Below are 70,185 nucleotides of genomic sequence, written 5' to 3' on the forward strand. Positions count from 1 at the left end.
TGGCTCCTCCTCCCGTATCCGGCAGTTCCTCTGTGGGAACCAGGAATGGGAATGGGGACAGGGGGGCTGGGATGGGGACATTGGGGACAGGGATGGGGACACTGGGAGTAGGTTGCAGACATCAGGAATTGAAATGGGAACACCAGGAGACAATGGGGAAAGGGATGGGGACACCAGGAGCAGGATGGGATGACCAGGAGAAGGTTTGGGACCCTGGAGCAGGCTGGGGTCATCAGGAATGGGGTGGAGATTGCAGGAATAGCAATGGAGACATTGGGAGCAGGTTGGGGACAGCAGGAACTGGGAATGGGGACACCAGGAATGGGGACCTGCAGAAATGGGAATGGGGAAAACAGAACTGGGGTGGGAACCCCGGGAATGGGTACAGGGACACTGGGAATGGGAATGGAGACACCAGGAATGGGAATGGGGACCTGGAGGACCACGCTGGGGACACTGGGAGCAGCCTGGGGAGAGCAGGAACAGGGATGGGAACACCAGGAATGGGAGCGGGGACATCGGCAGCAGGTTGGAGACACCAGGGACTGGGAATGGGGACATCAGGAATGGGATGGGAACAGTGGGAATGGGAACACCAGGAATGGAATGGGAACATGAGGGACCAGGATGGGGACACTGGGAACTGATGAAGAGGAGCAGAGACCCCAGACTCACCTAAACCCCTCCCAGAACTGAGGGCCAAGAGAAGTCCTGCCCAAACTCTGCCTGAGCTCCACCCATTATTAATATGCATAGATAGATGTTGTGATCAGATGAATATGATTTATCATATTTAATCATATATGAAAATTGTATAAAACACCGATATTGTGTGAAACTCCCGAGCAAGTTCTTTATGGTGCGAACCACGCTCGCTGCCGACGTCGGCAATAAATCCCTTTGCTGCTCAAAGATCCAAAGTCTCTGAGCAGTTCCTCAGACTGGGTTTTTTGTCATCACAAAGGCACAAACTGATGGATGTCCTCAGAGTGCAACATTCCCTCCAAAGAGAAGAGGGAAATGCTTCATTGCTGAGCCCTGCAATCCCCTGCCCTTGCCCACCAGGCCAGCACAAGAGCACCTGACCTTGTCGCTCGGCTCCTGGGCCTGTGGCTCTGCTCCCCTGGCAATAGGCATGGCCACTGCAAAGAAATGACATTTTTTGAAGAATGGAGGGGGGTGACTTTTTTATTCTTGACCTTTCCAGTTCTCCATTTGGGGGCAGGATGTCCTCTGGACCAGTGTTTTGTTCCCTTTGCAGTGAGTGCAGCCTCAGAGGGCTGAGCCCTCTCTGGCTGGCCTTGGCCTCTCCTGCAGAGACTCAGGCCTGGCTGGGCTGCCCCAGGCAGACGCTGCAGGAAGAAGAGCTCAGGCCGCCTGGGTCTGGTGTCCCTGGGGCTCAGCCTGTGCCCCATTGCTGGGCCGGGGCTGAGCCCCACCTCTGCCTGGGGGCCTTGGCCAAAGGGCTGCCAAGGAAGAGGCCCAGGAGCCTTGGGGCCTGCCCAGCTTTCCTCCTCCCTGGGGGCTCTCAGTCCTCCCCTGACACCGGGTGGGCCCAAGGCCTTGCTGGCTTCGGGCTCACGGCCCGCCGGCACCATCCCAGCGGCCTGACCCCCCTCCTTCCCCTCTCTCCAGCCTCTCCTGCCTTTTCTGGCAAGGGGCCATCCAAGGCAAACCCCGGTTCTCAGCAATGGCACCTGTGGCACGGCTGCAAGGCTCCAGTGGGCCAGGCAAGAGCAGGAGCACCGAGAGCCTGAGGAGCCAGGAGATGCCCTGGCTGGGCATGGTGCTGCTGCGGGACGAGCTGACACCTCTGCACAGTCTCTGCCCGTCCCTGCCAGCCGACTTCTGCCCAGGCTCTGGGCACGGGGACGCAGCACTGACACTTTTCAGCCCCCGCGCTGTTCCACAGAGGCTGTGATGTCACAAGGCCCTTGCCTGGCAGCCAGGAGATGGGCAAGGCAAGGCAAGAACGGAGCCTCTGAGCCACCAGCACGCTGTCCCCAAAGGCTGGGGTGGCACAGAAGCCCAGAGTCCCTGAGCTTGGCAGAGACTTGTGAGATCAACCGGCGTCCAGCCTACGCCCCATGCCCAGCACGTCAAGCAGAGCACAGCACTCAGTGCCATGACCAGTCTTTGCTTAAACACCTCCAGGGACGGTGACTCCACCACCTCCCTGGGCAACCCATTTCAAGACCTAATCCCTCTTTCTCTCCAAAAAGTCCTGCTCCTGTCCCTGACAAACAGCCCCTGACAGGCAGGTCCTCGTGTCCTCTTGTCCTATCGCCTGTTGCCTCGGAGAAGGGGCTGACCCCCACCTGGCTCCAGCCTCCTGTCAGGAAGTTGTGGACAGGGAGAAGGTCAGCCCCGAGCCTCCTCTTCTCCAGGTTGGAGAAGCCCAGCTCCCTCAGCTGCTCCTCACAGGCCATGCACTGCAGACCCTTGCCCAGCTCCATTGCCCTGCTCTCCACCCACTGCAGCCCCTCAAGGTTCTCCCTGAATTGAGGGGCCCAGAGTTGGACACAGCACTCCAGGGGTGGCCTCACCAGTGCCCAGTCCAGCAGAAGAATCCCTGCCCTGCTCCTGCTGCCACACTCTTTCTGATCCAGGCCAGCCTGCCCTTGGCCTTCTTGCCCACCTGGGCACCCTCTGGCTCAGGTTCAGCCTCTGTCCACCAGCACCCCCAGGGCCTCTCCCACAGGGACCCTTTGCAGCTCCTCTGCCCCCGACCTGGAGCTGCAGGGGGTTCTTGTGGCCAGAGGCCCCAAAGGCACCAAAGGCACTCTTGAACCTCATGCCCACGGGCTCGGCCCAGAGGTCCAGCCTGTCCAGGTCCCTCTGCACAGCCTTCCTATCCTCCAGCACATCCACACTGCAAGCCAGCTTGGGGTCCTCTGCCAATTTGCTCCTGGAAGACTCAATGCCCTCCTGCAGATCCCCATGAAAAATAGGCAACAGGACTGGGCCTGTTACCCAACAAGTTCTAGTGCTTGACAAAGGAGCCCACCCAGCAGTGGGGAGAAACTGCTGGCAGGAGATTGAATGGGGGCAAGAGACAATGGATGATGGACAAGTTCTGGGCCATGGCCATTTGTTAGAAAAACAAAGGAAAAGTTTAAGGCCTGCCATATTTCACTGGTCAGAGACCTGGCAGAGAAATCTATTTTTGAGACCTGGACACCAAGAAGGCAGAATTTCTAAACCACCAAGACCCTTAGAGAAACCAGAGATGAAGACAAAACTAACACAGACAGTTACTGAGGCTCTCCCTATCTAGGGAAAAGACAGTTCCTTTGGATACATGTCTGGAATAAAGACAAGTGCCAGAAATATTCAAACAAAAAAATATCGTTTATTACAGTCATAATAATAATAATAATAATTATCTTAGCAAAGATAATCAAGAACTAAAAAAGGATACAAAATATCTTATTGTGTGGCCTTAAAAACAAATACTACAAACAGCATTTAATACAGTATCAACTAGTGAAAAAAGGAGGTTAAAGGGATACCAAAATAGGGATCTTAACACAATATTATGGATAACTATTAACACAATATTGGTTAGTAAAAAGGGAAATTAAAGGGAAATACTGTGAACAACTTATTTATGTAACAATATTCAATAATAAAAGGGGAATTAAAGTTACACTAAAGGGATATTAAAAAGTTTGTTCTCTCAGTTGCTTCCTGTCAATAAACTGTGCTTACCCACACAGACAGGCCAGGGCTGTCAGGATCTGCAGCAGCTGGTCGGTGCCCGTGCTTAGCGGGCGTCCCCACGGAGCAACACAGTCTGGGTGGTAGGATGAGTATCGCTCAACTCAGCAGCTCTGACACCCCATTTTTATCAGTTCCACATTACACTACGTAGGGCCAGTACGCAGTATAAGGTGATGCCTGAATGGCAGCCAAACACCGCCTGATCATTACCTCATGGCAGCAGTCTGCGCATGCCCTACTTGTAGGGCAAGGGGCGAGTGACCCCTGCCCACATAATCTTCCTCCCATCATCATCTTTCTCACCCCTATGGATGACCTCTACCACTGTGTTTCAAGGGTAGATGTCTCTATCTTGCAGTATGTAGCAAAACCAAGGAAGAACTCAGCTCTGATAATAGGGGATATCAGGCTGACTTGCTAAAAGCACAATGGACCTTACAATTAGCTTGTGCCATGAAGTTACATTGTACCCCACTCTGGCTGGTTTCACATCCTAATATGATTCCGTTCTCACGCCTCTGTGCTCCATTGATCATCTAATTCAAAAGTACCCCCCTTACGGGAGGAGCGGCCAATGGGAGTGAGGGGGCGTGGTTTAATCGGCCAATCAGCACGCGCCGATGGTGAGAAGAGCGGGAGTGATGCGGAAGTTCCAGGAGAGTGAGAACGGACACTAAAAGGCTCCTTTCTCACCCCAAAACCGCCCCCAAACCACGGCCACCGCAGAAAAAACTTGAAATAAGGCTGAAAACAGTGTGAAAAAAGGCTGATTTACCCCCCACCGAAATGGAGGGCCAAGAGAAGCACCGGCCTGAGCTATGGCTACATAAATGTCGTCCTCATATAAATATGGTTACATAAATGTCGTACTCATATAAATATGGCTACATAAATGTCGTCCTTATATAAATATGGCTACATAAATGTTGTCCTCATATAAATATGGTTACATAAATGCCGTCCTCATATAAATATGGTTACATAAATGCCGTACTCATATAAATATGCGTTTAAGGCAAATTGTATAAATACCAGTTGCATTTGTGCGAACCTTTTGAGCAAGTTTTCTGTGGTGCAAACCACACTTGTGCTGCTCAAAAGGTCCAAAGGATGGGGGATAGTACCAGTTCCTTGTACCTGATTTTTTGGATTCACCCCGACAATTTCAGTTGCAGTGCTGGGGTGAAGCTCCCCCATCTGGTCAGAGATTTAGGTTGAAAGTCCTGGTTTGGGGTCTCTTAATTTCCCCTCCCACAGGACGAAGTTGTCAGGGCGGCTGCAGATCCAGTTCTCCTTGTGGCACAGGGATGAGCTGATCCACCAATAGTACAGGTACCCACAGGGTCCTCCACCCCTCACCTCAAACCTGCAAATGCCAATGGGACCAGAGTGAGAAAGGGAAAATAAAAAGAAGGAAACTCCCCCCAAAAATTAGGAAGAGCTGGGATTTCCCCTCCGGCAGAGAAGGGCTTTGGCTGGGGAGGGTCTCCAATTCTCTGATCAGGGTGGGGGGCAGCGACCTCGGCCCATCCCAACCCCCCATGGAAAGCCAGGAGCTGCCTGGACACGGGGCAGGAGAAGGTGCCCATCCCAGGATGGGGCATCCCAGACTCCAGGAAATCCCTGGGGCCCACCCCGGGGCTCCAGCACGGACACAGGGACCCACCTGCCGTTCAAGGCTGTGCCATTGATCCACTCCCAGCCCTTATCCCTCATTCCCAGCCCGATCCAGTGGTTTGCTTCGCCTTTATAGCGCAGAAGGAAGGCCTGGAAGGCAAAGAAACGTTGGCTTTGGCCAGTCTTGCCTTCCCCACCTTCTCTTTCCCTCCTGTGTCCACCCCCAGCCAGACCTGGGGCTTTTCCCAAGGGGTTGGCTCCCGGCTCCAGCACTGGCAGCACTTTGGGGCCAGCCTGGGGGGTTTGGGGCTGATTTATCCTCTTGTTTTCCCTGTGTTTCCCACCCCGGTGCTGCTGCAGAGGTTCAAGCCCAGTCCTCACCAGTTCATCCCAGTCCTCACCAGTTCATCCCAGTCCTCACCAGTTCCTCCCTGGTGCTTATGGTGGCCAGTGAAGCTCCCAGGGCCTCACATCTTTCCCGACCCGTGGTCCAGTTGCCCTCAGCCTCAGAAAAATAATAACATTTTCCTTGGAAACCAGGCCAGGTGTCTGGGCACATGTGGGAGAATTCTGGTTCAGGGAAAGGGAGTCTCACACCGAGAACTGAAACACAGAAAGCTGAGTCAGACACGTGGGCAGCCCTGAAAAGCAGCAAAATGGGGTTGATTCCTTGGTTTATTCCAGCAGCTGGAAGTGGAAATTGGGGGATGATGCTCTTGGGAAAGGTGTGACCGAGTGAGGAGCAGGTGCCTGGAGCAAAGTGCAGGGAAAAAGGGGAGTCACTCACTTTGGGAGCCTCCCTTGATGCCAAGAAGGTCCTGGTGTTGCCTGTAACAAATAAAACCACAAACCAACAGAGTGCCGGTTTATGCGGTGCTTTATTCGGGGCCCCGGGAACCTGAGGACTAGCGTCCCAAGTCAGGATTCCAAAGACCTCCATTCTCAGTTCAGCTTTTATACACAAACAAGTTTACATGCTGTTTCCACGGCAAAACAGTTACATTCAGTTACAAACAAGCTCATAGCAGTTTCTACAACAAAACAGTTACAAGCAAGCTCATACTTCATACTGGTAACAATTAATAATCATCTATTCTAATCATAAATCTTACTTAAGCTGTCTTACCCCTAGAAACTGATTAACAGACCCTTACCATATCCCAGGTAACAAATCATTATATACATGCTTGACTTAATCCTTTGATTATTGTTGCCATCTCTTCAGTACATTCCACACTCACAAACAAGGTTGCTAGCTTACTACTTTGAAGCATTGCTTTCTGGGCCTACTCTCTTACTAAGCCTTAGCCATTCTACTACTAAATTCGAATTATTCTGCAACATGTCCCCCCTTTTGAGCATTCTTCAGGGTTTGCCTGCAAGGATGCTCAAACGTAGAAATCTTCAAGCTGTAGTTTCTTGATAGGCAGGAGGTGATCCATCTTGCGGTGAGATTACTTCTTTTCTTGTTATGGCTTTCATGATGCGTCTCGTATGTTGACCTTCTTTTACAATCATTCCTAAAAGACACTTATAAACAGTTATGGCTATGACAATAATTATTACAATCAGAATTCCGTACTGGATAACAGAAGATATCCATCCTGACACATGAAGACCTAGGGAGCTGAATAATTTTCCTATCCAATTGTGTTCTGCTTCCTTTTGTAGTTCATGAACATTCTCGTCAATTTGTTCGAGTTGATCAATGTCTTTTTCAACTTCTTGAGTGACATTTGGGATGTGTACACAACAATACTCGTTCTTTGCATGCAGGTAGCCACAAACGCCATGTTCTTTGAGTAATATCAGGTCTAATGCCATGCGATTTTGTATGGTCATTCTAGAGGTGGCTTGTAATTGTAAATTTAGATCTTTAAATCCTTTCTTAGTGACTGCTGCTAACCTTTCAGTTTGTCCCATTAATTTAAACAACATCTCTCTGTTACGGTATGTTGAGATTGGTGCAAACAGAGACTCTAAGGCCCATCCAAATTTAACTCCTGCTGATGGTTCATGCCAATCTCCCAACCCCAAATCATCAATATCTTTACTAATTTCTCTTTTTCCCTGTGGTCGTATTTCTACTGATGTTAACTTATCTTGCTTCCAGAATGGACAGAGAGTAGGTATCCCCAGTGTGACAGGTACAACCGGACCATCTATTGGCATGTGGGTGGTCCACTGGCCATGCCCCATTACCCACACCAAATTTCCTGGACTCCTAACTGTAATGGTACGGCAATCAATGTTTTTCACAGATCCCTTAATAGTATGATTATATCCCCGACATTCACATCCTAACTGTAGAAGTGTTTTGACTGGTATTAAACCTATTTCATCGTCTGGGGTATCACATGTGTATATTCGAGTACAATTCCAATTTTCCTTTGTGCGTGTTTCTGTCCTCCAATTATGATTTCCTCTATTTCCTGTAGAATAAGTTTGATTCCTTTTCCCTTTCCAGTAAATACACCACTGTACTTTTCCAATATAACTATAAGTCTCTAATAGGCTGGGTCCCCAAATTGTTTGCCACTCTTCCATGGTTGTAGAGCTAGTAATATTTTGACATACTTCTTCTTGTTTTTCTCGTTTTATTTGAACTTGTACTTTAGAACATGGGTAGATTACTGAACCTGTGACTAAACAATTCCCTTCTAGCTTTCCGATTTTCCCACTTTCTATCCAACGGAAATATCCAGGTATTTGCTCACATTGTCTTTTAGTTATTTTGTTCCTTAATAAACATGCATCTGTCATTTCATTCCATGTTTTGGTTACAAGCCTGCAATTCCATGTAGTATTCTTAAACATTTTAGGAATTTCTGGCACTGGAATTATTCCCCATGGGATTGGGTCTCCTGCAGCATGAGGCATAGGGAGACACGCAGTGATTTTTGTGACATTCTGTACTTTCCCAAAATCACGAATTAGGCCTACGACTAGGTTTTCTTGTCCCACTTCTCTATCTGGAATCTGCAGGTTACTTACTTGTCGGATTATTCTTTCAGTCCTTTTGTAGACGGCAGTAATTCCAGTATCCCACCAGTCATCTCTATTTATCCAGCAGGTATATTGGCCCTCATCTTCTCCTCTTCGTATTTCTTTGATTTTCAAAACTATTGCATCTACTGTCTTTTCAATCTGATGTCTCTTCCCGACTTTCAAGTTCTGTCCTTTAAACCACCACCCATATTCAGAATACTGTCCTTCTGGAATTTTACAACTTAGAGTCAGATTTCTTCCTTCCTGGGCCGGATAAACACTGTATTCTGGTCTGACTCTTACTCCTTGATGTGGTACAGCCACTGCTGTCCTTATCCCATAATCTTTTTCTTCTCCACATGTGACCACACAAAGAAATGTACCTTCTGTCTTTCCTATTCTGGGATTAGAAATATTCAGCCACCCTTTACCTCCCTTACTATTTGACCACCAGCTAACTCCTTGACTTTGTGATTCCCAAGATTGATTTGCTATATTCAATTTCCACCATTTTACTTTAACTGATTTTTGACAATTATCAAATTGGAAAGTACAATTGATTTTTAAGGGAGGACCATCCCACATGTCCGATTGTTTCCTAGTGGGTATAACTCGCACTTTGGTCGCCGTTTTCTGAGTCATGTTTATCGTCCGTATTTCTATATTTCCATAATCAAAACTTTCCCAAATCCAAACTACACACATATATGTACCTTCCATAGCCTTAGACACCTTGGGTACCTGCAGAACGGTGTAACCCTTGTGTTGTGTAGCATCCCAAACTGTTGTCACTCCTTCTGTCATGATTTGATCTTGATCTCTCCATCTCCACTTGACTTTGGCATCTCTTAATTCAGCTCCCTGGTCATCAGAAAATAAACAGGTTAAGTTTACATCAGTAACCTCAGGTACCATCAAGTAAGGGTCAGGGGTTTCAATTTTCACAAGGGTCTCTGCCAAACCTATCAGTCCCAGAAATGTTAAGACTTTTAAGTGGTAGCTCGAAACACCATCTTTGTCGGAGAGAGGGGCTCTACTGACCACGAGACGGGAACCTTCTTGACCCGAGTGTAATGGATCCAGCTGTCTATTCCCTCGACTTTCACCGCTGTGTAAGTGGTCATTATCACCTGGCGAGGACCGTCCCATGTTTCTTTCAGCGGCTCCACCGACCAGTTTCTCACGTAGACATGATCTCCCGGAGAAATGTCATGCACTGGATTCTCCAGGGGCAAAGGTCGATTCCACTGCAATGCTCCTCTGAGGGCTGTGAGAGTCTTATTTAAAGATAACACATAATTAAATGCTGCCTGATCACCCACTATATGAGGATCCCCTTGGTAGGTAGTTGGATGATAGGGTTTGCCATACAATATCTCATATGGACTTACTCCTATTCTCTCCCTCGGTTTGATCCTAATTCTCAACAAGGCAAGAGGTAGTGCTTGGGGCCACTGAATTTTTGCTTCTTGACAGATTTTCTTTAATTGGCCTTTCAATGTCTGATTCATCCTCTCTACTTGCCCACTGGATTGCGGTCTCCATGGTGTATGGAGATTCCATGTTATTCCTAATGCGATGGATATATCTTGCACTATCCCTGCGGTAAAGTGTGGCCCTCGATCGGATGATAACCCTAGAGGTATCCCAAATCTCGGAATAATTTCTCTCAGAAGTGTTTTAACTACTTCCTTTGCTTGATTAGTCCTGCATGGAAAAGCTTCTGGCCATCCTGAAAAGGTACAAACATATACTAACAAATACTTATAGGATTGCATCTTAGGCAACTCAGAAAAGTCTATTTGCCAATAATCTCCTGGTAACTGTCCTATCTGTAACGTTCCCATTTGTACCTGTTTTCTGACTACTGGGTTATTCTTTATACATGTGGGACACATTGCATTTACCCTCTTTGCTAGTGTTAACATCTGGTTTGAGAGAACCTCATTTTTCAAAAATTTTACCATTGCTTCTGCACCCCAGTGGCACTTACTGTGTTCCATTTCGAGTACTGCTTTCATTATTCTGACAGGTAAAATCACTTGTCCTGTGGGAGAAATGTACCACCCTTTAACATTTTTCCTTGCTTCTGTTATTTGAGCTAATTTCTCATCTTCCTGTGTATAATATGGTTTTTCTTCCATAAATGCTGTTGCTGGATTACTTCGAACGGGCAAAAGAACCATCTGAGTCCATACTTCTCTCGCGGCTTGTTTAGCCGCTTGGTCAGCCTGTCGATTACCTTGAAATTCTCGTCCGGGGTTAGTCTGATGTCCTTTGACATGCATTATTGCCACTGCTGAGGGCTTGTGTATCGCCTCTAGCAATTGCAAAACTTCTTCTCGATGTTTAATCGTTGTCCCCTGAGAAGTAAGAAGTCCTCTCTCTTTCCAGAGTGCTCCGTGAACATGAACTACTCCAAAAGCATATTTGGAATCAGTCCATATATTAACTCTCCTTCCTTGGCTTAATATTAAAGCTCTCACTAATGCCCATATCTCAGCCTTTTGTGCAGACGTACCTGGGGGTAGTGCATTTGCTTCTATCACCTGTTGTAGAGTGACCACTGCATACCCAGCATACCTGGTGCCATTTTCCACAAAGCTAGATCCGTCAGTGAACAACTCCCAGTCAGGATCTGTCAATGGCTCGTCCTTCAAGTCTCTTTTGCTCGCGTAGACTTGTTCAATGGTCTCTACACAGTCATGCTCCAGGATACCTTCTTCCTGTGTAGACCTAAGGAATTCTGCTGGGTTGAGATGGTTAGTGATTTTCAGTTCAACATCATCTTGTTCTCTTAACAAAGTTTGATACTGTAACATTCGGCTAGATGAGAGCCAATACCCCCCTTTTTGTTCTAAAACTGCTATGACCATGTGGGGCACGTACACTACCATGTGTTTTCCCAGAGTCAATTTTCGTGCTTCTTGTATTAAAATGACCGTCGCTGCCACAGCTCTGAGACACCCTGGCCATCCCCCACTTACTGCGTCTAGTCGTTTGGAGAAATACCCAACCAGTCTCTTCCAGGATCCTAGACGCTGAGTGAGGACTCCTAGAGCCATTCGTTGTCTCTCGCAGACATAGAGCTGAAACTCCTTGGTTGGGTCCGGCAGTCCCAGGGCAGGTGCTTCCTGGAGGGCTCTTCAATTCCTGGAACGCTTTTTCTTGCTTCGTCCCCCAGGTCAGCTTGGGCTCCTTTACTGCTTCATATAAGGGTCTGGCAGTTAGTCCAAAGTTGGGAATCCACAGTCTGCACCATCCGACCATTCCTAAAAAAGATCTCAGTTCCTGATTATTTCGGGGCACAGGGATAGCACATATTGCTTGAACCCTATTTGTTCCTAAGCGCCGGGTTCCTTGGGAGATTTCACATCCCAGATAAATAACTTTCTGTTTTACTAGTTGTGCTTTTTCTTTTGAGACTCGATAGCCTGCTTGTCCCAGCATGTTTAACAGTTCAATGGTTAACTGACGACAGAGTCCCTGTTCTGTAGCTCCTAAGAAAATGTCATCTACATATTGCAGTATTATATATGAAAAAGGAGATTCTTTTACCTGAGTAGTCTTCCATTCCTCCAGTTCCTTTGCTAACTGATTACCAAATATCGTGGGTGAGCATTTGAATCCTTGTGGTAATCGAGTCCAAGTAAGCTGTCGCTTTTGTCCAGTCTCTGGGTTCTCCCATTCAAAGGCAAAGATTTTCCAACTTTCCCGTGCCAGTGGTATGCAGAAGAAGGCATCCTTTAGATCAATAACTGTAAACCACTGAAATTTCTCAGAAACAGATGTTAACAAGGTATAAGGGTTAGCTACAACTGGGTGGATATCTTTTGTGATACGGTTTACTGCTCTCAAGTCTTGCACTAACCTATACTTACCATTTGGTTTTTTTATCGGAAATATGGGGGTATTAAATTCTGACTCACATTCTTTTAATATCCCTAAAATTAAAAACTGTGTGATCATTGGAGCTATCCCTTTCCTAGCTTCTAAACTAATTGGGTATTGCTTCACTCTAACGGGTTGTGCTCCTTCTTTTAATTCTATTCTAACTGGGGTAGCAGCTTTAGATTTTCCAGGGACCCCTGTTTCCCAAACCCAAGGCACCACAGCCTGTTCTATTTCCTGAGGTATCTCTTCCTTTTCTACTTCATTCACAACAAAAATTTTTGCTAAGTTCTCCTCCGGAATTTCCAGTTTGACTCTCCCTTTTTCAAATATAATTTTAGCTTGCAAGACTGAAAGCAAATCTCTTCCTAGTAAACATTCAGGACTGTTAGGCATATACAAAAACTGATGGTCTAGTTCTTTTCCTCTAAATTTAATATCTAAGGGTCGCAAAAACGCCTTTTCCTCTACCTGTCCTGAAACTCCTACCACCCATGCAGTTGAATCGCTTAGTGGCCCCATCAATTTATTCATTGCCGAAAAACTAGCTCCAGTATCTATCCTAAATTCCGTCGGCTCCCCCTCTACTTCCAAAACAACCTTTAAGTCTGAATCTAGCCGGCTCTGTCTTCCGTAACTCCCTAACATAAATGCTTGGGCGACACCTTGTGGCGTGCCCATACCAACAGGGTTTTGTGGATTCACAAAGCTTTGAGGATTCCACGGATTCATTCCATTTCCAGCATTCAATGGGCATTCGTTTTTCCAATGTCCTTGTCCTTTACAAAGAGCACACTGATTTGGTCCTATCCTACCACGTCCTCCCCCAAATTGATTTCCAAATCCCGACTGATTGTTAAATCCTCTACCCATTCCTCCCCTTCCCCTATTACCACGACCTCTTCCTCTATGGCCACCGGCCCCATTGTTCCCTCCTGGAGCTTGCAGGAGTGCTAACAAGCTCGCCTGTTGTTTCTTAGTAGCTTCCTTTTCCCTATTATTGTACACCTTCCATACCACCTCTAATAATTTTTCCAAGTCTCTTGTCTCTGCTCCTTCTAGCTTCTGAAGTTTCTTCCTAATGTCTTCCTGTGCTTGTCCCATAAAAATCAATGCTAATTGCAATTTCCCTGATTCAGCTTCAACATCTAAATCTGTATATTTCTGAGCTGTCTCTTTTAACCTCTCCAAAAAGGCTGAAGGGGATTCCCCCTTATCTTGCTTTACTGAGTATAATTTTGACCAGTTCAGCGTTTTTGGTATCCCACTTCGTACTCCCTCTACCAATAATTCTTGATAAACTCTTAGCCTTTTATAATCTTTGTCTACCTCCGGATCCCACTCGGGATCCTCTCGCGGTACAAAATCATTCACGTTTCCCCGTACCCCCCGGGGCAAAGTTTTTATTCTTTCTTTCACTTTTTCCACCATCACCCTTAATACCATTTCCTTTTCTGTTGAATCCAGAAGTGTATCTAACAATACCTGTAAATCATTCCAGTCTGGATTTTGAGTTTTTATAACCATTTTTATAATACGAGCCACCCGCTCCGGGTTTTCTCTATAAGTTCCAGCAGACTGTTTCCAAATTAATAAATCACTAGGTAAAAAAGGAACTTTTACCATGACTTTCTTTCCGTCCGCTCCAATTGCCTCCCGCAAAGGGGCCATCAATCTAGGGGGTGAGAGCGACCCGTCTGCCTCCCTTCCCCCTCCCCGTCTCCTTTCTCTAGTCCTTCCCCTTTCTTTTCGCCCCTTCCGAGTCCGTTCTGCTAGCGGAGTTCTATCAAAATAACATCCTCGTCCTTTCATTTCTTCCTCATCCGAGGACGATTCTAACGGGGGCATGGTGGGTGACCGTGCCCTCACACTTGAAGGGAGACTATCTCTCAGGGGCGCACTTGGAGTTCTACCGGGGGAGACTAACAAAGACACATCCTCCTCTGGTTCTGAAAACCGTATTTTCCGCTCATGTTTATCATCCAATCCTTTCAATATCTTTATACTCCGCTCTTGACATTTCTTACATTTATCATCCTCCAGTTCCAGCTCTTTCAATACTAAGATACCACATTCTTTTTGCCATTCAGTATTATGTTCTAAATAATAAAACAAATCCAGATATGGTATTTCATGCCATTTCTCATTCTCCCATAAATATCGCATCAAGGGGGTTATAATTTCCAAAGTCAGTGAACCATTTCTAGGCCATTGCATTCCTTCTGTCTCATATTGAGGCCATACATTATTACAATAATCAATCAATTGTTTCCTGCTTAACTCTTGGCCAAAATTTCCTTCCTTCCAATGTTTTAACAAGCAACCAAGCGGAGAATCGCTAGGGATATCTTTTTCTGCACAAGACAGTGTTCTAAAGGTTTTAAACGGCATCATACTGACTCACACACACACACCACAAGCTAAATTCATCAAATTCACAATAACACAACAATACAAAACAATACTTTGAACGACCAGCACGATAACACAACAATATAAACCAGTAACATATTCCAAAACCAAAACCAAAACCAACTCACCAATTCTCCCTCTGAGTGGCGAGTGCTGGTACAGCGCGGCTTTCGCTACGTCTTACGACCAGCGCCTAGGCTTCCCAACCGAGGTACCTTTAGCCCAACCCAGCGGGTAACTCACTATCCCGTCTTATAGGCAGGCTCCCAACCAACAGACCTAAAAGAATAAAGCACCTCCGGGCTTACCTGAGTGGTCGTCCGGCGGGCGCAGGGTCGGGCACGGGTCGATGTCTCCCCAGAAATCACCTGGTTGACGGCATGGAGTGGATCAGCTCGTGAGCCGCCCCAGCGACCCCCGGAGTCCCATACCTGGGTCGCCAGAAAACTGTTGCCCGTAATCCAAAAGAAACACAAACCCACAGAGTGCCGGTTTATGCGGTGCTTTATTCGGGGCCCTGGGAACCTGCGGGCTAACGCCCCAAGTCAGGATTCCAAAGACCCTCATTTTCAGTTCAGCTTTTATACACAAACAAGTTTACATGCAGTTTCCACAGCAAACCAGTTACAGTTTCCACAGCAAACCAGGTGCAGTTACAAACAAGCTCATACTTCATACTGATAACAATTAATAATCATCTACTCTAATCATAAATCTGCTTAAGTTGTCTTATCCCTAGAAACTGTTTAACAGACCTTAACCACATCCTAGGTAACAAATCGTTATATACATGCCTGACTAGATTCTTTGATTATGGTTTCCACTTCACACACAAACAAGGTTGCTACTTTGGAGTGTTGCTTTCTAGGCCTAGTCTTCTACTAAGCCTTAGCCATTCTACTACTAATTTAAATTGCTTTGCAACACTGGCAACCAAAGAACCAACACCCCACACCATAGTGCAGACCAACCCATGTGCTTTGGGCCCTTTTGTTGTCCTGTCCATTCTGGCCTATCCTCTCCATTCTGGAATGGCCTCTGGAAACCAAAGAACCAAGTCCCCCCCATGTGACAGTTCAACCCCACCCGTGTGCCAAGGGCTCCTTTGTGGTGTCACAGCCTGTCCTCTCCATTCTGGAATAGCCCCTGGAAACCAAAGAACCAACACCTCACACCCCCACAGTGCAGCCCCACCTGTCTGCCACGGGACTCTTTGGGATGTCACGGCCTTTCCCCCAGGAAAGAAAGCCTGGAACTTTCGGGTTTCACATGCAGTTGGGGGGACACCCTGGGCACTCCATGGGCAGCAAGAGCTTTCTGTCCTGGCACTTTTTGTCTGGCAGGAATCTTCAGCTGTGTTCAGTTTGGGCAGTCAGACTGGTAATTTCAGCGCAGGGCTCCTGCAAGTGAACGACAGCCCTTCCCTCCAGGAAAGAAACCCCTTACTCTCAGTCTCTTCTCCTGTTCCTTAAAACACAACCTGCAGGGGAGCTTTCTGGCATCTCTTCTCTTGGGAATTGGGAAGACAGACCTGCTCCCATGTTTAACACCTCAGGCAAAACCACCCTTTGAACACCTTTCCCAACCCTCCCCAACCTTTCGCAAAGCCCAGATTTTACAGGTGTCCTGTAATTATGGCCCAATCTCACCCAAGCCCACAAACCATGACAGAAACCTCTCAGCCTCACGCTGCGTCCTTCCCATTGCTGTGCCTTATGTGCAGGCAAAAGGCCTTAAAATCAAGTACCCAAAATTCATGGCCTGTTCTTTCTCCCAGAAAAGAAGGTGTGGTGAACTCTCCAGACCAGGGAATTGGAAGATCTCCCCAAAACTCCTTTGGTACACGCTGCAGGGCCAACGATTCCTCTGCTCTGCCCTGTCGGCGCTGCTTTGTCTCATCTGGGTCCCCAGAAACCGTCAGCGAAAGTCGGGGAATAAAATCTCTGAGCAGTTGGTTGGGTTCCAGAGGTGACCCTACTTCATTCAGCGCTGAAGGGACACAGGAATTGCTCTCTAACACATGTACATCAGTTCTCAAAACTTTTAACTCTTTCTACATTTTAGCAGACAAAGGAATTCCTGTCCATTGGTTTACCAGTTCTCTGCAGGAATTCTTATTCTCGCTTTTTTTGGTTCTTGATTTCTCACTTTGCATGATGCTTAGTCCACAGTTTTTGTCTATTTCTTGTCTTTTCCCTGGACAGGGAAAGCCTCAGTAACTGTCTGTGTTAGTTTTGCCTTCATCTCTGGTTTCTCTAAGGGTCTTGGTGGTTTAGAAATTCTGCCTTCTTGGTGTCCAGGTCTCAAAAATAGATTTCTCTGCCAGGTCTCTGACCACTGAAATATGGCAGGCCTTAAACTTTTCCTTTGTTTTTCTAACAAATGGCCATGGCCCAGAACTTGTCCATCATCCATTGTCTCTTGCCCCCATTCAATCTCCTGCCAGCAGTTTCTCCCCACTGCTGGGTGGGCTCCTTTGTCAAGCACTAGAACTTGTTGGGTAACAGGCCCAGTCCTGTTGCCTATTTTTCGTGGGGATCTGCAGGAGGGCATTGAGTCTTCCAGGAGCAAATTGGCAGAGGACCCCAGGCTGGCTTGCAGTGTGGATGTGCTGGAGAGTAGGAAGGCTGTGCAGAGGGACCTGGACAGGCTGGACCTCTGGGCCGAGCCCGTGGGCATGAGGTTCAAGAGTGCCTTTGGTGCCTTTGGGGCCTGTGGCCACAAGAACCCCCTGCAGCTCCAGGCCGGGGGCAGAGGAGCTTCAAAGGGTCCCCGTGGGAGAGGCCCTGGGGGTGCTGGTGGACAGAGGCTGAACCTGAGCCAGCGGGTGCCCGGGTGGGCAAGAAGGCCAAGGACAGGCTGGCCTGGATCAGAAAGAGTGTGGCAGCAGGAGCAGGGCAGGGATTCTTCTGCTGGACTGGGCACTGGTGAGGCCACCCCTGGAGTGCTGTGTCCAGCTCTGGGCCCCTCAATTCAGGGAGAACCTTGAGGGGCTGCAGTGGGTGGAGAGCAGGGCAATGGAGCTGGGCAAGGGTCTGCAGTGCATGGCCTGTGAGGAGCAGCTGAGGGAGCTGGGCTTCTCCAGCCTGGAGAAGAGGAGGCTCGGGGCTGACCTTCTCCCTGTCCACAACTTCCTGACAGGAGGCTGGAGCCAGGTGGGGGTCAGCCCCTTCTCCGAGGCAACAGGCGACAGGACAAGAGGACAGGAGGACCTGCCTGTCAGGGGCTGTTTGTCAGGGACAGGAGCAGGACTTTTTGGAGAGAAACAGGGATTAGGTATTGAAATGGGCTGCCCAGGGAGGTGGTGGAGTCACCGTCCCTGGAGGTGTTTAAGCAAAGACTGGCCATGGCACTGAGTGCCGTGCTCTGCTTGACGTGCTGGGGATGGGGCGTAGGCTGGACGCCGGTTGATCTCACAAGTCTCTGCCAAGCTCAGGGACTCTGGGCTTCTGTGCCACCCCAGCCTTTGGGGACAGTGTGCTGGTGGCTCAGAGGCTCCTTCCTTGCCTTGCCTTGCCCATCTCCTGGCTGCCAGGCAAGGGCCTTGTGACATCACAGCCTCTGTGGAACAGCGCGGGGGCTGAAAAGTGTCAGTGCTGCGTCCCCGTGCCCAGAGCCTGGGCAGAAGTCGGCTGGCAGGGACGGGCAGAGACTGTGCAGAGGTGTCAGCTCGTCCCGCAGCAGCACCATGCCCAGCCAGGGCATCTCCTGGCTCCTCAGGCTCTCGGTGCTCCTGCTCTTGCCTGGCCCACTGGAGCCTTGCAGCCGTGCCACAGGTGCCATTGCTGAGAACCGGGGTTTTCCTTGGATGGCCCCTTGCCAGAAAAGGCAGGAGAGGCTGGAGAGAGGGGAAGGAGGGGGGTCAGGCCGCTGGGATGGTGCCGGCGGGCCGTGAGCCCGAAGCCAGCAAGGCCTTGGGCCCACACGGTGTCAGGGGAGGACTGAGAGCCCCCAGGGAGGAGGAAAGCTGGGCAGGCCCCAAGGCTCCTGGGCCTCTTCCTTGGCAGCCCTTTGGCCAAGGCCCCCAGGCAGAGGTGGGGCTCAGCCCCGGCCCAGCAATGGGGCACAGGCTGAGCCCCAGGGACACCAGACCCAGGCGGCCTGAGCTCTTCTTCCTGCAGCGTCTGCCTGGGGCAGCCCAGCCAGGCCTGAGTCTCTGCAGGAGAGGCCAAGCCCAGCCAGAGAGGGCTCAGCCCTCTGAGGCTGCACTCACTGCAAAGGGAACAAAACATTGGCCCAGAGGACATCCTGCCCCCAAATGGAGAACTGGAAAGGTCAAGAATATAAAAGTCACCCCCCTCCATTGTTCAAGAAATGTTCAGACCTCTTTCCTAAAAGCATCCAGGACTCGGGTCACCGAGTTTTCTCTCTGACAAGGGTTTTCCATGGTTCCCTTCAATTCCCAGCCCGCCCAGGATCAGTTTTAGGGTCCCAACACCTACTTTTTCCTCCCTCTCCCACCCCTTACACGTCATTCCCCCAGTCCCCAGCCCCCTCATGCTCAGTTTAGGGGTACCTTTTCCCCACTCTTCCAACCTCTCCCTCCCCTTTTCGATCATCCCCCAATCCTCAGTCTCCCTCCCCCTCCACCTTTGGGGGGTCCCACTCTCCTCCCACTCAGTTTGGGGTCCCACCACCTTTTTTATCCCCTCTGACTCACCGATCCCCCTCTTCCCAACACCCCCTCTCACCCGACAGCTCCTCACCTTCAGCGGGGGGGGCTCCCCATAAAACCAGAGCCCATAAATGTCCCCCCCCAAAAAAGGGGTTAGGTGGGGTCCTGGATGGACTCTGAGTGAGTTTGAGGGTTCCTTGGGGGGCTGTGGGGTGGTTTAAGGGGGTCCCAGCACACTTTGGGATGTGTTGGATGCCATGTTGGGGTGCAGATGTGCCCCCAAAGCTCCCCCAGAACAGGGGGACACAAGGGGGGGGCACAGAGGGGTCCCCATTCCTGATCCATCCTGGAGCAATCACATGGGGGGCAACTGGGATCAGAGGGGGAGCAGCTGGGCCCCTGCTGGGCTCATACTGGGATCATCCTGGGAGTGACTGCAAGAATACTTGGAGTATGTGAGAGGGACTGCTACCATACTGGGGATGACTGGGATCAAACTGGATTTGTACTGGAACTGTCTGCAATTACCTGGGGTCATACCGGGGGTGACTGGACACATACTGAGATCATACTGGGAGCAACTGGGACCATGCAGGGGCAAATGGCATCGTTCAGGCAGTGACTGAAAGTGCCTGGGGCCAGACTGGACTCAGACTGGGAGTCCCTGAGAGGGAAAGGAACCATCTTAGGGGGGACTGGGAGCAACTGGGACCACCTTGGGGGCAACTGGGATCCTATTGGGAGTGACTGGGATCCTAGTGGGAGTGACTGGGATCCTAGTGGGAGTGACCAGGACCATATTGGGACCATCCTGAGAGTGACTGTCAGTGCCCAGGATCATACTGGGAGCAACTGGGATCATGCTGGCAGCACAAAGGACTGAGGGAGGGGATGGGAACAGAGAGGGGAGGGAGAGAGAGGGGAGGGGGAATTTTAGAAAGGATAAAGAGGAAAGAAAGACAAAAGAAAAGAAGAAAAATAAGAGAAAAAGCCGAGTTTAAACATTCAGTAAATGTGTGAGTCCCTGAGAGCTCCCAGGTCAAAGGCAGGGGAAGTGTTTGCAGGGGACAGGAGCCTGTTCAGGGCTCAGGAGCTGCTGCTGCCCAAAGGGAGGAAACGCACCGAGGGCTCGGAGCAGAGTTTGTGCTTTGGGGCCTTTGCCAAGAACCCGCAGGAGGGAAAGCAGTTCCAGCCAGGGGGGCCCAGGGGCTCCCAGTCACCCCCAGGATGGGCCCAGTCACCCCCAGGATGATCTCAGTCACTTTTAGTCACACCCAGTCTGATCCCAGCATGATCCCAGTCACTCCCTGTCTGATTCCATTCTCTCCTAGTAGGATCCAAGTTACCCCCTGTAAGTTCCCAGTTGCTCCCAGTTAGTCCCAGTATAATTCTGGTGTTTCCCATTATATCTCAGTTGCCCCCAGTGTAGTCCCACTCACTCCCAGTCATTTCCAGTAGCTTCCAGCATGATTCCAGTTGCTCACAGCCACTCCCAGTCACCCCCAGTGTGGTCCCAGTCACTCCCAGGATGGCTGCAGACACTCCCAGTATATCCCAGTTGCCCTCAGGATGCTCGTAGTCATAACCAGTTACTTCCACTTGCCCCAGGATGCTTCCAGTTCCCATCAGTACAATCCCAGTCACTCCCAGTCTATGCCAGTTGCCTCCAGTATACACCTTGTCACTCCCAGTTACTCCCAGTTCCACCATACTTCCAGCATGGCCCCACTGGCTCCCAGTTCCACCCTGTGTAGTTTTACTCACTCCCAGTATGATCCTGGGTACTGACAGTCACTCCCAGGATGGTTCCAGTATGGCCCTGGATCCCAATCACTCCCAGTCACTCCAAATAGGATCCAAGTCACTCCCAATTGGATCCCAGTTACCCCCAAGGTGGTCTCAGTTGCTTCCAGTATGATCCCAGTTGCCCCCAGTGTGGTTCCAGTTGCTCCCATCCACCCCTTCTGTGCTTCCAGTCACTCCCAGTATCATCCCTGTCACTCCCAGTCACTCCCAGTAGATCCCACTTGCCTCCAACATGCTCCCAGTCACCCCCAGTATCACCTCACTCACTTTTAGTCATGCCCAGTATCATCCCACTATGATCCCAGTCACTCCCAGTACGATACCAGTCTCTCCGAGTAGGATCCAAGTTACCCCCTGCATGGTCCCAGTTGCTTCCAGTCACCCCACTCGAGTTCCACTCCCTCCCAGTCCCTCCCAGGACCATCCCAGTAGGATCTCAGTGACACCCCAGATGGTGGCACTCACACCCAGGATGAACCCAGACATGCCCTGGCACTCCCAGGATAAAGCCATTTGCCCCCAGCAGGCTCCCAGTTCCTCCCAGTCACTGACTATGGTTCCAGTTGCTCCCAGGATGATCCCTGGCACTCCCAGTCACTCCCACTATGATCCCAGTCAGTCTCAGTATGATCCCAGTCCCTCCTGGTCTCTCCCAGTATACCTCAGTTGAAGTCAATGTGGTCCCACTCACTCCCAGTTGCTCCCAGTATCTTCCAGCATAATCCCAGTTGCTCACAGCCACTCCCAGTCACTCCCAGTGTGGTCCTAGTTGCTCCCAGTTTTTCTACTGTGATCCCAGTTGCTCCCAGTTGCCCTGAGCAGAGAACCAGTTGCTTCCAGTATGATCCCTGTCTGATCCCAGTCTGATCCCAGTATTATCCCAGTACAATCACAGTTGTCCCCAGCATGGGCCAAGTTGCTCCCAGTTGCCTCCAGCACAGATCCAGTCAATCCAAGTGTGATGCCAGTCTTCCCCCAGCATGGTCCCAGTCAATCCCAGTTGCCCCATTGTAGATCCAGTCACTCCCAGTCACTCCTAGTGTGGTCCCAGTCGCTCCCAGTATGATCCCAGGAACCTCCAGCGTGATCCCACTTGCTCCCAGTATATCCCAGTTGCACCAACATGGTCCCAACTGCCCTCAGAATGCTCCCAGTCATTCCCAGTATGACCCCAGTCACCCTCACTGTGGGCCCAGTTGTCCCCAGCATGGCCAAGCTGCTCCCAGTTGCCTCCAGCACAGATCCAGTCAATCCAAGTATGATCCCAGTCTTCCCCCAGCATGGTCCCAGCCAATCCCAGTTGCACCACTGTAGATCCAGTCACTCCCAGTTGCTCCCAGTTGCCCCCCACATGGTCCAGCTCACTCCCAGTGTGCTCCCAGTCCCCCCCACGATGGTTGCAGACTCTCCCAGTAAATCCCAGTAACCCTCAGCATGCTCACAGTCATACCCAGTTACTTCCACTTGCCCCAGGATGCTTCCAGTTCCCATCAGGACAATCCCAGTCACTCCCAGTCACTCCCAGTCTATGCCAGTTTCCTCCAGCATGCACCCTGTCATTCCCAGTCACTCTCAGTTCCACCATACTTCCAGCATGGCCCCACTGGTTCCCAGTTCCCCCCTGAATACTTGCAGTCACTCCCAGTATGATCCCAGTCACTTACAGTCACCCCCAGGATGGTTCCAGTATGGTCCTGGTCACTCCCACTAGGATCCCAGTCACTCCCAGTAGGATCCCAGTTGCCCCCAAGGTGGTCCCAGTTGCTCCCAGTATGATCCCACTGTGAGTCCAGTCACCCTCAGTACAATCCCAGTAACTTGCAGACACTTCCAGTACGAATCCAGTTTGTTCCCAGTCACTCCCAGTATGACCCCAGTCACACTCACTGTGTCCCCAATTTCTCCTAGCATGGGCCAAGCTCTCCAACTGTGATCCCAGTATGATCCCAGTACTCCCCAGCATGGTCCCAGTTGCTCCCAGTTTCTCCCAGTGTGATCCCAGTTGCTCTAAGTTGTCTCTAGGATTGACCCAGTCTCTCCCTTTAAGATCCCAGTCTGATCCCAGTATGAGCCCAGCAGGGGCCCAGCTGCTCCCAGGATGATCCCAGTTGCCCCCAGCGTGGTTCCAGTTGCTCCCATTCACCCCTCCTATGGTTCCACTCACTCCCAAACATTCCCAGTATATCCCAGTTGCCCCCAACCTGCTCCCAGTTGCTCCCAGTATGATCCCAGTTGCCCCAGTTCTGGTCCCGCTGGCTCCAGTCCAGGTCTCGGTGTATCCCGGTGTCCCCCCTGTCCCCCCACCCCGCTCTCACCCCCTTTTCTCTCCCCACAGAGCTCCTGAGCCGCCGGCGGCCGCAGCCCCTCCCCGTGGCCTCGGGCCCAGCCGGGACCCCCCAGTCCATCCCCACCTGCACTTTGGGGGGGTCGTGTGTTCCCCCCGGCCCTGCTTTTGTTCACACCCCAGTTGGCTGCTCCCAGTGCTCCCAGTAAAGCTTCCCAGTTCTCTGCAGTCCCGGTTTTTGGGGGGGCAGTGAGGGGGCTCTGAAAATCCCAGGAATGGGGGGGTTTGGGCACTTCCAGACCCACAAAATCCTTTGAACAGGGCTTTTGGGGACATTCAGACCCCAAAAATCTTGGGAACATGGGGGCTCTCCTAGATCCCAGAAGTTACAGGAACATCGTGGTTGGGGCACTCCCTGACCCCAAAATATTGGAAGAGAGGGGCTTGGACACTCCTAGACCATGAAACGCATGGGAATAGGGGGTTGGGGCACTCCCAGACCCTAAAAATCCCCGAGAAAGTTGGTTTGGGCACATCCAGAGCCCAAAATATTGGAAAAGAGGGGACTGGACACTCCCAGACCCTAAAAATCCCAGGCAGAGTGGGATTTGGGAAGCGTCACACCCCCAGAATCCCAGGAACTGGAGGTTTTTGGGCACTCGGGGCCACCCAGAACCTCATCCCCACGTATCCAGGCCAACCCAAACGCCAACCCCAGGAATCCGGGAACTCCCAGAACCCACCTTGGACCCCCCAAAACCCGGGCAGGGTCAGCAGCAGCAGCCAATGGGAGCGAGCGCTGTTGGTGCGTCATCAGCTGCCGGGCAGACCCGTCCGGAACGGAGCCCTCCCCGAGCTCAGCCAGTCAGAGAACGCCCTCAACTCATTTTGGGGACCCGTGGGAGCTCCGGGAGCCCTGGCTGGGCATTTTTGGTGGGCCCTGAGCTCCCCCCTCCCCCGCAGCCCACGGACCCCCCGAACCCCCCAGCCCCGGGGCTGCCGCGGGGGCCCCCAACGGCCCTCAGCCAATCCCAAAGCGCCCACGCCGCCCGCGCCCAATCCCAGCGCGCCGCGCTGATGACTCATCAGTCGCCGGGAAGACGCCTCGAAAAAAGGGCCCCAACTGCGCCCTCAGCCAAGCCCAGCGCGCCCCAAACCCCCCAAAACGGCGCCGCCCGGCTGGTTTTGGGCTGTCAGCAGCTGTCCGGCGCTGGGCATGGAGCGTGTGCGGGGAGCTGGGGCCGTGCTGGCGGTGCTGGTGGTGCTGGGACCCCCCTGGCTGCGGGCGAGGAGCTGTCGGGTGAGCGGGGGGGTGAGAAAGGGGGGCAAGAGGGGAGAAAAGCGGGGGTGGGAGCCCCAAAAGTGAGTGTGAGGGGGGTCAGAAGGCCCGGAGTGAGTGGGAGGGGTGTGGGAGCCCCAAAGTGAAGGCGGGGGGATCTGGGGATTGTGGGGCCGGTGGGAAAGGGGTGGAAGAGGGGGGCAAAGGGGTGTGGGAGAGCAGGCAGAGGGGTGCCCTGGGGGTCCCTGGGTGTCCATCGAGCCCTGGAGCGGTTCTCTGGGGTTCTGGGGGGGTCGGATCCACAGTGGGGGGGTCCCCAATCCCCCTGTCCGTCCCCAGGGGGCTGATGGGGGGGTTCTCCCCCAGCCAAGAGCCGGTGCTGGGGCGTCCATGGGGTAGAGGGGGTGAGAAAGGGGGGTCCGGGGTGGCCCCCTGAGCTCCCACCCTGCTGTGGGGGGCTGGAGGAAGATGGTGGGAGGACGGGGCACGCCCTGACCCGTGTCCTGCACACACAGGGGTGTTCCTGCACATGGGAAAGGAGGAGTGCCACTTCATCAACGGCACCGAGCGGGTGAGGTTTTTCGAGAAGCTCATCTACAACCGGGAGCAGCAAGCGCACTTCGACAGCGATGTGGGGGTCTTTGTGGGGGACACCCCGTTTGGGGAGATCCAGGCCAGGTACTGGAACAGCCAACTGGAATGGCTGGAGTACAAACGGTCTATGGTGGACAGGTACTGCCGGCACAACTACGAGGGGATCACCCCGTTCAGCGAGGAGAGGAGAGGTGACTGTGCGGCAGAGTGGGTCCCCTCGGCCCCTGCCCCGGGAATGACCCTGGAGCCCCTCAGACCCTCTCTGGGAATCACCCTAGACCCCTCAGCCCTCCCTCGTGGCCTTTTGCCCCCTCCCAGTTCCTTCCAGTCCATCCCAGTCTCTCCCAGTGCCCCCCCGCGTCTCCACCCCGCTGGGGCCACCGAGCTCACGCCCCTCAGCCAATCCCAGCGCGACTCTGATGACGCTCCAGTTGCCAGGCAGACACAAAGCAAAGAGTTCCCTCACCAGGACTCAGCCTCCCAGTCCCGCTCGCTTCCTTCCCAGTCCAGACCAGTCACTCCCAGTCCATCCCAGTCAATCCGAGTCCCTCTCACTCCACTCCCAGACCCTCTCGATCCATTCCCAGACCCTCTCACTCCATTCCCAGTCGTTCTCACTTCACTCCCACATCTCCCAACACTCTCCCCAGTGCCCCCACAAGCCCAGCCCCTTCTCCCCCAGTCTATTCCCAGTCCCTCCCACTGCCATCCCAGTCCCTCCCACTGCCATCCCAGTCCCTCCCAGTGCCCTCCAAGGCCTCTGCCTTCCCTCCCAGTGCCCCCCAGCTGAGCCCAGTGTCTCCCCCATCCCTCCCAGTGCCCCCCAGCGTGTCCATCTCGCTGGTGCCGTCGAGCTCCCAGCCCGGCCCCGGCCGCCTGCTCTGCTCCGTGATGGATTTCTACCCTGCGCCGGTGCAGGTGAGGTGGTTCCAGGATGGGCAGGAGCTGCCGGAGCACGTGGTGGCCACCGACGTGGTCCCCAACGGGGACTGGAGCTACCAGGTGCTGGTGCTGCTGGAAATCCCCCCCCGGCGCGGGGTCACCTACAGCTGCCAGGTGGAGCACGTCAGCCTGGAGCACCCCCTCAGCCGGCACTGGGGTACGGCCCGGCCCCCCCAGCACCGGGGGGGCAACTGGGGGCGACTGGGAGGGAGTTTGGGGGGTGCTGGGGGTGATGGGAGGGGGGTTGGAGGGTCCTAAAGGGTCTGAGAGGGGCTGGGTGGGATCCCTGCAGGGGCTGGGAAGGGACTGGCAGGAGGTTGGAGGGACCCCCAGGTGGGCTGGGGGAGAGCGGGCCGGGCTCTGTGGGGTGCCGGGGGGTGCGTGGGAGGAGGTTTTGGGGGTGCTGACCCCCCTGGCTCCCCCCAGAGATGCCACCGGACACCGTCCGCAGCAAGATCCTGGTGGGGGTCGGGGGCTTCGTCTTGGGCTTGGTCTTCCTGGCGCTGGGGCTCGGCTTCTACCTGCGGGAGAAGGTAAAGGGGGGTCCCTAAATAGGGGTCGTGTCCCCCCCCTTGCTCTCCCACAGCCTCTGGGCCCCCCCTGTCCCCCCAGCCCGCTCTCACCCCCTTTTCTCTCCCCACAGAGCTCCTGAGCCGCCGGCGGCCGCAGCCCCTCCCCGTGGCCTCGGGCCCAGCCGGGACCTCCCAATTTTGCCCCGCCCGCACTTTTGGGGGTCGTGTGTCCCCCCCAGCCCTCTCAGAGAGAATTAAATAAAGGAGCGTTTGCACTGCCTCTTTCTGCAGACCCCGATTCTCCTTTCTTCAGCCGACTCACCTGATCAGGGTAAGATTTCTTTTTCCCCACGCCCATGACTTTGTTCCGTAGCGCCGGGGTCACGCTACCTGTAAACGGCTGCTTCTCCCACGTCCTTCTGTTCGCCTTACGTCCCTCAGAACTCGACAAAGAGGAAGTCCCGTCCTGTTTCGGGCACCAGTTATTGATGGGGAGGCACGAACATAAGCTCACAGACCCCTAGGATCGGCAATATGTCAATTTATTATTTAAATCAGTTAACTTTTATACAGTTTAGTTTGTTTAGGGCACATGCTCACAATAAGATGATTGGATAGCTCAGTCTGTGCACGTGTCTCATGTCCCCAGTTCACTGGACCTGATGTTCTGTCCACGCGATCTGAAATCATCCTTGGCATAGAAACCTCTTTCTAATTAATCTGCTTTTAGGGTTTTACTAAATTTGCAGGTGTTTCATTATCTTCAGTTTCTCAAGGTTTTCTTTCTATAAACATATCATATTCTCAAACCTTATAATTAGACACACAGCTAACAAGTATAAGCATCACATATTTTCACACAGTCTATAAGTAGAAACAATACACACTTGACACTTCCATGGCAAGCAAGGCCTACAGAGTGCAGGAAAAACTGTTCACAGAAATCTCTGTGTCCGGCAACACTAAACTCCTGCTCCCAGAGGAGCCTGGGGGCAGCTGGATCCAATCTGAGCCTTGCATTGTGCCAATGGTTTGAATTTAAGGAATTATAGAGATGGGATTGAACCAGTTTTGTCCCATAGGTTTTAATGATGGAAAAGCAGTTATATTTATATCAATTAACTACTTATTCTTAAAAATGATCAGACAAAAGGACTAAACCAGAATTATTTACTACACAACATACACACTAAAACTACCAGTAGTGCAGGATAAGGTAGGACAGGGCACTACACTAAAGCAATTGTTGAAGCAATTCTACTAAAGGTGGCAAACAAGCAAGAATTTTTAATTAGAGATGGATGGAACTGCCCCAGACCAGCGCTCGTGGGGAGATCTCTGCTCTCAACCTCCAGCAGTGACCTTGGGGGGTCCCCAGCCAAGGCAGGAATCTCCACACACCCCTCCAAAAAGGGTTCTGTTGGAAGAACCTGCCCCTGGGAAAGGGGACTGGCCCTTTCTGGTAGAAACCCATGGACTGACAGTCCTTGGACTCCCGGGGTTCCCTCACCATCAGGGGCTTCATTTGGGGTGAAACCAGTCTGGGGTCCAACATCTCCTGCCTTGGCCTGGCCCCCTCTCAGCTCAGCACTGACCCCTTTGCAAATGGGGCATTGTCTTGGTGCCATTGCAGGGGGATGTCCTGCCCCAGTGTCCCAGTGTTCCTTTAATTCCCAGAGGCCCTGCAGTGTCCCAGTGGCCCCTTGATTCCATGACCTTCAGAAACACCTCAGGGTTCCTTTGGTTCCATGAGGCCCCCATGTCCCAAAGGCCCCTGGATTCCAGGAATTCCGCAGTGTCACAAGGTTCCTTTTTTTCCATAGGGCCCTGCAGTGTCCCAGTTGTGCCTTGATTCCAGGAGTATCCAAATTCTCCCGGGGTTCCTTTGGTCTCAGGAGGTCCCGCAGTGTCCCAGCGGCCCCTTCATTCCAGGCAGGCCCAGGGAGACGAAGCCAAAGACGGAGCCCCGACCCCGTCAGCATCTTGGGGGGCGGGGGGGCAGGACCTGGGAAACGGCTGGGAAGGGACTGGGATGGACTGGGATGGACTGGGATGGATTGGGATGGATTGGGACTGACTGGGATGGACTGGGACGGACTGGGATGGATTGGGACTGACTTTGATGGCCTGGGATGGACTGGGATGGACTGGGATGGATTGGGACTGACTGGGATGGACTGGGATGGACTGGGACAGACTGGGATGGACCGGGACACCAGGATACACTGGGACCAGGACTGGGACCCAGCAGGACCCCCCGGGAGCAGGATCTGAGCACACGGGGACCCTCCAGGACCAGAACTGGGGCAACAGGGATCAGACTGGGAGCAACTGGGACCACACTGAGGGCTACTGGGAGCAACTGGAGGCCACATAGGATATAGTGGGAGTGCCTTGGAGTCACTGGGATCATACTGCTGGAAACTGAAATGATACTGGGGCAACTGGGAGTGACTGGGAAGGACTAGGAGCATGCTGAGGGCTCTACTGGGATATACGGGGAGTGTCTGCAACCATGGTGGGGGTGACTGGGACCATACTGGGAGTGACTGGGACTACGTGAAGGGGAATTAGGACCAGGTTGGGGGCAACTGGAAGGAACTGTGAGTGACTGGATCTACAATAGAAGCAACTGGCATTGACTGGGACTGTCAGGAGGGAGGACTGGGATCATACTTGGAGTGACTGGAACTGTGCTAGGGGCAACTGGGAGCAACTGGGACCATGATGGGGACAACTGGGATCATCCTGGGATCACGGTGGGAGAAGCTTGGCCCATGCTGGGAGCAACTGAGACCACACTGAGGGTGACTGGGGTCATCCTGGGATCATACCAGGAGTGAGTGGGATCATGCAGGAGGTGATTGGGATCATACTGGGAGCAAGTGGGAGTGCACTGGGGATGACTGGAAGTGGCTGTGAGCAGCTGGGATCATGCTGGAAGCTTCTGGGGGCAACTGGGAATGAGTGGGACCACATGGAGGAAACTGGGAGCAACTGGGAGAGACCAGGAGTGACTGGGATCATCCTGGGACTGACTGGGCGCTGAATGCGAAAAATCGGTCCGAGAAACTGCTCAGAGACTTTTTTATCTTTAAGCAGCAAGGTATTTGTTTATTCAACGTTGGGAGCAAGCCAGCTGGCGCTGGACAAACTTGCTCCAAGGCTTCACACAAAATCAGCATTTTTATCCAATCTTCAGCTGGGATTAAATGCATATTCAAGTGATTACAACATCTATCGATGCATATTAATAACAGGCGGAGTAGAGGTGGAGCTCAGGCGGGGCTTGGGGCGGTGTTTCTCTTGGCCCTCAGTCCTGAGGGTACTTCCACTCTTCCTCCATGGCTCTGGGGGCTTCAACTCATCTTCCTCAGCTTGACCTTCCTTCTCTTCCATTCTTCTTGACCCGCTCACTGAAGCTTGGAAAAAGCCCTGGCTCCCGGCCTATTCCTCCTATTCCAATGTCTCCCTGATCCTGCTGTCTCTCTAATTTATCCCCTCGAGGCCTAGGACATGTTCCTGCACTATTCTCTGAAGCTTTGCTCCAGTCAGTAGAACAGAACGAGCACAGATGGTCTTGGATGTTGGTAGCTTGTTAGCAGGCCCCAATTTCTGAGTTAACTCTTTTGGGCCTGGCCTCCTGTTTCCCCAGGGACACAGCCCGGGCCTGGCTGTTCCCATTCCCATTCCACGGGTTTGCATTCCTGTTCCAGGTGTTCCCATCCCGTTCTAGTTGTTCCCATCCCATTCCTATTGTCCCCATTCCCGGTGTCCCCATTCCCATTCCAGGAGTTCCCATTCCCATTCCATGTGTTCCAATTCCCTTTCCAGGTGTTCCATCCCATTCTAGGTGTCTCCATTCCCATTCCTATTGTCCCTCCTCCCATTCCTGATGTTCCCATCCCACTTCTGTTTTCCCCATTCCCAGTTCTTGGTGTTCCCATTCATATTCCAGGTGTCTCCATTCCCATTCCTATTGTCCCCATTCCCATTCCAGGTGTTCCCATCCCACCTCTGTTTTCCCTATTCCCATTCCAGGTGTCTCCATTCCCATTCCAGGTGTCCCCATTCCAATTCCTGGTGTCCCCAGTCTGCTCCCAATGTTCCCATTCCCATTCCAGGCGTTCCCATTCCAATCCCAGGTGATCCCATTCCCATTCCTGGTGTCCCCAACCTGCTCCCGATGTTCCCATTCCCATTCCCAATGTTCCCATTTCCATTCCAGGTGTTCCCATTCCCATTCCAGGTGTTTCCATTCCCATTCCAGGTGTTCCTATTCCCATTCCAGGTGTTCCCACTCCAGGTGTTTCCATTCCAGTTCCAGGTGTCCCCATTCCCATTCCTGGTGCCCCCATTCCCATTCCAGGTGTCTCCATTCCAATTCCTGGTGTTCCCATTCCCATTCCTCGTGTCCCCATTTCCATTCCAGTTGTTCCCATTCCCATTACTGGTGTTCCCATTCCAGGTGTCTCCATTCCAATTCCAGGTGTCCCCATTTCCATTCCAGGTGTTCCTATTCCCATTCCAGGTGTTCCCACTCCAGGTGTTTCCATTCCAGTTCCAGGTGTCCCCATTACCATTCCTGGTGTTCCCATTTCCATTCCAGGTGTTCCCATTCCAGGTGTCTCCATTCCAATTCCAGGTGTCCCCATTTCCATTCCTGGTGTTCCCATTTCCAATCCAGGTGTTCCCATTCCCATTCCAGGTGTTTCCATTCCCATTCCTGGTGTCCCCATTCCCATTCCAGATGTTCCTAATCCCATTCCAGGTGTTCCCATTCCAGGTGTCTCCATTCCAATTCCAGGTGTTCCGATTCCTGGTGTCCCCATTTCCATTCCAGGTGTTCCCATTCCCATTCCAGGTGTTCCTTCCCCATTCCACGTGTCCCCATTCCCATTCCTGCTGCCGCCATTCCCATTCCTAGTGTCCCCAGTTTGCTCCCCATGTCCCCATTCCCATTCCAGGTGTTCCCATTTCCATTCCTGGTGGTCCCATCCCATTGCTGTTGTCCCCATCCCATTCCTGATGTCTCCATTCCCATTCCAGGCATTCTCATTCCCATTCCAGCTGTTCCATCCCATTCTATGTGTCACCGCTGTCATTTCCCCTGCTGGTTTACCTTTAAACCAGCACACCAGGGCTGTGCCCAACGGGGGTCCCTGTGGATCATCCAACGCGGGTCCTCCCATGGCTGATGGAGTTGGAGCAGCGGCCGAAGCTCTTCCCGCAGTCGGGGCACTCGGGGCTTCTCTTACCGGTGGGTCCGTTGGTGGGAGGTCAAGGCAGAGCTGTCCCTGAAGCTCTTCCCACACTCCCCACACTTGTGAGGCCTCTCCCTGATGTGGATGTGATGGTGGGTGTAGAGGGTGGAGCTGTCCCACATTCCCTACACGTGTAGGGCTGTTCCCCAGTGTGGATGTGCTGGTGGTTGAGCAGCTCAGTGCTTGTGCAGAAGCTCTTCCCACATTCCAAGCACTTGTAGGGCCATTCCCTGGTGTGGATGCAACGGTGTTTGCAAAAGCTGGAGCTGTCCCTGAAGCTCTTCCCACACTCCGCACACGTGTAGGGCCGTTCCCACTGTGGATCATCTGGTGTTGGAGCAGGTGGGAGCTCCGTTTGAAGCTCTTCCCACATTCCCGACACGTGTAGGGCCGTTCCCCACTGTGGATCCTCTGGTGTCGGAGCAGGGCTGAGCTCTGATTGAAGTTCATCCCACATTCCTCACACATGTAGGGCCTTTCCCCACTGTGGATCCTCTGGTGTCGGAGCAGGTGGAAGAGGAGAGTGAAGCTCTTCCCACATTCCTCACACATGTAGGGCCTTTCCCCACTGTGGATAATCTGGTGTCCGAGCAGGTGGGAGCTCTGTTTGAAGCTCTTCCCACACTCCCCACACGTGTAGGGCCGTTCCCCACTGTGGATCATCTGGTGGCTGAGGAGGTGGGAGCTCAGTTTAAAGCTCTTCCCACACTCCCCACACGTGTAGGGCCGTTCCCCACTGTGGATGCGACGGTGGTTGTGGAGGGTAGAGCTGTGCCTGAACCTCTTCCCACACTCCCCACACGTGTAGGGCCGTTCTCCACTGTGGATGTGCTGGTGGCTGAGGAGGTGGGTGCTCCTCCTGAAGCTCTTCCCACATTCCAAGCACCTGAAGGGTTTCTCCCTGCTGGGAGGCTGCTCAGGGACCACCAGCTCGCAGCTCCGCCTCAAGCTCCGGCCGCCTTCCCGGCACACGCTGGCTCTTTCCTCCTCACAGCCCCCTGGGCTGGCTTTGGAGCCCCTCCTGCGGGGGCATCTCCGGCCTTTTTCCTCCCCGCTGCCTTCCTGCGCCGGGGAGCCCTTCAAAACGGCCTCTCCCACCAGGCTCTGCCGGGGGGATTTGTCCTCCGCGCTCTCCGGCCTCACCTCGGGGCCTGGGGCAGGAACCAACAAGGACACGCAGGGGATTTGCCTCCGGCCCACAGGGAAGCCCAAGGACATCCCCCCAACTCCGGCCCCGGCAGGACGGCCACAAAAGACAAAAGACCCACCCAAAGGGGCACTGACTTCCTCCTCACCTGCCTGGGGGGCCCAAGGCATCTTCCTCTTCCTCGCAGCCTCCTCCTCCATCCGCCCAAGTTTTGGGAAGCAGAAATCCTGATGGGGGGGGAAAACAAGGGGTGAGTGCGTTGCCTTGGAGGTTCCTCCTGCCCAAGTCCAGCTCTAGGACTCACTGGGCATCTTGTGTCCATAGAAATCTCCAAAACAACAAGATTTAGACCAGAAAAACAGTAAACACAGAGATTTGGGAAAAAAAAACAAACAACAAAGTCCCCCCAAATTTGCAAAAGATCAAGGGACAGCAAAAAAATACTCCAAAATATGAACATTCAGCCCAAAAAACCCCTCCCAGAAGTTCCCCCGCTCTGGTCTCTGCACATTTACCTTCTGGGTTCTCCCCTCTCTGGGCTGCTGGGGGTCCCGCTTAGGGGTGCCGGGGCTTTTGGGGGTCTCAGGGGTCCCTTCTCCCCTCACTCTCTGCTTCAGGGGGCCAGGTTCCCAGACATTCCCCCTCTCTGCCTTCTCCACTTTCTTGGCCCGGGGATCCAAGGGGTCCCCACTGCCCAGGCTCCCCCTTCTCCGGGACCCCCCTTGCAGCCTCCCGGGGCTCCTCCCTCTCCCTGCTCCCCCCTCCAGCCTGCCGGGGGTCCCCCAGCTCCGCCATCGCCCCGCTCCGCTCTCCACACTCCGGGGCTCCCGCCCTTCCTGCCCCCACCCCCGGCTCTCCCGAGGGCTCCCCAAACCCGCTGCCTCGGCTCCCTCCGGCTCCCCCGGACCAGCCCCCCCCGCCCACACCGGCCTCACAATGGAGCCGCCGGGGCCTCACCCACCAACACCAACCCCCAACAAGGGGGGGACCCGCAGCCCCCCGACCACCCACGGGGCTCTGCCCACAACCCACCCCGACACCGCCCCAAAACACCCCCCGGGGACCCCCAGCAGCCCCCCGGCACACAGCCCCGCACAAGGGCCGCCTGTGCCCGAGCCAACAAAACGCCCCCACAGCCGGGGGGACACCAGAGGCTGCCCCGGGGCAACGAGAGCAGGGAGCGGATCGGGCCCCGCACACGTGGCCGGGCTCTTGGCTCAGCCGGCCGGGATCGGCAACCAACAGCACGGCCCCGACCGCCGGCTCGGCACAGCGAGCCCGGGGGTGTCCCCTCTCCAGGGCCCCCCTCTCCACAGATCAACGCATGGGGACACCAAGGGACCCCCAAGGGAACCCCTTGCCCGCTCTCCCACCTCCCCTTAGCCCCCCTCGCCCACCCCTTGCCCACCGGCCCCCCAAACCCCGGCTCCCCCCAGCTCCCTTTGGGGCTCACCCACCGCCCCCCGCGCTCCCTTTGGGGGTCCTACCCCCCGTTTCCCTCCTTTCCCCCCTTTCCCATCGGCTCGTCCCCCTCCCCCGCTCACCCCAGAGCTCCGCCCGCGGCCCCAGCGATGCAGCAGGAGAAGGAGGGGCGGCAGGAAGGGCAGGGAGAAAGGCGGAGCGGGAACGGGAACAGGATCGTCCCCCCCGCCCCATCTCGCGGGGAATCGGGAAGGGGGAGCTTGTCCCAAATATCTTGGTGGGGGTTTTGGTGTTTGTTTCTTTTTTGGAAGGGGGGGGTGTAGGGGGAGAATGTTTGGATCTTACAGGACTCCAAAGCTGAGCCGCAAATGCCCCTTAGGGGGATTTTGGGGGTCCCCGGTGGGTGTTTTGCAGTGGTGGAGGGATGGGTTGGCGGCAGAGCAACGGAAGTTCAACAAGGGGCAGTGCTGGATTCTGCCCCTGGGATGGGCAACCCCAGATGTGGGGACAGAGTGGGAATGAGAGGCTGGAGAGCAGTGCTGGGAAAGGGCCTGGGGGTCCTGGGGGTGCCCACTTGGCCAGGAGTCAGCAGTGCCCTGGCAGCCAGGAGGGACAACCCTGTCCTGGGGGCATCAGGCCCAGCATGGCCGGGCCAGGGAGGGGATTGTCCCGCTCTGCTCTGCCCTGGGGCGGCCTCACCTCAATAGTGGGGCACTCTGGGGGGACACAATGGAAGGAAGAGATTGAGCCAGTCGAGAGTGTCCAAAGGAGGCCCCCAGGATGGGGAAGGCTCTGCAGGGGAAGCCTTAGGAGGAGCAGCTCAGGGCACTTGGGGTGTTCAGCTGCACAAGAGGAGACTGAGGGGAGACCTCATGGCAGTTCCAACTTCCTCAGGAGGGGCAGAGGAGGGGCAGGCCCTGAGCTCTGCTCTGGGGGGACCAGGGACAGCCCCCAGGGAATGGCCTGGAGTTGTGTCAGGGCAGGCTCAGGTTGGATGTTAGAAAGAGGTTCTTCCCCCCCAGGCTGGTTGGCACTGAACAGGCTCCCCAGGGCAGTGGGCACAGCACCAAGGCTGACAGAGCTCCAGCAGAGTTTGGATGATCCTCTGGGGCACAGGCTGTGACTCTTGGGGATGGGCCTGGGCAGGGCTCAGGGTTGGACTTGATGATCCCTGTGGGGTCCCTTCCAACTCGCACATTCTTTCATTCTGGGATTCTGTAACACCCCACCTTTGCCTGCTTTGCTGCTTCTGTGAACCACGAGTTCCTCCCTTCATTGTTTCTTTCCTTTCCTTGGCTGGTTTCTCTCCATTGCAGTTGGTTACACAGATATTTTCTAGGGCACATTCTGGACAACCACTGCTGGTTCAGTTCTGTCTCAGAGCCCGAGATCAGCCTTATGGAGCCAAAGGAACCCTGGGACACTGCGGAACCCCATGGGATCAAGGGACCATCGTGACACTGCGGGACCTCATGGAATTAAAGGAACCCAGAGGCCACTGTGGAGCCTCATGGAACAAAGTTGCCAGTGTGACATGTGGGGCCTCATGGAATCAAAGGAGCCCTGAGACCTTTGGTACCCTCATGGAATCCAGTGGCCTTTGTGACCCTGTGGAACCTCATGGAATCAAAGGGCCACTGTGACACTGCAAAACCTCATGGAACCAAGGGGCCATTCCAGAATCACAGAATCAACGAGGTGGGAAAAGACCTCTGAGATCATGGAGTCCAAGCCATGACCCAACCCCACCCTGTCAACTAGACCATGGCCCTGAGAGCCACATCCAGTCTTTTCTGAAACACCTCCAGGGACGGTGACTCCACCCCCTCCCTGGGCAGCCCATTCCAACACCCAGTCACCCCTTCTGGGAAGAACTTGAGCCTCCTGTCTGACCTAAAGCTCCCCTGGTGCAGCTTTAGGCTGTGCCCTCTTGTCCCACTGCTGGTTGCCTGGGAGAAGAGACCGACCCCCCCGGGTCCCCCCTCCTGTCAGGGAGTTGTAGAGAGTGAGAAGGTCCCCCCTGAGCCTCCTTCTGTCCAGTTTCAGCAAGCCCAGCTCCCTCAGCTGCTCCTCACAGCACTTGTGCTCCAGAGCCTTCAGCAGCCCCAGTGCCCTTCTCCAGACACGCTCCAGCACCTCAACACCTTCCCCAAAGTGAGGGGCCCAGAACTGGGCACAGCACTCGAGGTGTGGCCTCAGCAGGGAGAGCCCAGGGGCAGAATCCCTGCCCTGAAGGCAGCTCCCTGCAATCAGCTCTGCTGCAGCCCTGCAGGGCCCTTCTGCTCCTTGTCCTGCAGCTCCACCATTCCCTGCTCCCTGCAGCCCTGGCTCCCTCAGCCTTCCCCTGCCCAGCCAGACCCCCTTGTCTGGCAGCAAGAGAGCAGCCCTGGGCAGCCCAGGGATTGTCTGGGGCCCAGAGCTGTCTGCCACAGCCTCCAGCATCTCCTGGCTTGCCTGTGCCCAGCCCTGCTGCCCTGCCAGAAGATCCCACCGTGTTCCCACTTGCAATGGAATGGGGGACCTGCTCCCAGGCTTTACAGGCCCTTCTGTCCCTTCATCACCCACCTGATGATTCAACCAAGGCTCTGTGGGATGACTGTCAGTGTTCCTGAATCACGGGATCTGCCCACCCAAAGACATTTTCAGCATCTCTGTCCTGCCTTGAGATCAGCTTCTCCTCCAGCACAGCCCCTCAGGGGCTGCAGAGACCCCCCCGACAGCAAAGGCCTCTCCTACCAGGGCTGCAGAGACCAACCCAGCCTTTCCCTGGCCTGGGGGGAAGCGTTTCCCCTTTCTGTGCTGTCCCATTGCCATCTGCCCCTCCAGCACGTCTCTGCTCCAGCCCAGCACTTGCACACATCGGCTCCGGGCACTCGGTGCTGCTGCTGGGAACGAGATCATTTCCTGATTTGTTTAAATGAATGGTGTTCATTAACTTGTTAGTTAATTGCTTTAGTGAATCATAACCAGAATATTCATCCTAAACACTGGGTTAGTCTTAAGTCACTATTGGCCAGCACTTAGCAAAGTTTGTCATCACCTGCTCTTGTGGGAACAGGCTTGGGAAAATTATTGCAACTCTGAGTTTTGCTAAACTAGCCCTGATCTGCTTCAGTGAACAAAGCCTGGGGAGAGAGGTGGATTGCTGAAACTGGACACAAGGAATGCAGAATTTACAGACCACAAGGACATTGTGCAGGAACTAGAAGATAAAGAAGAGGTTAACAAAGACCATACAATAGGTGTTGGAAACTCCCTGCCTGGGAAAAGGATAATAAAAAGCCTGAAAAATGGGGACTAATTAGGGTGAGAAGTGAGAGTCAATAACCAATAGAGGAGAGAATACTAAATACTGAAGAGGATGATGTAATTTAGAACTGATGCCCTTTAAATTCTTTCTTTGTTAAACACATATAAATAAGTGAAAAGGCTGGGGGGGCAGGGAGGGCTGGAGTTATCCCCAATACACCCCCGGGCCAGAAGAAAGTGGTGCCTGACTCACTGATACAAAAGGACAGAGTTGGAGGGTTTCATTTGTCCCACTTGTGGCTGCAGCAGGAAGAGCAAAGTCTTCTCCTCTGGAAATGTTTCTTCCCTCAGGGTGTCTGGTGCACATTCCAGTGGGCACACAAGGGAATGCTGGGCTGGAATGGGTTTGTTTCCAGGTGACCTGCACAGTATCCCCTGGCACAGGGGTGGCCACGAGGCAGGGACCAAAGGGCAGGGAGGCCCTGCCCCGTGGCCAGAGCACAGGAGACACCGACTCTGAGCTCATCAGCAGCAGAGTAAAGACTTCATCCCAAAATTCTCACTGCTCCCTCCAGTAATGCAGGAAAGCCATTGTTGGAAATGGGGGGCTCTTTTGGATTAGTTTCCTAAAAGACTTTAAGCTTCAAATCCTCTTTAAAAGTGGTCAGGAACAAGGGTCTCAGCCTTTTTGGGGCTGTGACAGACCAAGAGAACACAAAGGATTGAGGAAACACCCATTTTGCAGGACAGAGATGATGCCCAAAGCTCAGAGGTGGGCTCCTGAAAGTTGGTGCCATTAACTGTCCTTGGGAAGGAAAGCCCCCAGCCCCAGTGTTTCAGGGGCAGGTGACAGGGTGCCCAGGGCAGGCAAAGGCCAGCAACAGGTTCCTGTGCTGGCCCCTTTTGGGTGGGAGCAATCCCTGACAGAGTCAGGTTGGCAGGTGGCATCCAAGGTTTGGAGGTGGCTCCCGGGGGGGATGACAGTCCCTTCCCTTGGGAAGGACAGCACCCAGCCCCAGTGCTGGGGGGCAGAGGAAAGGTTTCCCAGGGCAGGCAAAGGCCAGCAGCAGCTTTCTGTCCTGGCCCTTTTGGCATGGCAGCAATCCCCAGACATATCCAATTTGGGAAGTGCTATCCAAATTTTGGAGCTGGGCTCCTGGAAATGATGGCAGTCCATGTTTTTTCCAAGGACAGCATTTGGCCCCCATGCTGGCAGTGCAAGTGACTGAGTGCTGAGGGTGTTGCCAAATGCTCTGACATTGTTGGGATCAATCAAACCCTCTAACACCGTGGGTTTAGTGTGACAAAGCAAGGCATTACTTTCTTTGCTGGCTGTGTATGTGGTCAACAACAATGCTGCCTTCACACAGACAGCAGTACATCACTTTTGCACCCATTTACGCTTTTTTGACAAAGAAATAATGTTCATCGGTTCCAAATGCCATCATTTCATTGTTCCATTTCATTAATCAGTATTTTAGCCACTCTTGCTCAGTACTCTCTTGTTGCTTATGCTAATTCGTTCACACTTTCAGTCTTTTTAGCATCTTTTTCCTCCAGTGGGCATTTTCCCCCACAAATGCTGAACCTTTGTTCATCTTCCTCCTTACCTGCTGCTTTCTGCAGAAGGCCCTTGTTTCCAGATATCAGGTTCAAGAACACATCTTTCTCTCCCAGGCTTTGTTCACTGAAGCTTATCAAGGGTAACTCTCACAAAGCTGACAGTTCTAGTGCTTTTCCCAAGCTGTGTTCTCTCCAAAGCAGCTTGTGAGAAATTTTTGCTGTGTGCTGGCTAAAGGTGATTTATGGCCTAACACCCCCTCTGTGATTAATGGAAACAACGAATCCAAAGGCAAAGTGGGCCCACTGAAAGATTAGGAAAGGTCTCTAATGTCCAGGAAGGGCCCCGTGCTGCCACCAGACTCTTGGCTGTGGCTCCTCGGGGCGAGTCTGTGATTCCCCCCGAAACTGGGGCTAAAAGGTTCCCCTTTGCAATGGTGCCCGTCTGTGCCTGGTGCATTGGGAGAGGCCTGTGCCGAGGGCAGAGCTGGAGAGCCCCTGTGCTGCTCCAGGCCTGCAGAGCTGCCTCTCTGCCTGCAGCCCTTGCCAGCTGGGAGCGGGCAGGCCTGCGGGCTCCCTGCCTGCTCTCCAGCCTCTCCCGGGCCTCGGGCGCTCCAGCCCCGGCCCACTGGGGCTCCGCTGGCCTCGCTCCGTGGGGCCCGTGTCTCCTGCCCCTGGGCAGCCCCAGCCCACCCCGCTGGGCCATGGGCTGGCTTTGCCCACAGCCGGGAGCTTGGAGAGCCTGGGGGGAAAGCTTCTGCCAGGGGGGTCCTTCCCAGGCCTCCCGTCAAACCAGGCGGGGTCTCTCCTGAGAGCAGGAATTCTCCCTTGCTCGGCAATTTTCCACGGGCCTTTGCAGTGGAAGTTTCTGGCAGGGGAGTTACAAAATCGGGAAGTTTCTGAATGCTTTTCAGTTGGGGTAGTTGTCACATGAGTGTCCAGGTTTTGGAGAAGAGATGCTGAACAAGGGTCCTCTGTATCCAACTGTAAATACTCTGCTCAACAGACAAGGTCAGTACAGTTCAAACTCCAAACAAGCACCAGAGACCACCAAGAGGCCACCAGAAGACCCCCAGTGACCAAATGAGGACTTTGGAAGGACTTCAGAAGGACCTCTCTGAGCTAATTCCCATGGGTGTGATCTTTCTGAGGGAAGGAGTGAATATGTAAGACATTTGCTGGATGTGTAAAATTGTGAGTAAATCTCAGCTGCCCTGGGGGAGAACGGGGCACACTCGTGGTTGGGGGGAAGATCCTCCCATGGGTGAGGGGCTGATAACAAAGAATGGCTGCCCACTATTGCTCCCAAATTGAGCCTTGGGGGTTTCTTTTCTGCCCATTTACTGTCCCACCATGAGGAGACAAGTGACCCTTGCAGCCCTGGGGCCCCATTGCCTCCTTGTCCCAGCTCAGCAGCCTGGGAGGTTGTCACAGGTTTACTTGTTCAAAAAAACCCAGGCAGGGAATCTTTCTTTGCCCTGCATTGCTGTAAGGGGGGGATGTTGAACGGGGGAGGGGAGTTTTTACCTTGGGTGATTGACCCACACAAAAGAACCAACCAGCACATCCACATTCCAGGCTGAAGGCCCTCCAATAGCTGTGGGGGGGGTGAGGAGCTTTTTATTTTACTCTCTCCTCAGAAATGGGAGGCACTACCTGGAGGATGCCACTTGCCCCTGCATGGCCCCAGTTGCTCCCAGTATGATCCCACTAGGAGTCCAGTCACCCCCAATGATCCCAGTAAATTCCAGACACTTCCAGTGGATTCAATGAATCCAGTTTGTTCCCAGTCATCCCCAGTATGGTTGCAGTCCCTCTCCCATACTCCCAGTATTATTGCAGTCACTCCCAGGATGATCCCAGTATGAGCCCAGCAGGGGCCCAGCTGCTCCCAGGATGATCCCAGTTGCCCCCAGTGTGGTTGCTCCAGGATGGATCAGGAATGGGGACCCCTCTGTGCCCCCCCCTTGTGTCCCCCTGTTCTGGGGGAGCTTTGGGGGGACATCTGCACCCCAACATGGCATCCAACACATCCCAAAGTGTGCTGGGACCCCCTTAAACCACCCCACAGCCCCCAAGGAACCCCCAAACCCACTCAGAGCCCACCAAGGACGCCACCTAACCCCTTTTTGGGGGTGACATTTATGAGCTCTGGTGTTACTGGGAGCCCCCCCTGCTGAAGGTGAGAAGCTCTCAGTTGAGAGGGGGTGTTGGGAAGGGGGGGATCGGTGAGTCAGAGGGGATAAAAGGGGTGGTGGGACCCCAAACTGAGTGGGAGGGGAGTGGGAGCCCCCAAAAGTGTAGGGGGAATGAGGATTGGGGGCTGATGGGAAAGGGGAGGGAGAGGTCAGAAGAGTGGGGAAAAGGGGAGGGTGGGACCCCCAAACTGAGCATGAGGGGGCTGGGGATTGGGGGAATGATGTGTAAGGGGTGGAAGAGGGGGGAAAAAGTGGGGGTTGGGACCCCAAAAGTGATCCTGGGCTGCCACGACCCGCGTGGCAAAGGAATGGGGACGCGGCACTGCCAAAAGGGTTCGGGACACAGCAGAGGTCCCGTGAAGCAATGCCGATTTTATTGGGGGGTAACAGTAACTTATATAGGGCAGGTTCAAGGGTGGAGTTTGGACTAGGGAGGAGCATAAGACTGACAGCTCAGGGATGAACGTGATTGGGTAACCGGGCAAGGGGGGGAGGAGTTTTGATGTAACCGGGGAAACGGGCCAATGGCAGCTCTCCCTGCACTCAGCACTTAGTGGCCAATCAGGCGCAGGGGAGCGGGAAAACAGGGGAAAACTGTGAGGGGATGAGGGAGACAATAGGGTGGATAATTTAAAAACAACAACTGGGGTACAGACAACAGTATAACAGTACAATAATAAACCGGGGACAACTGGGGATAACTGGGGATGAACTGTCCAATCCAGGGTGATGTCATATCCAGTATAATAAGGTAAAGTCCAGTGGAGTAATGTCCATTCAGGTGTAGAATCTGGGTTGTAAATTCTGTGCCATGCTTGAAATTGTTCCCACTCAGCTTTATGTTCTCCAGCACAGGGCAGTCTGGGAATTGAGTGGAACCATGGAAAAACCCTTGTCAGAGAGAAAACTGGGTGACCCGAGTGCTGCATGCTTTTAGGAAAGAGATCTGAACATTTCTTGAAGATTGGAGGGGGGTGACTTTTTTATTCTTGACCTTTCCAGTTCTCCATTTGGGGGCAGGATGTCCTCTGGGCCAATGTTTTGTTCCCTTTGCAGTGAGTGCAGCCTCAGAGGGCTGAGCCCTCTCTGGCTGGGCTTGGCCTCTCCTGCAGAGACTCAGGCCTGGCTGGGCTGCCCCAGGCAGACGCTGCAGGAAGAAGAGCTCAGGCCGCCTGGGTCTGGTGTCCCTGGGGCTCAGCCTGTGCCCCATTGCTGGGCAGGGGCTGAGCCCCACCTCTGCCTCGGGGCCTTGGCCAAAGGGCTGCCAAGGAAGAGGCCCAGGAGCCTTGGGGCCTGCCCAGCTTTCCTCCTCCCTGGGGGCTCTCAGTCCTCCCCTGACACCGGGTGGGCCCAAGGCCTTGCTGGCTTCGGGCTCACGGCCCGCCGGCACCATCCCAGCGGCCTGACCCCCCTCCTTCCCCTCTCTCCAGCCTCTCCTGCCTTTTCTGGCAAGGGGCCATCCAAGGCAAACCCCGGTTCTCAGCAATGGCACCTGTGGCACGGCTGCAAGGCTCCAGTGGGCCAGGCAAGAGCAGGAGCACCGAGAGCCTGAGGAGCCAGGAGATGCCCTGGCTGGGCATGGTGCTGCTGCGGGACGAGCTGACACCTCTGCACAGTCTCTGCCCGTCCCTGCCAGCCGACTTCTGCCCAGGCTCTGGGCACGGGGACGCAGCACTGACACTTTTCAGCCCCCGCGCTGTTCCACAGAGGCTGTGATGTCACAAGGCCCTTGCCTGGCAGCCAGGAGATGGGCAAGGCAAGGCAAGGACGGAGCCTCTGAGCCACCAGCACGCTGTCCCCAAAGGCTGGGGTGGCACAGAAGCCCAGAGTCCCTGAGCTTGGCAGAGACTTGTGAGATCAACCGGCGTCCAGCCTACGCCCCATCCCCAGCACGTCAAGCAGAGCACGGCACTCAGTGCCATGGCCAGTCTTTGCTTAAACACCTCCAGGGACGGTGACTCCACCACCTCTCTGGGCAGCCCAAAAAGCTCTGAGGCATCACACCTCTTCTTTTACAGTTCTATCACAACTTTTTATAAGTCAATCATATTATATTATAGAACTCCATTTCTATGTTGGTTATGTACACGTTTTATATATCTTTATATACCTTTTATATACCTTTATATACTTTTTATATACCTTTATATACCTTTTATAAACCTTTTAATGCCTTAATAAAATCCTAGGGATCCCGGGGAACTCCCCGCATCCAGGGACTGAGAGGATCTCCCTGAATAACACTTTCAATGTGCACTGGAATCCTCAGAGTCCTGGAACCCCTGGGGCATCAACAGCTTTGTCCCTCCAAGTGGGTCCCAATTTGTTTCCAATGGTTCAAGAATACAAAATAAACCAAATACGAGTTTCCAAATCCAAATCAACTTATAAGTCCAGAAATCACAAGTAATATCCAAAATACCAGAAAGGATTTCTTCAAGATTCTTTCTTTGCAACCTGATTTACCCATAATACAAAATAAATCAAATACCTGTTTCCAAAACCAAATAAAACAAATACCAGTTCCAGAACCAAATAAACCAATGAGTCCAGACTCCCAAATTAATATCCAAAATCATGGCTGGGCTTTGCAAAGGTAGATGTGGGAAGGGCTCTCCCCACATTTACTGCAAGCACATCGGTGGCTAAAGAGGCCAATACGAGATAGACACGTCCAGTTGCAAAAGGCAGAGCAGAAAGACTCCTTGGATGGGATGGACAGGACACGGTTCTTTCTGCGTTGTCTTTTCTCCTCGATGGTGATCCTGCTGCGTTCTCAAAGGAAGCAGCAGCGTTAGAGATGGGGTGTCTCCAGACCTCCCGACTGGAGGCCAGAGTAGACCAGTGATGGAGATCAATATGGCCAAGGCTGAGATGTTGTTTCAGGCAGTCCTTGTATCTCCTCTTCGGGGCTCCTCTCTTGCGGCAGCCGGTGGCAAGTTCACCACAGAGCACGATCTTAGGGAGGGGGTGGTTGGTCCTTCATCCTGGAGACGTGCCCTGCCCAGCACAGCTGTGTTCTCAGCAACATGGCCTCAATCCTTGTGACTGCTGCCTGTTCTAGAACAGATGGATTCGTCACATCATCTGACCAGTGGATGTTTAGAATTGTACGGAGGTAGCGTTGATGGAAGCGTTCCAGGAGTCGCAGGTGGTGGCTGTAGATGACCCAGGATTCGGACCCATATAAGAGAGTAGACAGCACAATGGCTCTGTAAACACTGATCTTTGTGCTTTTCTTCAGGTGTTTATTTCGCCAAACCCTTTTATGAAGCTTTCCAAAAGCTCTCTATGCCTTTGCTAACCTGTTGTCCATCTCTCTGTCAATCTCACCATCCGAGGAGATGAGGCTCCCTAGGTAATTAAACTGCTGGACTGATTTGAGCTCTGATTGGCCAATGGTGGTGTGGGGATGATGGGGGACTTCCTGAGGTGCAGGTTGATGGAGAACTTCTGTTTTCTTTAAGCTGACTTCCAGCCCAAAGAGCTCAGCAGCATCTGCAAAGCAGGATGTTAAACGCTGCAGAGCTGCTTCTGTGTGAGCGACGAGGGCGGCGTCATCAGCATAAAGCAGCTCCTGGACAAGATGGTTTAAGGTCTTGGTGTGGGCCTTCAGTCGCCTTAGGTTGAAAGGGTTTCCATCAGTACGGTATCGGATGTAGATCCCATCCTGATCATCGAGGTCTGCCGTGGCCCTTTGGAGCATCCTGCTGGAAAAGATTGTGAATAGGGTTGGTGCGAGAACGCAGCCTTGTTTCACACCATTGGTTATTAGAAAGGGCTCAGAAAGTGCATTGCCATATCTGACTTGGCCGTGCTGATCCTCATGGAGTGAGATGATCTCTTTGAGGAACTTGGGGGGCCAACCTAAACGTTCCAAAATCTGCCACAGACCTTTCCTGCTCACAGTATCGAAAGCCTTGGTGAGGTCAACAAAGGTTCCATAGAGACCTTTGTTCTGTTCCCTGTACTTCTCTTGCAGTTGTCTGAGAACAAATCCCATGTCTGTGGGGCTCCTGTTGGCTCTTAAACCACATTGGCTTTCAGGGAGAATTCTTCTGCTATAGCGGGTTTTAGTCTGTTCAAGAGTATTCTTGCCAGGATTTTGCCAGCAATGGGGAGCAGAGTAATACCCCGGTAGTTTGAGCAGTCTGATTGTGCTGGTTTAAAGGTGAACCAGTAGGGGAAATGAACTCAACCCAAAAGAGAGATTTTAAGTCAGAATAACAATTTAATAAAATAATACTATAAGTCTGATTATACAGACAAACAATTGGTTTTAACCCACAAAACCCAAATGTATAATCCAGCACCCTGGGGCATGAACAGAGTGGTGTTTGTTGGGCCCCCTGAGCCCAAAGTAAAGGGAGAGGGGAAAAAAACCCTGTTGGTGAGAGTGGTGGTGCAGTCTGGTCAAGAGTGGTGGTTGCAGTTGAGTCGAGAGTGGTGATCTGCAGTCTGGTTGACAGTGGTGGTCACAGTCTGATTGAAAAGTGGTGGTTGTAGTCTGGTTGGAGGGACATCGCTGACATCACAGGCAGAGCAGTGACATCACAGGGACAGCGGTGACATCATAGAGACATTGGTGACATCACAGAGAGATCGGTGACATCACAGGCACAGTGGTGACATCACAGACACAGCGGTGACATCACAGAGACAGCAGTGACGTCACAGAGAAAGCAGTGACATCACCGACACAACAGTGACATCACAAGGACATTGGTGACATCACAGAGACAGCAGTGACATCACAGGGACAGCAGTGACATCACAGGGACAGCAGTGACATCACAATCACAAGGACAGCGGTGACATCACAGACACAGTGGGGACATCACAGGGACATTGATGACATCACATAGACACCGGTGACATCACAAAGACAGCAGTGACGTCACAGGGACAGCAATGACATCACAGAGAGAGCTATGACATCACAGACACATCGGTGACATCACAGTCACAGCAGTGACATCACAGGGACATTAGTCACATCACAGAGACAGTCATGACATCACAGAGACAGCAGTGACATCACAGAGACAGTAGTGACATCACAGAGAGAACAGTGACATCACAGGGACATCGGTGACATCACAGAGACAGTGGTGACATCACAGAGACAGCGATGACATCACAGGGACAGTGGTGACGTCACAGGGACAACCATGACATCACGGGGACAGCGGTGACATCACAGGCACAGCAGTGACATCACAGGGACAGCAGTGACTGTTACAACCCCCCCCAGGAAAAAGGCGGGGGGTGTAACTCAGGTTTTATCAATAATTCCCTTGGGCTGGATTAAAGTGAAACAACACTGAATAATCGGTGTCTGAAAACATATTGACAGGGTTTATTTTAACAATTTTGTATCAACAGGTATGCCAACATTTTGGGGGCTGTCATATAACAGGACCAACCTTTCGGGGGAGGAGAAAAATGCATGGGGGAGAGAAAGACAGGGTAAGAGTAAGGGAGAGCAAGAAAAAGGAAAAGATGAGAGTGGTAAAAACGTAAATAGTCACCGCCCACTGGATCCAGCCATGTAAAAACCAATGGTCTGGATCCATTAGCTGTCATGGTTTGAGATAGCCCCAAAATCCAATTCCCTAGCTCCATTCCCCCTCCCACATCTCAACCTAATGTGAGATGGGTTTTTCCAGACAAAACACACCAGACTCAAAGTGGGGGAAAGGGAATATATTACAATGACTGTACAAATAAATATAACATCACATTACACACACGATCACAACTATCTCTACCATGACATATGTATTTACAATGATCAGATCTCTTCTCCCCTCCAAATAAAAGTCCAGGAGGGAAAGAAGGACAGATCCCTTTCAGTCTTTGAACAGCAGCATCTTCTGAGGCAGCAGTCTGTCTGTCTTCTCCACATGCAGCAGCTGATAGCTGGTATTCTGCCAGCACTCACGAGGGAGGTATTCAAGCCTCTCTCGGCCCCATCGCCTCCAACCGAGGGGTCTTCCGTGGGCTTCGTAACCCCAGACAAGGTCGTTTCACCACGTCATATCACGAAGACACAGGGGGGTCTTCGTGACGGTCTGGTATCTCCAGGAGACTCAGCTCCTTGCAGGGCCTCTGTGCCCTGTCTCTCAGGCTGCCACCGTGGCAGCAGTGCGAGGGGGGGAAGAGCCAAGGTCAACTCCCCCCGCATTCCTCTGGCCGTCCCAGTCCAGCTCCGGGACGTCTTTTGAGCTTCTCAGCTCCTCTCACTCTCCGGTGCTGCATGTCTAAAACTCTTCTCCAAAATAGGAGTCCATCTCCCTCTTTCCTCAGAGGGATCTCAAAGGAGTTTTGGGGGGCTGGTACAGTCTTACCCCCAGAACTCTGTCTCTCAGGCTGCTGGCTCTCTTTCTCCTGACTCTCCTTCCAGGAGTCCTTTCTCTGGTGCTGCATGTTGCTTCTGCTGCTCCTCCAGTTCAGGTCCTTATCTCCTGTCTAGCTCTCTGCCACCGTTTCTCTGGTGCTTGCCGGCTGCTGCTCTGTGCCCATGGAGAAAACATCTCCCGGCATAACTACAGGCACCTAGCCCAGCTTTATGCTGTTCCAGGTCCCTGCAGCCCCCCAGTCAGGGGCTGGGAGGGCCCCAGAGGGCCCAAGGGGCTCAGAACCCCTTCCTCGTGGCTCACAACATGGCCACCTCTCCTACAACAACAACCAAACTACAACTCATCTCTTCCGGTGAGATTGTGGGATGTTGACATTTTTGCAGGAGTGCCCATTGGACAGAACTCCAAAACTTCCAGGGGTTTCCACCCCTTGGGGTCTACCACTTTTCTTAGCCTCTGGGGAAAACAAAATCCAAACCACGACACAGGTGGTGGGGGGAGGAGAAGGAAAAATCCCCCCCAAACCCCCAAAGTCACCAGTCAATATCCATATCCTTTGCACCTCCCCAAGGCGGGGAGTTGTTTCCATAGGGGGGTGTCCCCCTTTTTGGCGCGGAGTTCATGTGGAGGGCGTGGTAAACTCGGCTCTTCCCGCCTTTTGGGGGCTTGACATCTTCTGCACTGGAGGAGGGGGGATGGGCCCAGCTGCCCATCAGAAAGTCAAAAGCCTGCAGAGGTCTCTTAGAATGCAGAAATCATTAACTGTTCCAGTCTCAGACACTCCCCCAGCGCTCGTGGGGAGATCTCTGCTCTCAACCTCCAGCAGTGACCTTGGGGGGTCCCCAGCCAAGGCAGGAATCTCCACACACCCCCAAGAAGGGTTCTGTTGGAAGAACCTGCCCCTGGGAAAGGGGACTGGCCCTTTCTGGTAGAAACCCATGGACTGACAGTCCTTGGACTCCAGGGCTTCCCTCACCATCAGGGGCTTCATTTGGGGTGAAACCAGTCTGGGGTCCAACATCTCCTGCCTTGGCCTGGCCCCCTCTCAGCTCAGCACTGACCCCTTTGCAAATGGGGCATTGTCTTGGTGCCATTGCAGGGGGATGTCCTGCCCCAGTGTCCCAGTGTTCCTTTAATTCCCAGAGGCCCTGCAGTGTCCCAGTGGCCCCTTGATTCCATGACCTTCAGAAACACCTCAGGGTTCCTTTGGTTCCATGAGGCCCCCATGTCCCAAAGGCCCCTGGATTCCAGGAATTCCGCAGTGTCACAAGGTTCCTTTTTTTCCATAGGGCCCTGCAGTGTCCCAATTGTGCCTTGATTCCAGGAGTATCCAAATTCTCCCGGGGTTCCTTTGGTCTCAGGAGGTCCCGAAGTGTCCCAGCGGCCCCTTCATTCCAGGCAGGCCCAGGGAGACGAAGCCAAAGACGGAGCCCCGACCCCGTCAGCATCTTGGGGGGCGGGGGGGCAGGACCTGGGAAACGGCTGGGAAGGGACTGGGATGGACTGGGATGGACTGGGATGCATTGGGACTGACTGGGAGGGACTGGGACAAACTGGGATGGAGTGGGATGGAGTGGGATGGACTGGGACAGACTGGGATGGACTGGAACACCAGGATACACCGGGACCAGGACTGGGACCCAGCAGGACCCCCCGGGAGCAGGATCTGAGAACACTGGGACCCTCCAGGACCAGAACTGGGGCAACAGGGATCAGACTGGGAGCGACTGGGACCACACTGAGGGCTACTGGGAGCAACTGGAGGCCACATAGGATATAGTGGGAGTGCCTTGGAGTCACTGGGATCATACTGGTGGAAACTGGAATGTTACTGGGGCATCTGAGAGTGACTGGGAAGGACTAGGAGCATGCTGAGGGCTCTACTGGGATATACTGGGAGTGTCTGCAACCATGGTGGGGGTGACTGGGACCATACTGGGAGTGACTGGGACTACGGGAAGGGGAATTAGGACCAGGCTGGGGGCAACTGGAAGGAACTGTGAGTGACTGGATCTACAAGAGAAGCAACTGGGATTGACTGGGACTGTCAGGAGGGAGGACTGGCATCATACTTGGAGTGACTGGATCTGTGCTAGGGGCAACTGGGAGTAACTGGGACCATGATGGGGACAACTGGGATCATCCTGGGATCACGGTGGGAGAAGCTTGGCCCATGCTGGGAGCAACTGAGACCACACTGAGGGTGACTGGGGTCATCCTGGGATCATAGCAGGAGTGAGTGGGATCATGCAGGAGGTGATTGGGATCATACTGGGAGCAACTGGGAGTGCACTGGGGATGACTGGAAGTGGCTGTGAGCAACTGGGATCATGCTGGAAGCTTCTGGGGGCAACTGGGAATGAGTGGGACCACATGGAGGAAACTGGGAGCAACTGGGAGAGACCAGGAGTGACTGGGATCATCCTGGGACTGACTGGGCGCTGAATGCGAAAAATCGGTCCGAGAAACTGCTCAGAGACTTTTTTATCTTTAAGCAGCAAGGGATTTGTTTATTCAACGTTGGGAGCAAGCCAGCTGGCGCTGGACAAACTTGCTCCAAGGCTTCACACAAAATCAGCATTTTTCTACAATCTTCAGCTGGGATTAAATGCATATTCAAGTGATTACAACATCTATCGATGCATATTAATAACAGGCGGAGTAGAGGTGGAGCTCAGGCGGGGCTTGGGGCGGTGTTTCCCTTGGCCCTCAATCCTGAGGGTACTTCCACTCTTCCTCCATGGCTCTGGGGGCTTCAACTCATCTTCCTCAGCTTGACCTTCCTTCTCTTCCATTCTTCTTCACCCGCTCACTGAAGCTTGGAAAAAGCCCTGGCTCCCGGCCTATTCCTCCTATTCCAATGTCTCCCTGATCCTGCTGTCTCTCTAATTTATCCCCTCGAGGCCTAGGACATGTTCCTGCACTATTCTCTGAAGCTTTGCTCCAGTCAGTAGAACAGAACGAGCACAGATGGTCTTGGATGTTGGTAGCTTGTTAGCAGGCCCCAATTTCTTAGTTAACTCTTTTGGGCCTGGCCTCCTGTTTCCCCAGGGACACAGCCCGGGCCCGGCTGTTCCCATTCCCATTCCACGGGTTTGCATTCCTGTTCCAGGTGTTCCCATCCCATTCTAGTTGTTCCCATCCCATTCCAGGTGTCCCCATTCCCATTCCAGGTGTTCCCATTCCCATTCCATGTGTTCCAATTCCCTTTCCAGGTGTTCCATCCCATTGTAGGTGTCTCCATTCCCATTCCTATTGTCCCTCCTCCCATTCCTGGTGTTCCCATCCCACTTCTGTTTTCCCCATTCCCAGTTCTTGGTGTTCCCATTCATATTCCAGGTGTCTCCATTCCCATTCCTATTGTCCCCATTCCCATTCCAGGTGTTCCCATCCCACCTCTGTTTTCCCTATTCCCATTCCAGGTGTCTCCATTCCCATTCCAGATGTTCCCATTCCTGGTGGCCCCAGTCTGCTCCCAATGTTCCCATTCCCATTCCAGGTGTTCCCATTCCAATCCCAGGTGTTCCCATTCCCATTCCAGGTGTCCCAAACCTGCTCCCGATGTTCCCATTCCCATTCCCTGTGTTCCCATTCCCAGCCCAGGTGTCCCCATTCCCATTCCAGGTGTTCCTATTCCCATTCCAGGTGTTCCCATTCCTGGTGTTCCCATTCCAGGTGTCTCCATTCCAATTCCAGGTGTCTCCATTCCAATTCCAGGTGTCTCCATTCCAATTCCAGGTGTTAGCATTCTGATTCCTGGTGTCCCCATTTCCATTCCTGGTGTTCTCATTCCAGGTGTCCCCATTTCCATTCCAGGTGTTCCCATTCCTGGTGTTCCCATTCCAGGTGTTCCCATTCCCATTCCAGGTGTTCCCATTCCTGGTGTCCCCATTTCCATTCCAGGTGTTCCCATTCCCATTCCAGGTGTTCCCAATCCCATTCCAGGTGTCTCCATTCCAATTCCAGATGTTCCCATTTCCATTCCTGGTGTTCCCATTTCCATTCCAGGTGTTCCCATTCCCATTCCAAGTGTTCCTATTCCAGGTGTCTCCATTCCCATTCCAGGTGTTCCTATTCCCATTCCAGAGTTTCCCATCCCATTCCAGGTGTCTCCATTCCCATTCCAGGTGTTTCCATTCCCATTCCTGGTGTCCTCATTTCCATTCCAGGTGTTCCTATTCCCATTCCAGGTGTTCCTATTCCCATTCCAGGTATTCCCATTCCCACTCCTGGTGTCCCCATTCCCATTCCTGCTGCCCCCATTCCCATTCCTAGTGTCCCCAATCTGCTCCCAATGTCCCCATTCCCATTCCACGTGTTCCCATTTCCATTCCTGGTGTTCCCATCCCATTGCTATTGTCCCCATCCTATTCCTGATGTCCCCATTCCCATCCCAGGCATTCTCATTCCCATTCCAGGTGTTCCATCCCATTCTAGGGGTCACCGCTGTCATTTCCCCTGCTGGTTTACCTTTAAACCAGCACACCAGGGCTGTGCCCAACGGGGGTCCCTGTGGATCATCCAACGCGGGTCCTCCCATGGCTGATGGAGTTGGAGCAGCGGCCGAAGCTCTTTCCGCAGTCGGGGCACTCGGGGCTTCTCTTACCGGTGGGTCCGTTGGTGGGAGGTCAAGGCAGAGCTGTCCCTGAAGCTCTTCCCACACTTCCCACACTTGTGAGGCCTCTCCCTGATGTGGATGCCAAGGTGGGTGTAGAGGGTGGAGCTGTCCCACATTCCCTACACGTGTAGGGCTGTTCCCCAGCGTGGATGTGTTGGTGGCTGAGCAGCTTGGTGCTTGTGCTGAAGCTCTTTCCACATTCCAAGCACTCGTAGGGCCATTCCCTGGTGTGGATGCAACGGTGTTTGCAAAGGCTGGAGCTGTCCCTGAAGCTCTTCCCACATTCCGCACACGTGTAGGGCCTTCCCCACTGTGGATCCTCTGGTGTCGGAGCAGGGCGGAGATCTGATTGAAGTTCATCCCACATTCCTCACACATGTAGGGCCTTTCCCCACTGTGGATGTGCTGGTGCTTCAGGAGGTTGGATCTCTTGCTGAAGCTCTTCCCACATTCCAAGCAGCTGAAGTGCTTTTCCCTGCTGGGAGGCTGCTCAGGGACCACCAGCTTGCAGCTCCGCCTCAAGCTCCGTCCGCCTTCCCGGCACACGCTGGCTCTTTCCTCCTCACAGCCCCCTGGGCTGGCTTTGGAGCCCCTCCTGCGGGGGCATCTCCGGCCCTTTTCCTCCTCGCTGCCTTCCTGCGCCGGGGAGCCCTTCAAAACGGTCTCTCCCACCAGGCTCTGCCGGGGGGATTTGTCCTCCGCGCTCTCCGGCCTCACCTCGGGGCCTGGGGCAGGAACCAAAAGGACATGCAGGGGATTTGCCTCCGGCCCACAGGGAAGCCCAAGGACATCCCCCCAACTCTGGCCCCGGCAGGACGGCCACAAAAGACAAAAGACCCACCCAAAGGGGCACTGACTTCCTCCTCACCTGCCTGGGGGGCCCAAGGCATCTTCCTCTTCCTCGCAGCCTCCTTCTCCATCTGCCCAAGCTTTGGGAAGCAGAAATCCTGATGGGGGGGACAACATGGGGTGAGCACATTGCTCTTGGGGTTCCTCCTGCCCAAGTCCAGCTCAAGGACTCACTGGGCATCTTGTGTCCATAAAAACCCCCAAAACAACAACATTCAGCCCAAAAACCCCTACCAAAATTCCCCCTCTCTGCTCTCTGGGGTTAGGGGGGTCCCCCCTTTCTGCCCTGATGGCACTTCTGCCTGCATTGGGGGTCCCCCTTCTCCGGGCTGCCGGGGGTCCCGCGGCTCCGGGGGGTTTCCACTCTCCGGGGTCCTCTTTAGTGTTGCCAGGGGGGTCCCAGGGCTCACTTCTCCCCACTCTGCCTCCCGGGGCCGGCCGGCCCTCCTCTCTCGGCTCCCACCCTCGCAAACCTCTTGGCGCTCTCGGCTCCCACCCCGCCTCAAGGCCCCCCCTCCTCTCCACACTCCAAGGCCTTCCCCCTCTCCGGGACCCCCGCTTAAGGGGCCCGGCGCTCCCTCTCTGCTCCCCCCCTCCAGCATTCCGGGGGTCCCCCAGCTCCGGGATCGCCCCTCTCCGCTCTCCCCACTCCGCAGCTACCGGGGTTCCCCCCCGGCTCTCACGGGGGCCCCCAAACCGCTCTCGCCCCCCCCGCCATTGCCCAGCCACCGCCAGGACCTTTTGGCTGCTCTTCTTTGTGCTCCCGCTCGGCTCCTCCCTTGGCTGGGCCGCCGCTTTTGGCGGGTTTCCTCCTCCGGGATCCACCCCCTGCAGCCCTTCCCCCCCTGGACCAGCCCCTTTGGGCCCTCCTTGGGCCCCCCTTGGGCCCCACTTGCCCAATAAGTCTGATTATACAGACAAGGAATTGGTTTTTATCCACAAAACCCAGATGTATAACCCAGCACCCTGGGGCATGAACAAAGTGGTTTTCCTTGGGCGCCCCCGGAGTCCAAAGTAAACGGAGAGAGGAAAAAACCTGCTGGTGGGAGAGCTGTTGCAGTCTGGTCAGAAGAGGTGATTGCAGTCCAGTTGAGGGTGGTGGTCTCAGTCTGGTTGAGAGTGCTGAGCTGCAGCCTTCCTCTGGATCCCACGAGTGGTGGAAAGGTTCTGAAACTCCAGGTTTATATATTCTCCAGGTCAGGCAGGAATGGTCAGTGATTCCCTCAGAGCGGGGAATTCCATAAAAGGATGCTCAGTTTGCTCCCTCACTGCGGGGAATTCCATAAAAGGATATGAGGATTCTCAAAGCGGGGAATTCCATAAAAGGATATGAGGACAGGAACACCTCCCCCACCTCGCAGGCCCCCCCGCCCCACCCCCCCCGCCAACAGTTCCTGGGAAAATGGCATGGAAGGCCATAGAATACACACTTTTGGGCTACACCCATCCAGTGAGGAATCGGTCCCAGCTGTTCTAACTAGGACAGGATTCCAGAGTGGGATCAGGTGGAATTGTGGACTGGGATCAGGGCTGGATTCTGGAGTGGGATTGGGGTGGGATGGATGGAATGGGATTGGGGTGGGATGGACAGAGCAGGATCAGGAGGGATTCCGGAGCAGTTCCTACTCTCCCTGGGCTCCACAGCCGGCTCCATCCCCTGGGATGGGAACAGGGACATGGTGACTCCTTTCCCCACTCTCATCCCAGCAGGAATCATGGCCTGAGCCATCCCGGAGCTGGATCCGCCCCTTCCCTCTCCCTGCGGAAAGGCAGGAGCTGCTGGCAGAGCTCATCCCGCTGCTCCCACCCACCCCGGCCCCCCTGCGGCTCTTCCCGATGGATCAACTTCCTGCTTTTTCCCGTGTGAAACCCAGGACCACAATTATTCCTGAGGCTTTAATTTGGGTGTGAAAATCTCCTGCTTTGGGCAAGAAATCCTGGCTCCTCCTCCGGCATCCGGCAGTTCCTCTGTGGGAACCAGGAATGGGAATGGGGATGGGGGGTTGGGATGGGGACACTGGGGATAGGGTGGGGACACCAGGAATGGGAATGGGCACGTCAGGACTGGGATGGGAAGACTGGGAATGGGAATGGGGATGTGGAAGACCAGGATGGGAACAAGCGGGACAGGAATGGGGGACACTGGGAACAGGCTGGGGACAGTAGGAATGGGAGTGAGGACTTGGGGGACCAGGATGGGGACACTGGGAACAAGTTGGAGTCACCAGAAGTTGGGAATGGGGATACCAAGAGCAGGTTGGGGACACCAGGAACAGGGAATGGGAACACCAGGAGACAATGGGGAAAGGATGAGGACACCAGGAACAGGATGGGAAGACCAGCTGAAGGTTGCGGACAACAGGAACTGGGAATGGGGATATCAGGAGTTGGGAATGGCAACACCAGGAATGGGAACCAGGGGGGACCAGGATGGGGTCAGGGGGAACAGGTTAGGCATTACCAGGAACTGGGAATGGGAACACCAAGAGTGGGAATGGGAACGTGGGGAACCAGGATGGGGACACTGGGGACAGGAACGGGGACACTGGGAGCAGGCTGGGCATTACCAGCAATGGGAATGGGCACGGCAGGAACGGGAATGGGCACGGCAGGAACTCTGTGTCTCTGGTGGCCCCCCGGGCTGTGCCTTGGAGCCCTGACAGCTCCTGCAGGTCGCAGCTTTCCCAAGGCCTGGCAGCCCTCGCTGCCGTAGCCGGTCCTGCAGCGCCGGGCGGGACGCGCTGCGGATCCCGCCGGGCTCCGGCGCTGCCACGGAACCCGCCGGCACCGTCAGCCCGCACGGCACCCACGGCAAGGGGCACCACGGCCGGGCAGCTGCTCCCCACGGCATCGCCAGCCCACAGCACCCGGCAGCTGGCAGTGACTCACTGCAGCAGGAGAGCAGCAAAGCCTGGCAGCAAACTCCCAGGGCAATTCTAGGGGCCAAAGGGACGCTTCCAGCAGCATTCCGGACTTGAGTATTCCCGCAGAATTCCTTCTCCAGCTCTGCAGCCTCTCGTGCTGTTCCAGGACTGTCGGGTTTACACTGCCCTCCTGCTGCCCCTGGCTCAGTGCTCGCCAGGTTCAGTGCCCCCTTGGCAGTCCCGGACAAAAGGAGGGCACTGCTCTGCTCTGCTTTCTGCTGCTGAACATCCTCATTCTCCTCCTCGCAAGGACCCACAACTCTCCCGCTTTACAAAGAGCAGCAGCACTTGGCAGGCCCGGCAGGATCTTCCCCACAAAGGCCGTGGCACTGCCCTGTGCTCGTCCTGCCACAGGAGCTCAAGGCTTCTGGACAGCACAACTTCCCAGCAGTGACCTCCCTGCTCCAGAGGGATGAGGAGCCTCTGCTGAACTGCAGAGATTCACACACTGCAACCATTGCACTGCCTGCATTTCCTGCCATTCTGCAGCACTTGGGCATCTACTCTGGCTCTTCCTGCTGTTTAAGAAGGAAGTTTGCAAGCTCGGGGAACTGGATGGAGTTTTGTTCCAGCTGCCAGCTAAGGAAGTTTTCAACCTGTTACACAATACATGCAATGAAAGCTACAGTGATTTAAGAACTTGGACTCCAGCAGAACTGTTGGATAATTTACTTCATCAGGAAAAAAAAACCCAGGAAATAAAGCCAGCCCTTAATATATGTAAGTCATATATAACTCATTTAGGTAAATAAATAGGCTGTAAAAAGGAAGTTACTGAGTTTATACATGGGTAAATTAGAGAAGGGAGCAGGATACAATGCTTGGGATGCTCCTTGGAATACTAGTCCAGAAATGTCTTAGTACAGAGCATTAGACTCCACAACAGAGTCTTGCCAAGTAATTGTATCCACATAGGAAAGTGAATTGTTGGGGATCCTGACCTGGCTTCTGGAGGTATCAGGAGCTCCTAATCAAACAAAGATCTTAAACTGAAAGCTTTATTCAAGTAGTTGAATCTACCCAGCACAGGGCCTTCTACAACTCATGATGAGCTTGCTTTCAAGGCAGAAAACCCCAAACAGGCACAATCTTCCATTCCAAAGTCTCACCCACCTGCCTTCATCTCATCCCTGCCCTCCCCCAAGAAGATTCCACCAGCCAAGCCCAGGGCACTCCAAGGGAAACCCTTGTGTGACCTTGTCTGGTGTTCCCTGGGCACTGAGGGAAGAAGAGAAGTTTATCAAGGTGCCAAATGCCCACGGAGATCTTGGAAATCAGCTCTCCAGGATGCTTTGCAGGCCTTCTCAGTCAGTTTGAGCTCTTCAAACACACTTGTCCTCAGCATTTTCTCTGAAAGGGTCACTATGGTCTGAAGGGTCAAACTCAGAAGTGTCTGAACCTGCAGACAGTCCTTCCTTCCGGGCAGAGATGCAGCTGCTTGGGAATGTTATTCCCTGCTGGCAGCTTCCCACAGAGCTGTGGGCACACATTCTCCAGGCAGCTCACTGAATGCAGAGTTTCCTTCCAACCTGAAGGGAGTCTTTGCTCTACAACATCTCTGCCCGGTGGCACTGTGTGATTGCAGGCTGGTTCTCCTGGCTCTGCCTGTGTCCTGCTCTCCTTGAAAAGCACCATGTCCCTAAGGATCCAGATGTTGATCCTGATCTCGAAGAGAATCAATGAAACATCATTAAACAGGCATAAAATGTCGAGAATCAATCAATGAAATCCCAGATCTATCTGAAAATAGACACAGTGTTGTGGAGCTCCTGGCTGGGCTTTCCCAGCCATGTGGGGGGCAGGAAGTCCTGGGGCCTCACTTCTCCTGCCCCCTAATTAGGAGTAATTTATTAGGCCAATTAACCACGGAGTCATTTGTCCCTGAGCTGCTTTGTTCCTCTGCCAGGCACAGGCCAGCCCGGGCTCCGCAGGCTGCAGGGCTGCTGCGTCCTGTCAGTGCTCAACAGCTCGGATTTCTTTGCCCCCAAAAGGGAAAACGGCCCCGAATCCCGTGGGCCGAGCGGAGGAGGGGACAGAGTTGTGGCCCAAACCTCCCCCCGCCGGGTTTGCCCAGCCCGGGAAGAACCAAGGGCCCCGCAGTGAGGTGGGACCCCCAGCAGCCCCGGTGTGCCGTGCCCAGCTGAAGCCCTCCCTGGGGCGCTCGGGGCTGACTGGGCACACTGGGAGCGCTGGGAAGGGCCCCGGCTCGGGGCGGGGGCGGCGGGTGCCCAGCAGTGACTGAGGGCAAGGGCCTTCACAGGGACCCCCCGCGCCCCTCGCTGCCCACGGGAAGGGTTTTTTGGTCCCCCTGAGCGATTTGGCGGCGTTTCTGGGCTCGGCGGGGCCGGGCAGGCGGCAGCGGGACACGCGGGGCCCGGGCCGTGCGGCGGAGCCGGGTGGGAACTGCGGGGCGGCCCCAGCGGGGCCCGAGGGCGGAGCGGAGCCGGTTGGGAACGACCCCCGATCCCCCCGGGCCCGGGTCTGATGCCGGGAAAAGCACCACTGAGAAGAAGGAGTATCTTGGCCAGCCCCCGGAGCTGGGAAGCATTCCAGAAGAAGAAACTGGTTTTTCAGGCCCGTGACCAAAGAAGGATAATTTGGAGAAGAGATGTTCCCCAAAGGGCCACCAGAGACCCTCGAGAGACCCCTACTCTGATGTAAATGAGTTCTGGAAACTGATTCAAATGTGTAAGAGAATCTGTGGGAGTGTTTAATATATATTCATGAGTTTGGGGAAGTGTAATGCACATGTATTAGTTACATCCACAGAAACCAGGGTGTGAGACAGCCCAGTGTGGGGGTGATGGGAGGAGACCCCCCCAGCCCCCACCCCCGCACCTGGTGCTTAAAAAAATAAAACCACTTTCTAATCCTGACATTGCAGTGACAGAGAGTTTTATTGCCATTTGGTGACTGTCCCAGTTGCTCCCAGTATGATCCCTGTTGCCCCAGTTCTGGTCCCGAGGGGTCCCAGTCCTGGTCCCAGTGTATCCCAGTGTCCCAGTCTGTCCCAGTCCATCCCGGTCCCTTCCCAGCAGCCGCCGCCGTTTCCCGGGTCCTGCCCCCCCCGCCCCCCCAAGATGCTGACGGGGGTCGGGGCTCCGTCTTTGGCTTCGTCTCCCTGGGCTGGGGCTCGGCCTCCGCCCGCGGGAGGAGCTGAGGGGGGTCCCCGGGGGTCGTGCGTACCCCACCGGAGCGTGTGTGCCCCCCCGGGACCCCCATCCCGCTGTCACCCCCTTTTCTCTCCCCACGGAGCTCCTGCCCCAGCTCCCGCTCCCCCCTGGCAGGGGCTTTGGGAGCCCCCCTTTGCCTTGACCCCGGGCCTCCTTTGAATCCCCTTTCCTGGGCACTGAGACCCCCCTGCATCTCCTTCCCCAGCTCCAGGACCCCCCTGCACCCCCCTATCCAGCTCCACAACCCCTGCAATCCCTTTCCCAGCCCCTGCATCCCCCTGTGCAGGGGGGGCTGCAGGGGCTTGGGGGGTCTCACCAGGGCTTTGCCCCAGGACCCCCTGCCTCGGGCTCTGGGGCTGGGGGGTGACGGGTGCTCTCGAGCCCCCCCTTTTTTCCGCACCCCTTCCCCACCCCCATTCTGGATCTGCCATTCCAGAGCCGGGGGGGGGCCTCGCCGCAGCCCCCCCGCTGTCCCCGCTGTCCCCTCGGGGCCCTGACGGCCGCCCTGGCGCTGTCCCTCGGGCTGCCCGGGGAGTTGCCCCCACGGGCTCCTGGGGCGGGGCTGGAGGGGTCCCGCTGCCCCTCTGCTGTGGTCAAGCACCTGAGGAACAGGGAGCAAAGCCCCAGATCGGGTTTCCCGGCTGCAAAGCTCGGCGGGGCTGCCCCACCAGGAGGAATTTGGGGCTTGGGGACAGGAACAAAACACGGCATCAATTAAACCCTATAAAAATTCAAGCACTGGGAAAGGAAAAAAATCATCCTTTGGAGTCTTCCCTTTGCAAACACAGAGAGAGGGTTCTCACCTGGGGAAGTACCAGACTGGTAATAATTTTATTTACACTAGTGATGCCAACAACACCTGCTGGGCATTGATTGGGGGGGTTATATAGTTTTAGTAAGTATAGAAACACTTTGCAGTTGCCAGTGACTCAACAGCAGCATCCACAGGTATTTTAGTCTCTGTCAGTTGATCCTTGCTCTGGTTTTTTAATTTTTTTCCTTATAAATATTCCACAAATCACTCCTATGGAACCAGTTTTGCTTTGCTGAGGAGAGCTGTGACTGCTGGGCCCTTGGGGGATTATGAGTTTTTTGTGGTTTTATTTGAGGAGCACAGGAGCATCCAGGCAAAGCCCCAGGAGGGAGCAGGACCTGCCCAGGCCCCGGGAGCTCGGGCTGTTGTCTCAGCTCAGCTCGTGGCAGGAGGAGCTGAGGGTGCCCCTGTCCCCTCTGTGCCCCCCAGGGGTGGCAGAAGCCCCTTGGGAGGCAGGTCCAGAGGCACCATCCCCTGTCCCAGGGGCTCCCCGAGCTGCCCTGCACAGGGTGGGCACATGGGGGGTGGGCTCAGGTGGGTCTGAAGGGCCGTCCAGCACCTTGGGGGGTGACCTGGGGGGCTGGGACTGAAAACCCCTGGGAGCTGTGCAAGTCCTTGAGACAACGAGCTCCTGCTTTTTAAATGAACAATCTGAAGAACAACCCAAGTGGAATCCTATTTTTGTTCTCCAAATTTCAGAGAAAGTCACAGACCTGCATTAGGGCCAGGAAGGACAATTCCTGTGCCTAAAGCCCCTCTGTGTGGCCCCACAACCAGCAGTGCTGATGAGACCCTTGGAGCTCTCTGGGGCCGCAGCAGCTGCAGGGACTCTGCTCCAGCACGGGCTTCCCACGGGCTCACATCCTTCTTTGTGGGCATCCCCTGCTCCACCGTGGGCTCCTCCTTGGGCTGCAGGGGAATCTCAGCTCCAGGCCTGGAGCACCTCCTGCCCCTCCTCCTGCACTGCCCTGGGGGTCTGCAGAGCTGTTCCTCTCCCCTATTCCCACTCTGCTCCTCTCTGCACCCAATTCCATCTGCACAAGGACTTTTTCCTCCTTAAATGCATTATCCCCGAGGCCCCAGTACACTGCCCACCATGGATCACCTGGAAGGTGGGTCACAAAGTCTGTGCCCAACATGGATCACCTGGAATGTGGGTCACCAGGTCTGTGCCCAACATGGATAACCTAGAATGTTGGTCACCAGGTCTGTGCCCAACGGGGGTCCCTGTGGATCATCCAACGCGGGTCCTCCCATGGCTGATGGAGTTGGAGCAGCGGCCGAAGCTCTTCCCGCAGTCGGGGCACTCGGGGCTTCTCTTACCGGTGGGTCCGTTGGTGGGAGGTCAAGGCAGAGCTGTCCCTGAAGCTCTTCCCACACTCCCCACACTTGTGAGGCCTCTCCCTGATGTGGATGCGATGATGGGTGTAGAGGGTGGAGCTGTCCCACATTATTATTATTATTATTATTCTCAGTGTAATAAAATATATATTTTGTGTTTGAATATTTCTGGCACTTGTCTTTATTCCAGACATGTATCCAAAGGAACTGTCTTTTCCCTGGATAGGGAGAGCCTCAGTAACTGTCTGTGTTAATTTTGTCTTCGTCTCTGGTTTCTCTAAGGGTCTTTGTGGTTTACAAATTCTGCCTTCTTGGTGTCCAGGTCTCAAAAATAGATTTCTCTGCCAGGTCTCTGACCACTGAAATATGGCAGGCCTTAAACTTTTCCTTTGTTTTTCTAACAAATGGCCATGGCCCAGAACTTGTCCATCATCCATTGTCTCTTGCCCCCATTCAATCTCCTGCCAGCAGTTTCTCCCCACTGCTGGGTGGGCTCCTTTGTCAAGCACTAGAACTTGTTGGGTAACAGGCCCAGTCCTGTTGCCTATTTTTCATGGGGATCTGCAGGAGGGCATTGAGTCTTCCATGAGCAAATTGGCAGAGGACCCCAAGCTGGCTTGCAGTGTGGATGTGCTGGAGGGTAGGAAGGCTGTGCAGAGGGACCTGGCCAGGCTGGACCTCTGGGCCGAGCCCGTGGGCATGAGGTTCAAGAGTGCCTTTGGTGCCTTTGGGGCCTGTGGCCACAAGAACCCCCTGCAGCTCCAGGCCGGGGGCAGAGGAGCTGCAAAGGGTCCCCGTGGGAGAGGCCCTGGGGGTGCTGGTGGACAGAGGCTGAACCTGAGCCAGCGGGTGCCCGGGTGGGCAAGAAGGCCAAGGGCAGGCTGGCCTGGATCAGAAAGAGTGTGGCAGCAGGAGCAGGGCAGGGATTCTTCTGCTGGACTGGGCACTGGTGAGGCCACCCCTGCAGTGCTGTGTCCAGCTCTGGGCCCCTCAATTCAGGGAGAACCTTGAGGGGCTGCAGTGGGTGGAGAGCAGGGCAATGGAGCTGGGCAAGGGTCTGCAGTGCATGGCCTGTGAGGAGCGGCTGAGGGAGCTGGGCTTCTCCAGCCTGGAGAAGAGGAGGCTCGGGGCTGACCTTCTCCCTGTCCACAACTTCCTGCTCCTTCTGCGAGGCAACAGGCAATAGGACAAGAGGACACGAGGACCTGCCTGTCAGGGGCTGTTTGTCAGGGACAGGAGCAGGACTTTTTGGAGAGAAACAGGGATTAGGTATTGAAATGGGCTGCCCAGGGAGGTGGTGGAGTCACCGTCCCTGGAGGTGTTTAAGCAAAGACTGGCCATGGCACTGAGTGCCGTGCTCTGCTTGACGTGCTGGGGATGGGGCGTAGGCTGGACGCCGGTTGATCTCACAAGTCTCTGCCAAGCTCAGGGACTCTGGGCTTCTGTGCCACCCCAGCCTTTGGGGACAGCGTGCTGGTGGCTCAGAGGCTCCGTCCTTGCCTTGCCTTGCCCATCTCCTGGCTGCCAGGCAAGGGCCTTGTGACATCAGAGCCTCTGTGGAACAGCGCGGGGGCTGAAAAGTGTCAGTGCTGCGTCCCCGTGCCCAGAGCCTGGGCAGAAGTCGGCTGGCAGGGACGGGCAGAGACTGTGCAGAGGTGTCAGCTCGTCCCGCAGCAGCACCATGCCCAGCCAGGGCATCTCCTGGCTCCTCAGGCTCTCGGTGCTCCTGCTCTTGCCTGGCCCACTGGAGCCTTGCAGCCGTGCCACAGGTGCCATTGCTGAGAACCGGGGTTTGCCTTGGATGGCCCCTTGCCAGAAAAGGCAGGAGAGGCTGGAGAGAGGGGAAGGAGGGGGGTCAGGCCGCTGGGATGGTGCCGGCGGGCCGTGAGCCCGAAGCCAGCAAGGCCTTGGGCCCACACGGTGTCAGGGGAGGACTGAGAGCCCCCAGGGAGGAGGAAAGCTGGGCAGGCCCCAAGGCTCCTGGGCCTCTTCCTTGGCAGCCCTTTGGCCAAGGCCCCGAGGCAGAGGTGGGGCTCAGCCCCTGCCCAGCAATGGGGCACAGGCTGAGCCCCAGGGACACCAGACCCAGGCGGCCTGAGCTCTTCTTCCTGCAGCGTCTGCCTGGGGCAGCCCAGCCAGGCCTGAGTCTCTGCAGGAGAGGCCAAGCCCAGCCAGAGAGGGCTCAGCCCTCTGAGGCTGCACTCACTGCAAAGGGAACAAAACATTGGCTGTTGTAGACGACGGGATAAAGACACTTTTAGACCACAGAATTGATCAATAACTTATCCCACTTTATTGCTGCATGCTTTGTGCTTATAAAGGTTACTAATTAGCCTCATACATATTATAAAAGCTAAGTTCATCATTGGTTTCTAATTACCTAAGTTATATTTGCACAAATGCTGATTCTTTCACCTTCTTACGGTTACTTGTTTGCTATTTGCTCTGCTTTCCCATCCGCTTTATTCTATTCTTCTGTCACGTACACAGTTTCTCATATGCAGTGACCTTCTAATAGTTTTCTCTTACCGTGGGACCAGAGCTATAGCATCTCTCTCATGTCCTCTTTCTATCCACCATGTTTCTGTAATACTTTCCACACTTCCCCCGTTTTCTTTAGATATTGTTAAAAATACATCATTCATTGCCTTCGTTAACATGTTCTGTATACATTTAAAAACACAAGGAACGATGCATAAAGCAGCTAACAATATCAGCAAAAGTGAAATAGCTTGTTTAGTGATCTCAGCAAGCCATGGTCCTGAGCCTAACTTTGCCAACCATTTCCTAATAGGATCTTTTTGGATCTGAAAGTCATTCAAACGACCTTGCATTTCTTTTAGTTTTTGGTAGATGGACTGAGAGTGATCAGAAAGATTCATACAACACATGCCTTCAAATTCCTCACATCCATGCCCCTGAGCCAGCAATAGAAAATCTATAGCTACTCTGTTCTGTAAAACAGCATGTCTTATTTCATCAAAGTCATGAGACAATTCTCTTAGAATTTTTGAGGTTTTATACATTTGATTCCTTGCTCAACAAGCTGTTCTTTGGACAAGAACTAGACTCTTTTTTGCTCCAACAGGGGCAAACAGGGATGCAAAGAAGTTTGCCGTAGGTGACCAAAATTTTATGGGTTGGTTTTCTATTGATTTACAATATTTATCAAATTCAGTGTCTCGTTTGTTCCAAATATTTTTCCTTTTCAACTGCGTTATTTGTCTCATAGTGGGTGTAAACATAGTCAATTTTCCCAAGTAACATGGTCCACCAATGGGGTATTTAGGAATGCCAACCATGCTCTATTACCACAAATTAAGAAATAACCAGGTGGTAAGTATTTTGGCTTTGTCACATTGACTGACACATTTTTGACATAGCCTTGGCACCAGGTTATATTATCGTATGGAGGGTTCTGTGCTGTTATGTTCGTAGTGGATACATTCCCAATCGTTTGTTGCCATTGTAGAAAAGTCTTTTCCTTATTCATATTGAGTCTAAAGCAAGAGTCATTTCCATCATGTCGGAGTCACCATTTGTTGTAGACAAAGGGATAAAGACACTTTTAGACCACAGAATTGATCAATAACTTATCCCACTTTATTACTGCATGCTTTGTGCTTATAAAGGTTACTAATTAGCCTCATACATATTACAAAAGTTAAGCTCATGATTGGCTTCTAATTACCTAAGTTATATTTGCGCAAATGCTGATTCTTTCACCTTCTTATGGTTACTTGTTTGCTATTTGCTCTGCTTTCCCATCCGCTTTATTCTATTCTTCTGTCACGTACACAGTTTCTCATATGCAGTGACCTTCTAATAGTTTACTCTTACCGTGGGACCAGAGCTATAGCATCTCTCTCATGTCCTCTTTCTATCAACCATGTTTCTGTAATACTTTCCACACTCAGTTGCTTGGCTGCACTCCCACCTAGTTCCATATGCTGGGCCATGATATCCCAGCACTGGAGCAGCCAGGTCAGCAGGGGCTCTCCCAACTGGAGGCTGAAATCTTTTCACATCTCTCACAGCTCAGCCTGGGATGGGGATCTGGTGATTATCTCTGGCCCTGCCTCTTGCTCCTGTTCTGAGGGCTCTGCTTCCCCTTCATCCCTCACTAACTGAGCTGATTTGGTCTTGGATTTCTTCTGTAGAGGGGCAGCTGCTACTGGCACAGGTTGTTCCTCTGCAGTTTGAGTGGCCACAGCACCTCTTGGTCTCCTTTCCTCCTCCTCCCCCTGAGGGCACTGGGTCTTACTTAAACAAGATTACAACTTAGAAATTAAGAGACTTCAGGTGGAAGTGTGGAAAAGGAAAAGAAACAGCTTATTATTAACAAAATGTGAATAAACAACAAATGGTGCAACCAAAAACTTTCAGAAGAAAAAAAACCAAGTCCCAAATCCCCGGGTGGGGGGGAGAAACTGTCCCGGCAGTTCAAAGCTCTCTCAGCCCCGTGTGCTCGCAGCCAGCAGTGAAGGAGTCCCTTTTCCCAGGGCAGTCCCCAAAGCAGAACACCTCGCTCCCAGATGGGTCGGGCTCTCTCTCTCTCTCTCAGTCGTTCTCCACGAGGTGTCCCGTGGGGAAAAAACTTCCTGTCAGGAAAAGTGAACAAGGTGGCCAAAATCAGCTCCCGCTCTGTCCGGTCCCGGACAAACCCCAAAAGCCCCCAAACAAAGGACCCCCCGCCCTCCCCGCGGCCACCGCGGTGTCCCCGAGAGCCGCCCCCCCCCCCACTGCCCCTGCCCAGCGCCTGCGGCTCCGCTCCAACCCACCCCATCCCGGGAGACACAGATGGGAATGGGGGGACACTGGGAAACAATTCCAACACCTCTTTTCAAACCTCTGACACCTGGTTCCCAGACATTCCCAAAGAAGGGGCTTCCCGTGGCCTCGAGCCAGGGACCCACCTTTGGATTGAACCAACTCCTGGAGAGACACGTTCCCATCCCTGTCCCCATTCCCATTCCTGGGGTTCCCATCCCTGTCCCCATTCCCATTCCTGGGGTTCCCATCCCTGTCCCCATTCCAATTCCTGGGGTTCCCATCCCTGTCCCCATTCCCACTTCCTGCTGAGCCAACCTGCTCACATTGTCCCCGTTCCTGTCCCCACTATCCCTATCCTGGTCTCCCATGTCCCCATTCCCATTCCCAGTGCCCCAATTCCCATTCCTGGTGACTCCAACCTGCTCCCAATGTCCCCATTCCCATTCCTGGAGTTCCCATGCCCATTTCTGCTGTCCCCAACCTGCTCCCAGTGTCCCCATCCCTGTCCCCAATGATCCCATCCCAGTCCCCCCTGTCCCCATTCCTATTCCTGGTTCCCACAGAGGAACTGCCGGATGCCGGAGGAGAAGTCAGGATTTATTACCCAAAGGAGGAGATTTTCACACCCAAATTAAAGCCTCAGGAATAATTGTGGTCCTGGGTTTCACACGGGAAAAAGCAGGAAGTTGATCCATGGGGAAGAGTCGCAGGGAGGCCGGGGTGGGTGGGAGCAGCGGGATGAGCTCTGCCAGCAGCTCCTGCCTTTCCACAGGGAGAGGGAAGGGGTGGATCCAGCTCCAGGATCGCTCAGGTCGTGATTCCTGCTGGGATGAGAGCGGGGAAAGGAGTCACCATGTCCCTGTTCCCATCCCAGGGGATGGAGCCGGCTGTGGAGCCCAGGGAGAGTAGGAACTGCTCCGGAATCCCTCCTGATCCTGCTCTGTCCATCCCACCCCAATCCCACTCCATCCATCCCACCCCAATCCCACTCCAGAATCCAGCCCTGATCCCAGTCCACAATTCCACCTGATCCCACTCTGGAATCCTGCCCTGAGCTGCAATCCCCTTCCAATCCCGCTCCAACCATTAGGCCCCCATTCCCCTCTGGAATCCTGGCATGCATCCTGGGATCCCTGCACAGAGGATCTGGATCCACACACGCTGCTGGGACTCACTGGTGGGCACGGGGTCATATCCATTCCCCTCCCTGCTCCCTATGGAAAGAAAGTGGGATCAGCACCCGTGGCACAGGATCCCCGGAATGCTGCCGGGCGGATCCGTGCCCCTTGCCGACCCCCATCCCGGGAGTTACCGGATCGGAGCTTCCAGACACCGACTGCCACGAGGCCGATGATGATGATGATGGCAGCGATGACGGACACAGTGTCCTAGTTAGAACAGCTGGGACCGATTCCTCACTGGATGGGTGTAGCCCAAAACTCTGTATTCTATGGCCTTCCATGCCATTTTCCCAGGAACTGTTGTCGGGGGGTGGGGGGGGGGGGCTGTGAGGTGGGGGGGGGTGTCCCTGTCCTCATACCCTTTTATGGAATTCCCCACTCTGAGAATCCTCATATCCTTTTATGGAATTCCCCACTCTGAGGGAACGAACTGAGCATCCTTTTTTGGAATTCCCCGCTCAGAGAACCCTCATATCCTTTTATGGAATTCCCCGCTCTGAGGGAGGGAACTAAGCATCCTTTTATGGAATTCCCCGCTCTGAGGGAACGACTGACCATTCCTGCCTGAACTGGAGAATATATAAACCTGGAGTTTCAGAACCTTTCCACCACTCGTGGGATCCACAGGAAGGCTGCAGCTCACCACTCTCAACCAGACTGAGACCACCACCCTCAACTGGACTGCAATCACCACTTTTGACCAGACTGCAACAGCTCTCCCACCAGCAGGTTTTTTTTCCCCTCTCCCTTTACTTTGGACTCGGGGGGGGGCCAAGGAAAACCACTTTGTTCATGCCCCAGGGTGCTGGGTTATACTTTTGGGTTTTGTGGGTTAAAAGCAATTGCTTGTCTGTATAATCAGACTTATTGGGCAAGGGGGGCCCAAGGGGGGCCCAAGGGTGGCCCAAGGGGGCTGGTCCAGGGGGGGAAGGGCTGCAGGGGGCGGATCCCGGAGGAGGAAACCCGCCAAAAGCGGCGGCCCAGCCGAGGGAGGAGCCGAGCGGGAGCACAAAGAAGAGCAGCCAAAAGGTCCTGGCGGTGGCTGGGCAATGGCGGGGGGGGCGAGAGCGGTTTGGGGGCCCCCGTGAGAGCCGGGGGGCAACCCCGGTAGCCGCGGAGTGGGGAGAGCGGAGAGGGGCGATCCCGGAGCTGGGGGACCCCCGGAATGCTGGAGGGGGGGGAGCAGAGAGGGAGCGCCGGGCCCCTTAAGCGGGGGTCCCGGAGAGGGGGAAGGCCTTGGAGTGTGGAGAGGAGGGGGGGCCTTGAGGCGGGGTGGGAGCCGAGAGCGCCAAGAGGTTTGCGAGAGTGGGAGCCGAGAGAGGAGGGCCGGCCGGTCCCGGGAGGCAGAGTGGGGAGAAGTGAGCCCTGGGACCCCCCTGGCAACACTCAAGGGGACCCCGGAGAGTGGGAAACCCCAGAGCCGCGGGACCCCCGGCAGCCCGGAGAAGGGGGACCCCCAATGCAGGCAGAAGTGCCATCAGGGCAGACAGGGGGGACCCCCCTAACCCCAGAGAGCAGAGAGGGGGAACTCCTGGGAGGGGATTTTGGGCTGAATGTTGTTGTTTTGGGGGTTTTTACGGACACAAGATGCCCGGTGAGTCCTTGAGCTGGACTTGGGCAGGAGGAACCCCAAGGCAACGCACTCACCCCTTGTTTCCCCCCCCATCAGGATTTCTGTTTCCCAAAGCTTGGGCGGATGGAGGAGGAGGCTGCGAGGAAGAGGAAGATGCCTTGGGCCCCCCAGGCAGGTGAGGAGGAAGTCAGTGCCCCTTTGGGTGGGTCTTTTGTCTTTTGTGGCCGTCCTGCCGGAGCCGGAGTTGGGGGGATGTCCTTGGGCTTCCCTGTGGGCCGGAGGCAAATCCCCTGCATGTCCTTGTTGGTTCCTGCCCCAGGCCCCGAGGTGAGGCCGGAGAGCGCGGAGGACAAATCCCCCCGGCAGAGCCTGGTGGGAGAGGCCGTTTTGAAGGGCTCCCCGGCGCAGGAAGGCAGCGGGGAGGAAAAGGGCCGGAGATGCCCCCGCAGGAGGGGCTCCAAAGCCAGCCCAGGGGGTTGTGAGGAGGAAAGAGCCAGCATGTGCTGGGAAGGCGGCCGGAGCTTGAGGCGGAGCTGCGAGCTGGTGGTCCCTGAGCAGCCTCCCATCAGGGAGAAACCCTTCAGGTGCTTGGAATGTGGGAAGAGCTTCAGCAAGAGATCCAACCTCCTCAGCCACCAGCACATCCACACTGGGGAACAACCCTACAAGTGTGGGGAGTGTGGGAAAAGCTTCAGGCAGAGCTCCCACCTCCACACCCACCGTCGCATCCACAGTGGGGAAAGGCCCTACACGTGTGGGGAGTGTGGGAAGAGCTTCAATCAGAGCTCCGCCCTCCGCACCCACCGTCGCATCCACAGTGGGGAAAGGCCCTACATCTGTGGGCAATGTGGGAAGAGCTTCAAACGGAGCTCCCACCTGCTCCAACACCAGATGATCCACAGTGGGAACGGCCCTACACGTGTGGGGAGTGTGGGAAGAGCTTCAGGGACAGCTCCAGCCTTTGCACACACCGTTGCATCCACACCAGGGAATGGCCCTACAAGTGCTTGGAATGTGGGAAGAGCTTCAGCAAAGGCACCAAGCTGCTCAGCCATCAGCACATCCCCACTGGGG

At 54.2% G+C, this 70,185-nt stretch overlaps 2 protein-coding genes across 2 annotated transcripts; one reads left to right on the plus strand and one right to left on the minus strand.

Annotated features, from left to right (window-relative positions):
- Positions 1-4,690: 4,690 nt before the first annotated feature.
- LOC127464400 (uncharacterized) lies at positions 4,691-19,784 on the minus strand. The gene is made up of 8 exons (XM_051774691.1): positions 19,775-19,784; positions 14,940-14,999; positions 10,850-11,077; positions 9,370-9,523; positions 6,128-6,168; positions 5,762-6,027; positions 5,390-5,490; positions 4,691-5,089 (listed from the first exon to the last, which is right to left on the minus strand). The coding sequence occupies exons 1-8, from the start codon at positions 19,782-19,784 to the stop codon at positions 4,933-4,935; spliced, it is 1,017 nt and encodes a 338-aa protein (XP_051630651.1). The 3' UTR covers positions 4,691-4,932.
- Positions 19,785-22,445: 2,661 nt separating this feature from the next.
- LOC127464398 (class II histocompatibility antigen, B-L beta chain-like) lies at positions 22,446-26,967 on the plus strand. Its single transcript, XM_051774688.1, has 5 exons — positions 22,446-22,464; positions 25,131-25,400; positions 26,027-26,308; positions 26,578-26,684; positions 26,795-26,967. Exons 1-5 carry the CDS (start codon positions 22,446-22,448, stop codon positions 26,801-26,803), a joined length of 687 nt encoding a protein of 228 aa, XP_051630648.1. The 3' UTR covers positions 26,804-26,967.
- The last annotated feature ends 43,218 nt before the right edge of the window (positions 26,968-70,185 follow it).

Source organism: Manacus candei, unplaced genomic scaffold (genome assembly GCF_025592945.1).
Source record: "Manacus candei isolate 608988 ecotype Guabito, Panama unplaced genomic scaffold, ASM2559294v1 h1tg000219l, whole genome shotgun sequence".
Classification (NCBI taxonomy): Eukaryota; Metazoa; Chordata; class Aves; order Passeriformes; family Pipridae; genus Manacus; species Manacus candei.

Coding starts and splice junctions, on each gene's coding strand:
- LOC127464400 (XM_051774691.1), bottom strand. Junction 9,524..10,849: donor AGCAAATGCACTACCCCCAG/GTACGTCTGCAC, acceptor TTTCTCCGGGAG/ATCATGTCTACGTGAGAAAC. Junction 6,169..9,369: donor AAGAAGGTTCCCGTCTCGTG/GTCAGTAGAGCC, acceptor TATTTGTTACAG/GCAACACCAGGACCTTCTTG.
- LOC127464398 (XM_051774688.1), top strand. Junction 25,401..26,026: donor GTTCAGCGAGGAGAGGAGAG/GTGACTGTGCGG, acceptor CATCCCTCCCAG/TGCCCCCCAGCGTGTCCATC. Junction 26,309..26,577: donor CCCCCTCAGCCGGCACTGGG/GTACGGCCCGGC, acceptor GGCTCCCCCCAG/AGATGCCACCGGACACCGTC.